The sequence below is a fragment of the Gymnogyps californianus genome, chromosome 5 (genome assembly GCF_018139145.2).
Source record: "Gymnogyps californianus isolate 813 chromosome 5, ASM1813914v2, whole genome shotgun sequence".
NCBI classification, from domain to species: Eukaryota; Metazoa; Chordata; class Aves; order Accipitriformes; family Cathartidae; genus Gymnogyps; species Gymnogyps californianus.
The window spans coordinates 70,406,095-70,477,810 of record NC_059475.1 but is presented as its reverse complement, the minus strand read 5'-3'; the positions used below and the strand labels follow the sequence as shown (position 1 = coordinate 70,477,810).

Sequence of the window (71,716 nt, the reverse complement as noted above, 5' to 3'; positions counted from 1 at the left end):
TCTGGGATCTTCTCTAAAAATATTGGAGAAGGTCTAAGTCTGTGAGGCAGCCTGGCCTGTTTGAACTGGATAAAGAAGTGCTGAAGGCTGTGAATCTTCCTTAGGAAGCCTTACACCGTGTTTTGCAACCGCTTCCTCAGCTCCTGGGGAGGTTTGTTGCATATGGCCATTAATATTCATCAGCCTGCTCGGGGCAGGGCAGCATCTTCGTTAAGGGCAAGTTCTCCATCGCATACACACATACACCTGGGCAGGCAAAATTCATTCCATTAGCCGCATGTTTGCTTGCTCTTTTATTGAGGAATATTTGTCAATAAGGGAGCTGCTGTCTGAGTTTGTGTTAATCATTTCCCTGGGAACAGACAGGCAACGTTAAGGCTGTAGATACTTCCAGGAGGTGTGCGGCTTTAGAGCTCTGACTCTTCATGGTCGCAGGCTCCAAATGCTCTCTCCGCTGACTCCTTTGTGCTTTAAAGCTGGTGAAGATGCAAAGTCTCTCACTTATTCTCTGGGAGCTGGATTGTGGTTTCCATTTAGTTGGTTCCACTGTGTTTCTTTAACTACAGCCTCTCGTGCGGGATCCCAGGGAGTGGCTGCTATTTTCATTTCTGGAAGTTGATTTGCAAAGGGCTTGGCTCTAATGAACTGTCTGTTCCAGGCAGGAGGCTGCAGGGCATAGAGCACCTCGCACTTCAGCCTTCCCTAGACTGTCAATCCCAAGACTCCTGTGTTGGTTTTATCACGGGTCTGTCGTACAGTACTGAACCTAACTTCACCTCTGGGAGCATTTTACAAGAGATAGTGACATTTGCTGATGTTGGCTTACCTGCTGCGGGCTGCGGGCAGTATGAAGTGGGCCCCGTTCAGCTGTATCCCAGCCCTCCCTGCCTTCTGTCATCGGGCATCCTTCTCCTCAGTGCTGCAGCAGAAATTCAATCTTGGGAAGCAGAGTGGGCTTGCTGACAGTGCCCGCCGTACCGGGGACAGGGGCTGGGGGGATTGCAGATCCACTGGTGGACCTGAGGTGGGCTTTGTCCGGGCGCTGGGCTGGTGCTGTGGGCACAGCAACATCAGCAGGGGGGGCCTCCGGGGGAATGCAAATGTCCATTTGGCAGTGTGTCCTCTGGAAGGGAAGTACCATGCTTGAAATTCTCTTGTTTATCTCATTTCCAGTTAAATTGGACTAACATCGGTGATTTATATTGGCAGTACAATCTAAGCTGCATGTTGTTGCTGCAGAGGTGTATTGTGCAACTGCAATTGCGAAAACACAGGTGACATTTAGGGATTTTCTCACACATAATCATTCTTAGTAGAAAACAGAGCATGAAGCAGAAATTGAAATAGGCTCTTAAAGGAGGAAGCTGGTACAAATGACTGACTCAGTTCCCATGAGTTTCACTGGCACATCCCTAGAAGTGTCAAAACAAAACAAAATGCACAAGCACTGCTCCAGTTGCTCCTTCTGGCTGGTCAGGTGGAAAATTTAAATTGCAGAAGCCAAAGGATTTTACCTGCCCGTCCTTCCCTCCATGGAAACCCGTGGAGTCTGTTCCTGTGCTCTGTAGAGGGATGGCTGGAGGAATGGCTCAGCTGGCACTAACCCACGAGGGCCAACGTTCAATGGGGAGGAGCAGGCGAGGAGGTGATGGAGAGCAGCACTGAGGAACCCGCTTGGAGACCGATCCAGCGTACGGTCAGGTGGAGTGTGCCATCTGCCCATCCTTGTTCCCGCGTTCCCATCAGCTGTACCGCAGTGTTTTTTCCCTAATCTTTAGACAATTACGCTTGTTGGACACAGAGGAAAAACATCTGCCATTTCTATTCAGATTAGCTGCTTATCATGCTGTGCTTTAAATACCTTCAAATGCTATTTTCTCTTTCCATCTTTCCACTCTAGCTAAATTATTGAAAAATCTGTCAAATAGTTTCGCACATGCGTTTGGCCTTAATTAAGGAAAGAGGAGTTTTTTAATTGATTTTAATATTATATTACAAGTACAAAGCATTTCCAACAGCCTGTCATGGGAAGTCTAGCACAAGAGTAGCTGAGGCTCTCTGCTTCATTTTCTGTTGTTTTCAGCCTGGATCTCTAAGGAAGTGGGATGTCTGTGAAAATGCTGTTTGTCCCCAGTTAATAAATGTTGAATCTTCTGGATATTTCAGCCAAAGTTGAGGAGGAGGAGAAGGATCCAATGTTGACTTATGGGAAAGTGTGTGTTGGGAGCTTACCTTTAGATATTAGCGTCCCTCTGCTCACAGCATGACTTGATCTTAATTCTTTTCTTTTTCCTTTCTGAGATCCTGTACTGCACAACCCACTGCCAAATTAATGTTTTATAGTTTAGTGCTGAAGGCAAAACCTAGCCTTTACTTAATAAAAAACCAAAATTCAATGCCAGCCTTTGTAAGGATCAATTTAATGCCCCCGGTTGTGCCCTTTCCCAGCAGCAGACCTAGCTGCATATTTGTGGATTTTCCCAAAAATATTTTTCAGTAGCCAACTGTTACTTGATAGTGTTTGGGAACTTCTTCCTCTTTTAACAACCCGATAGCATTGTCAATAAGAAAATACTGAGAGTAGATGCTTGATGTAATGTAATGTCTTCTAGCTGTTGTATATGAAACAATATTTTTTCATCTCTTTCTCTTTCTCCCTAGAACAGTGCAGTGATTTGTAATACATTCAGATTTTTTATTATCCCTTTTTTTTTTTTCCCCAGAATGGGTTTCAGCTCCAGATTAAACCTGTGAGAATAAAATATAATAGAATCATAGAATGGTTTGGGTTGGAAGGGACCTTTAAAGGTCATCTTGTCCAACCCCCCTGCAATAAGCAGGGACATCTTCAGCTAGATCAGGTTGCTCAGAGCCCTGTCCAGCCTGACCTTAATGTTTCCAGGGATGGGGAATAAGCCCAGTGTGAGGAAAACTGGAACAGCAGATCTAGAAAAGAACAGATTTTACTCAGTTGCTTGTGTTCACGATTTCAGCAGAGCCCAGATAAGTCTGTATCGTGGCCAACATAAGTCTAGAACAAAACACAGCTGCAGGTTTTGGCTTCCACTTAGAGCAGAGCTCAGTAAAAGAAGAAATAGGGGACTGAGAAATACTAAAGGCAGTAATGGGCCAAAACCAGTCTCAGTGAGATCCTCCTGCAGTGAGCAAAGTTATATCAGGGATGAATTTGACCTCGTTAGCTTATGTAGACACTTCTTGTCTAGAGCAAAGTTGTGAAGTGGTGCGAACCGAGAGTTCGCTGCTGGCTGGTGCTCCCCCACCGCGTGCAGATTGGATGCAAATACAAGCAGCAGGCGGTCGTCCAATTTCTTCTTGGCTGTCGAAGTATTATCTTTGCTTGAGTGAGAAGCACTTTCTTCTTGTCGCAGCGCAGCATATTTAGGGCATAGACAGTGGGTGTACAGTCAGAAAGGTTTCCTAACGTGTTGCTGTTAGCGAGTCATTAACATTACCAGCAGCGTCCCCTCAATCAATGCAGGATGGTGTTTCAAAGGAACCTAAAAATTAATGTGCCCAAGTCCTCCTGACATTGTACGGAAGCAGGTACTAATTCCCTGGCCTCCTCGAACAGCCCCAAGCTCAGCGAGTGCCTGTTCAGACTCATAACAGCTTTCCCACGTACGGAGTTTGCTTTCAGTCTCTGTTTATACCTTTGTGAAAAGTGGTGTAAATAAACTGTTAGACTAATAAATAATTGGTGTTCATTTTGTTAGAAGAAACCAAATAAATGGATACCCAGAATCAAGGCAAATCGATTTGCTACTGTAATTCTTACGGACCAAGAGATATTGTTTTGAAAATTTAAAATTCATTGAAATCCCTACAGTACTGGCAAATCATTTGTTTTCTTATTAATGAATATTGTTTACACTGTTAGTATCAGAGCTCTAAATGAACAAAACCACTTAGAAAGAACAGCGTGAAATGTGCATGATTTAAATGCTGATGTTATGAGGTAATGGAAACCTTGTCCCAAGCTCATAGAAAACAAAAGCATTGTCTCCCTTGGTTCCTGTAAGCTTTGGATCAGGACCCAGTTGCATAGCTTTTATTGTTGTGGAATTTCATTCCTGATTAACAGGTGTTCATTTATGGGCTCCTGCTGTTTCGTGGAATATATTGCAGTGTTGTATAGAAGCTGTAGTCATGTTATATTGTAATCAACAAATGTTAATCAGGCAATTCTTAGTTTTACAGGTCCGAAATGAATTCTATGTCTCATAGCATCTTTACAAAAATTGTTGCAATAACCTTTAAATCTTCACCGGCAACCCAAAGAAGGTCTGTGGCATTTAAAGCTTTTCTCCAGTGGCTGACCCGTCAACAAAAAAAATTCAGAATAAAGCAAAGCTCCCATCCCTCTCCTCACGTGATGATACCATTGCACGGTAGGTCATCTCACAGGGGTCTGAATGCCCTAGTCTTGTGAGACGGCCACGTACTGAACTGTACCTGAGGAGCAGCCTGAAGCACTTGGCGAAGAACTCACGGGCACTCCGTGCTGCACCACTGCAGCTTCAGTGCTTTGGTCATGAGAAAGCGACACTGGAGCAGAGCAGGGTGGCATAAAGGGGACACCAGGTATTGGGTTCCTTCATCAACGGTTTCTAGAGAATCTTGTGGTTCTCTTTATGGTATTTAGTGTAAGGTGGGTACACCCAGGAAAACTCCTCTTGGTGGTCCATCAAAGAATGACTTTTCTCCTACAAGGACCAGAGGTGAGGATTCTCATCTCCCAGTGTTATTCCTATAGCTGATAGTTCTTCATCATGCTTCTTTGCTGGTATAGGGCTCCTGCTGTTGTGATTGTTGTGTTGATTTGGTCCCTGGCAGTTAAGCAGGCTGTGTTTGCTCTGCAGAGTTTGGTAACAGTAATTTGTCCTGGGCATTTTGCTGCTGTAATCTGATGGCCTAAATACTGTTACTTTCAGTCCAAAACAAAACAGGGTTTTTTTCTTCCAATGCTGTATGTTCGTTATTCATAGCATCCCAGGCTGTATCCTGTGCAAAAACTGGAGCGTGGCAGTATAGCTCAGTTGTCATTCACACACTTGCTGTAATTGTGCTTTACTTTCACCTTCATCAGAAACCTTAGCGTAAAGGTGCAAGGGAGATAATCAGGCAGAGGGATCTAGGCAGATCTAGGCAACATTAACGTGTGAACTAATTTGTGCTAAGGTTTAGAGAGTGTCTTTCATCTCGTATGAAGAAGACGTGAGGTCCAAGACAAGGAGAAGAGGAAACACAATGTGGTAACTGGACTGCAGTGATTGGATTAGGTAACTGGTGCCATGGCCAGCCAGACTCCAGCTCATACAGATCACACACAAAGGAGCCAAACTGAGCCAAGACAAAAGATCAGTCTTCCACAGTTAATGAGTAAGGAGAGATAAAAAGTTTAGTTTCCTAAGTGCATCCATTTAAAAAGTTGAAATAAGAGCTGCACAGTTGGATGGAAGTGTAAAAGTATTGTAGAGCTTTTGTGTAGACTATGCAGATGGGTAGCACTGAGAGCTACAGCTCTTTGGAAAAAAGTTTGGAAGCGTATCCTATCAGAAAGTGCATTACCTGTAAATGGAGACAGGTTTTGAGAATTCTCTAAGACTGTGAAAAGATCCCCCTTCACTCCAAAAATGTCAAAATGTTTTGAGTTTAGAGATGACTTCTCATTCAGAGTGACAGAGTAAGAACGATATCACAGTTTCAGTATTGTCACAATGAAATGTTTTCCTCTATCCCAAGCACGTTAATTCGTTGGGTCCTGAAAACACAGGAACGGTCTAGGTTTCTGGCAGGTTGTAACGAATGGCAAATCTCCCCCAAGAAGCAGAATTTTTGTCCTCTGTAGTGCTGATTATCACGTTCACATCCACGCCACCAGCTCTGCTTATACCCATTCCTTTCCCACATCGAGTGTTTTGTCAACAGGGAGTTTAGACAAGGAGAGCAAGGGGCTTGCCCGGGATCACCCTGCTCGCCTTTCCAAGGCTTCCTTTGCAATCGTAACAGCTAGAGCCGAGTTTTTATTTGTCAGCTTGATATTCAAGGTTGGTTTTTGTTGTTCAAGGTTGCCTTGAGGTTCCATTAGCACAGTTTACGTAGCACCGTCAGCATCAAGTCACATCTGTCTGATGTCAGAGAGATACCATTAAACTAAACAGCCTAGCAGGAAAGGTTGCGTGTGTTTAGGAAAGCGAGCAGGTGTGTACAGGGAGCACTAGTTACTTAGTGCAGCTCATTTGCCGCCTGATTCAAGTCAAGGAACAAAAAGGTCACATAAATGAGAAAGTGCTCCATCTGTTTTTATTATTCTCCAAGTCCAGTGCTGTGCTTTGTCGTGTTAAATTATATGCAGCAAGCCCCTGACAAAGGAGATAAAACAATTCATTTGCCATTTGAGGTAGACTGGTTTTGTTGTAAACAGTTTGATGGGCTGACATTGACGGTTTTCCTGAATTTAAATCTTACAGGCGCCCTGAGGTTTTCTCAACATGACTCAATTCCTAAACCTGAATTTTAAGTAGAATCCCTTTATGTGACAGTTGCCATTGAGCGATGTCATGGGGAGGGGCGGAAGCTCCGAAATGTCAAGTTGTCCCTAGGAGAGGCTCTGAAAGACAGGTAAAGCGGGACTGCAGATGCTTCCCGAGTCAGCACCCGCCGGAGACCCGCCGCAGCCAGGAGCTGCCCGCAGAGGCAGATGTCCACTGTGCTGGCTCGTCGCTTCCTCCTCCCCAGATTTTCTCTTTTGGAAAATGTTTAAAGTTCACGTAAATTATTCTTTTGGCAGAGTCTGACTAACCCCCGTCTCAAAGGGATGTGATTGAATCGATGTGGTGATAATATTTTAAGAAAGAGAACAATCCAGATGCGACGGTGCTGTGCATCCTGCAGACACCTGGCTAAGGACTGACAGACGTGTAAGGGGAACGATGGCAACAAGTCCTGCAGACCATGGTGCCTGGCCACCTACTGACACTTTGCTCCCCAACGTCCCGTTGCTGCGGGGACCCCAGGCCCTCACCCACGTCCCTTAGCAGGCTCTGGGCAAGAGACAGCACAGGCCCCAGCTGGTTCACAGAGCCCCAGGTACTGATTAGCAGGCCTGTGTCGTGCTAATTGGCCTTTTGGCAGCTGCCAGGATAATGAGTGAGTTTTTCCTGCTTTTGCCTCCATCTGGGCACCACTTTTGAGCACTTTCTTCTTCAGTCACTGATTTTCACCAGAAATGTAGGGACTTTGTACCTTTGATCCTCCTGTTGCCCCTTTGTGTTTTGTACGAATGAGTCCAAAGCGGGGGGCTGACAGATGGCAGCGGGGCAGGCTATGCGAGCACATCAGCCTCATCCCCTCAAAACGTCTATAAACACAGGAGCAGAACAGAAACAGCAGGAGATAAAACCTGCTCAGGTGGTGCTGGGACTGTCCCCTGCGGGGCAGAGGGACCGCTCAAAGCAGGGGAGCAGAAAAGCACCTCCTGAGTGTATTTGCCCATGCAGGCACATCCCCGCAGAGGGGAAGCACCCAGGGGTGCTGTGTGTGCTCTGTTCTCCCCCGGCCTCAGCCCAGGCTCCCCCAGCTGTGCGCTGCCCTGCCAGATGTGGTGTGCGGCTGTGCCGTGCAGCCCCGCGCCTGCCGGGGCACTGAACAGGCTCTGCTGCCGGGCTGTCTTTTTTCTTCTTTTCTCTGATTTTCTCTTCCATTTTTCACTTGTCCAGTGAGCCAAGGGAGTAAAGCACAACATGAAAAAAAAGGGATAACATTCTTACCCAAACTTCTTCAGACTTTGCTACTTAAATAAATGACCAAATGTTAATAATTTTCTGTCCCGAAATCTCATTTTTTGGTATGAACAACTCTTATTGAAAAAATGAGAAACCAGAAAATGTGATCAGATCTGCTAGCTGACATCCCTCATTGACAATCTTCATATTTTTCTTTCTTCTTAGCATCCCTTCGCTTTCTGCCTCTCTCACTCACCTCCATCTACACCTGTCTCGTATTTTCACCAGATGACCAGTCTGCCCGTTGCTCCCTGCCGGCTCCTGCGCCGTGCCATGCACAGGGTCTGCGCTGGAGCACTGCTGTCAGTGGAGGTCACCTCTGGGCCCTGGGGTACCATGTCCTGGGTTACGAGCCTACGACTATGCCCTCTCTGCCTTGATGAGCAGGAAGCCCACTGGTTGAGCAGGGCCACAGTGTCCTAGTGTGTCCGTGAGAGCCGTGGGACAGACCAGCAGATGGATTTGTGAGCTCTTGGCCGTCTCCACCGATGCTTTGCAGGAGGTGACCCTGCAAGTGTTGCAGCTCCAGGAGGAGCTCCACCAGTGACAACATGGCCACGTCTGACTGCCCTTTCCACTCGGTGCACCCGGAGTTAACAGTTTACATCTGAACAGTTATGGTTCCCAGTTAATAATAATACTGTTCTTCTTCCAGAGACGCCTTTTTCATCTGGTTTCTCTCCTCGCTCTCCCCAGCCTTGCTGATGGTCTGTCATCCTCTTCTGTGATGGAAGTTGTTACCATGACTGTTTGCAATTTTCAACCCATAAGACTCTGTCCCACACTGTCCTAATACATACTTTATCTCTGTTATCCCTGGCTGTGACATATAAGCCTGCTCCCTCTGAGCTTAGAGTGGTGCATTTTAACCAACCTTTATAACCAGTCGTTCAGCCCTACTTATTTTTGAGATCCAGATGTGTTTCGGTTAAATCTGTCATGTCACAGGCATTCTTGGCTGAGCACTCAATCCTTTCTTCACCTCCATACCCGTTTTCTTAGGGATCCTTTTGGCCTTTAAAATGTGTTTTCCCACGTAGCTTGCTATGAAAGTTTTCCTCTCTGATTAAAGTTTCTGCTCTCTCCTACTGAGGGCTGTTTTATTTTATTGACTCCCATGGAAATCGTTTTGAGTGCCCAGTGGCCACCATAACCACTGCGTTACACATCCTGTTATGTACAGGGTGTATCTAAGGCAGGGGGGTCAGTCTAATGTGAAGCTGTAAACCTTATTTAGGCTGCAAGCATCGCTGATTAAGCACACCGAAGTTCTGCAGAGTTTTGTCTTGGTGAAAGCAGAGATTTGAGTCCCATACCTTCCTTGACTTGCCAGTCTTGCTGAGCTGTAGGAAGGACCCTTAGCTTTGCTTCACAAAAAGCACATTTCACTCCTCTCTGTGGATTTCCCACCATCAGCAGCCAATGCCCCTCTGCTCCCGCTTCTCCAAACCTTTACCTGCCCTTCTTTCCCAGCTTTTAGTTGCATGCAGTTCCTTCTCCTGTATCAATGCGGCCATTTCTTTCCTGAGTTTAGCAAAGTAATCTTGGCAATGATAGATTTTCATGTTGTATATTCTTATAGGTCTCCACGTAGCAGATTAGCACTTGTCAAGTCTCTCTGCGAGTAACTCTCATTTCAGATAATTGGCAAAGATTTATCTTTAAAGGTGTCTTGCTACTGATTTGGATGCTTTTTGAATTGAGTTCTCCGATAAGAAGTGATCATCCTACTGGATACTGCTTGGAGACGAGTCCCAGTATCTGCTTTACCAAGGTTAAAGCTTTATAAAGTCTGTAACCTTTTGTTTTTGACCCAGCTACTGTATTTACAGTATTGTAAGACTCTGTTTTTGTTTTGATCCAAAGAGATAGCAAATGTCCTCAAATAATATTTCAAAATAATAGAATCGATTACAAAAACCTTGAAGTTGGTATATGGTTTGTGAATATGCATGTACCTCTTTGTCATTGAGTATATTGTGAAGTTTAAATAAATGTTATAGCTTCTTATTAGACAGCTTTTGCTTCCTCAGATTAATACCATAGATAATGTAGGTATATATATATTTAAAATTGACAGGACATTTATTTCTCTTTCCAGTGGCAGAAATCCATTAGAAGTAAACAAATTCTTTACTCTTATCAGGGTGCTTTCTGTTGTCTGCATTTAGAGATAAAGCTCCATTATTTTATCACGGCATGCGCACGTGCATTGCTAGCAGTGTTGAAGGGAGATCGTGCTGCATAGTGAAGTTATAGCTGGCCACAGTGACTGGAAATTCATCTGAAGCACATGTTGCATGACAGGTTATGGTTTGTGTTTTTTCCTTCACACCTTTGTAAAATAGCCGCAGTTTTCTGAGAGTTTGAGCTTTTATGACTTTGTCACAAATAGAGCGGAGGTCAGAGGGGTTGTGCTCAGCAGTGAGTCACGCGGTGACTGTGCTCTTAATTAGTGAACACTATGCCGCTGAAGTCACTGCTGCCGCAGCTCCTTGAGTATTTGGGGATAAACCCATTAGACTTCCAACGCTCAGAGATTTCCCCCATAGTCCTGCAGTCAATTTGCTTTCCTTATTTCACCAAGTGAATGTGATCTTCTTTTCAAATCCACTGAGAGATGCTGCCCTCTGTTAAATTGCTTCCCTCGGTCTGTTGTTCAGATGCCTCCCCATGCGATACAGGGTACAATAAAATGGCTTTCAAGATAAAATATTTATGCACAGGCAGGGCACAGTGGTCATCGGAGAGCAGAAGAAAGAAATGGCATTTGTAGAGGGGAAGAGAACCAGCGCACAGCGAGGACTTTCTTTCTAGCATCCACAAGACCTGCAAATTTATCCAGAGGTCTCATAAATGGGAATGATTTGCACAGCAGTTGTACGTTTATTTCCGCTTAGCTTCTGGCATCATCTAGTGTCATCGTTCACCAGGGAGTTTATAAGCATCAGTCAATCTTGTCATTTTGTGTTAGGAAAAGGGCTGAACTCTAAAACAATTCCTCATGCAATGCTCAAAAAAACCAGAAAAGCCCAAACGAAAACTAACTGGCGAGCAAGCTCTGAGAATGCAGGAGTGATCCTGGTGTACGGGAGTGTCACAACACTAGAAGTTGTGGTGCGTACTCCAAGGTGGAGATGTCCAGTGGGTGGGAAATGGTGAAGCACGGAGTGGTCTGTCTTCTCTAGGGGAACAGGGCTGAGAGGTATCAGCTGGAATAAAAGAGAGGTTAGGAGGAAGGGTTTGAGACCTCAGAAACAGGAGGATATTCCAGCTCAGAGAAGGTGGTACCCAGCTAAGGCGGGAAAGGCAGTGTACAGGGTGTTTGCAACCAAAGAGCTCAGCAGCCATTCTGGGTCCATACAGGTTGTGGAGCAGTGAGACCGTGATGTCCTTTGAAATCTGTGGTCCTCACCAGTAACAATTGTCCTCCCCACTGACTGTCTTGGACTAGAGAAAGAGGTATATATTCTATTTTTTCTTTGCTGTTTTTGAATTTACAGATAACTTGTTGATTACGATTAAAATGGATGGGTTATTTTAAAGTCTTAACGAATTAGCTAATTTGGTAGTTATTAACAGTTAACAGATTTCATTCTGTAGCTGCAAAACCCTCAGAAGCCCTTCAGGAGATAAATTCCTCAAAGAGCATGAACTGCAGACTTACTGAAAGAAATAATTACGCACTAAGCTAATTATTGGCTTTGGCCTGTGTTTGAAAAATTAAGTCCAGGCTATTACATGAAGACAGTGGTGGCTTGCAAGGGCCCACAGTAGAAAATCTCCTAGGTGTAGTGTGGTCTCCTCTCGGGTCTGAAGCATGCTTTTGGTGCAGGCTGTAGCAGAATAATGCCATGAGCCAGCTATTCGGATGATGTACATTGACATTGGCTACTTTGACTTAGACAGTTGATTTCCATGTGTTTCCTTCTCAGAGTGGTTTATTGTCAGCTATCATGACTTCCCAGGTAACTAAACCCCAGAATTCCCAAACCACTTTGAGCCCAGTTATTTGGGATACAAATACAGAAGCAGCTAAAACACTGACAGTTTGAGAGCTGCATCTCCAGGGTAATGACAAAAATGAGACATTTATGTTAGGAGCATAGCACATCTTAGCTCTGTTAGGACAACTACATGGCACCCTCAAGGAGCTTCTGGCATGGTTTGTTCCCCATCAGTTGTCCTCCCATCTCTGTCTACTTCAGGAACTCCAGGGACTGTCGTGCTCCCTTCATGCAACCCCAAGGTCGGTGTGCATCTCACGTCTACCATCCCTTCCCTGCTTGCCTCTTTATTTCCCTTCTCACTTGCCTCTTGCAGCTCACTGACTCTTGGACCATCTCTCATGGTCCTTGTTTAATCTTCTTTACTTACTCATGAACTTACCCAGTTTCTTCTTCCCAGGTCTCTGATGCACTTTGTAGAATCGTTCCTCAGTTTCTCTCTTCTTTGAGAGTCCCTGGTTTTCTTAATTGTTATCAGTGACCTTTAGTCTGATAGTCCCTGCAGCTTTCCTTTTGATTTCTATCACCATTCTTTATTCCTTCTCTTTCATACATACATTTCCCCCAAACCTCTTCTTTCCATTAGGCTCCTGCCTGTGCATGAACCTCCAGCCCTTGGATCCGTGGAGTCAGGAGGAAGGTGGAGCTGTGTCTGCCTTGCAGCGCCTGGCACCATGGGGCACACGATTTTCCAGTGAATTGAGCTTTTCCCTTTTTCTGCTTTGCATTGAATTCTGTAACCTTGGGCCCCTGAAGACTTGGAAGATTACCTGAAGTTTCTGAATAAGTGACAGCAAAGCAGACAAATGGGAAATTACGGTGTTTAGTAGGAGACCTTGCTTCATTTGATCTGCAAGAGTTAGGAAAAGTTCACATATAAGAAACTGCCTCTGTGTTCAGAAAATAGCCTCAAAGGGGTTTACTCCAAATAACTAGGATCCATAAGTCAATTTTCAATCCCCTTATCATAGGTGATGTACGGAGTATGAAAGAAACAAGGCATCATGGTATTTGTCTTTTATTTTTAAGAGTATAATAAAAGATTTATGGCATTTGTGGTCAACAGGAGGAAACTTCAAGGTCATTTAATTTGTCAGAGCACTAAAGAATATCAGCAAAGTCACGGCATGGGCTCTGGCGTAGCAGCGTCCAAGTGCTTACCCCTGTAATGGAAAAGAACAAATGTTAATGTGTCGATATCTCAATTCCAAATTATAATTGTTGTATGTAATGTAGCCTGACTGGCAGGTGAGAAATAAATGCTTTAGAGCTATGTTACTTCATGCATGAAAATTTAAAAAACTGATCCGTGAGAGTTATTGTGAGTTGTCAGGAGCCGGAGCGTGTGGAAGACAAAGTGTGTGAGCGGGCTGAGGCAGAGAGCAGCTCTGTCTGAAGAGGCGCACCATAATGGAAAATCACAGAATTCCCTCTTAGATGGTTCAAACAAATGCAATCTTGTTTTACACTCCAGTGCCTTCAATTGCCTAAGAGAACAGCATTTTTTAACATCTAATTTGAATCATCTGACCTACTGTTGTGCAGCTTTATGTAGTTTTACTGAGCAAAAAATTAAGTAATCAGTAATGTTTCAAGTCGGTGGTGTGGTATTGCATACTTAAGTTTGATATGATAATGTTCCTTTTTCCCAATATGTGATTTTCAACTGAATACTTGATAAAGCCTGTTGAGATATTAAATTGATGGAAAACTTCAATATCTAAAAGCTCTCATCTCCAAGTAGTGCATGTACATTTCTTCAGTCTCCTGTAGTGTGCTATGGGACAAGTGCCCTTGTGTTATTCAGCTGCAAAGTCTGAAATATATGTACGTTTCTCCAACAAATACAGCAATCTGATGGTGGTTGCTTAAGCTTTAATGCACAGTTTGTGATAGACAACAGAATTCTCCTCCTTTAGCCTCAAAGCCTCACTCGCGCATGTCAAATTTTGCATCCCAGTGACATGAATGAATGGGGAACCGAATTCAGCTCCCTATGAAGAAACCCTGCAAGTCATGAATTGTCTGAATCCTTAATGAGTTATTTAATAACAAAGAGATAATTTGGTTGGCAGGGGATGTTTCTATCACTGATAAAGGGAAAACAACGCTCACAGCCCATGAAACAGAAAAAAAAATCACTTGAAAGTTCATGAGAAAAGTAGAATATTTTCCATTTTCCACTGCAACTTTTAAAAAGAAGTGGTGTTTTTTCATGGGTTTCTTTTCATTGAAAATGTTCTGTAAAAGTGTGAGCTGTTGTTAAAATGACATATCACAAGAATGAATTTCTTGTGAAGAAATGTGAGCCTAAAGAGGAGCATGGGTGGCGGCAATAGAAAAAGGAGAAAGAAATTGCCCTATTCGTTACTTTTCTTGACACCTTTTTCCACTTCCCATCCTAATTGTAGTCTGTGAAATGCAGTTATCCTGTGTCAACGGCTCTATGCAGAAGCTCTTTAAGGAAGTCTTCACCTCTCCAGGAGAATCGTTAGGCTCATAGGATGAGCGTTTACCTTTTGGGTCCATATTTAACTATGAATATTTGAAACACAGAGACCAACAGCTTCAGATAGGTCCTGGTGTTGCAGCAGAAATGCAGGAAATTGCTTTGCTAGTATCTCCATGTAGTAATTTTACTGAAATGGATAAAAAAGCTTTGCTGATTCTCCATCCTTTATAGGAGGTATGGCAAAAAGACATGAAATCTCCCACTGGAGTAATGATACAGAGACTCCAAAATAAGCATACTCCATTTCTAAGTCTAATCCTAGTATATAGGTTGGGAAAAAAAAAAAAACACCAGCTCAGTTGCACGTGAAGTTATTGGAAAGGTGAGCTCCTAAAAAGGCTTTGGGAACCTCAATACTTTCATGATTTTTGGCTTTGGTTTCTAATACATTTAGGTGAAAGCAGTCAGCTCACCTGGTCCCAGTGCTAAACCAGCAGGTTCAGAGTAAGAAGCTCAGGATGTGCCATATCTGATTTGTTCACAAAGAGCTTGTTCGTGCTTGTAAAGAAATTGCAGTTACGCTGACCTGGCAGTCCTCGGGGTTACCATCTTCAGCTGCTGAAGTCTGCCTCGTCGCTTCGTTGGGAAGTGCTGGTAACCCCTCTCCCAGGCTGGCCCATCACCTCGGCACGGGCTGGGGTCTGCACCCAACGTCTGTTCCCCAAAGCTGTCCGTGAGTTCTCTGGAGGCAACACAGGTGCCAGCCCTGGGCCACACATGGACCAGTTCTTGCACGTGTGTTTTGGTGGTGGTCAGTTTTTCTCGTGTAGACAATACCCACAGGGACTATAATAGTCAGGTTTGCAAATGTGTTAAAGCACATGGTATTTCAAATGTAAAAGTAGCAGCTGGCAGCGCTATGCTTCCACTGAGGCATGTGCCCAGCGTGTTCAGTGCAAGAAAATCTCTCTCACCAATGTACAGTGTGAGCCATTAAAAAAATCACCCCAAAACTGGGCAGTGACGTTACGTGTTTAATAAGTTTCTAATATTTTGTATAAGATTTTCTTCTGGTCCATGTCACCACTGATGAGAAAAATGTCCTGCAGTTCGTTGTTATATTCCTGCTGTCAGTCTGATTTTCCAGGGAGAAGGGCTACTTTTGCTGACCTTTTCACAGGGATTTCAGCAGAGAGCATGGTGATTCTGAATTGAAACGATATAACCTAGGTGTATAGCACACTATAGTGTTGCAGAATTTCTCCCCATAGGGTCGAACTGAGTGCCAACAATATATTTAAGCTTGGTCTTCAAATGAATTTTGGCCCGGGCGGTATCCCTGTGTTTCTGGGAAGGGGTGGGGGACATGAAAGACGCTAATTGCAGCCTGGCTGGTCGGATGAGAGTGTCCAAGAGAATGTGCATTCTTTGTTCATGGCTTTCTAGTTTATGAAGTAGGACAGGTAGGACAGCAGAGCTGGATTTGTCACATAATCGTGGTCTTATTTTGGTCCAGGTAGCGGGTGTCTGTGAATGGGGGCTGATTAATTCTGGCAAAGATTTGCAGCTGGTCCTTTTAACGAATCAAAAAATGCAAAGCAAAAGCCACTCTCAACTTCTGAGCTCTCCCTTTCTTCATTCTGACACGGTGTAAAGCAGCAGGTTTTTCTTGTGTCTTTTATGCAAAACTCTAGATCACACGTATTTAGGATGCTCTGCAGTCACAAGAGTAGTATCTGATTAGCCCACGTTGCCTTGAAAGGTTTATTTATATTAACAAAGCTCCTAGCAAATACAGTCTGACATTTACTTTGTAACCATGATAATTTCCAGTGATTTAACATTGTGATTTTGGCTTCCTATTGTTTTGTTCAATACCCCCTTCATCAAGAGCCTGTGAGTTCTGCCAGAGACCCCCCTGCAGTCACCAGGACCAGAATTATATGTCACGAGGAAAGTCTCTCTTTATGGCAGCTGGTGATCAGTGTTGCCCCGAAATGTGACTGATGACTGATGGTCATTATATATAAGTGGGCTGGAAATTACCTATCCCTTCCAAAGCCAAAACAAAAGAGCAGCTACACTGCGATGACCTGGAGTGGCAGCAATTTCATGTAGTGTGTGAAGCAACTTTTCCTGTTACGTATCCTGAATTTACTGACATTTCGTTTTACCAAAAGGTCCGCTGTTTTCTACCAAGGTACAGGATTAAAAGGAGACAAGTCTGTGTTCAGGAAAGGGGTAATGAGTTCACTAATTATCTTGATTGTGAGTCTCCCAGAAGAGGTCAGCTCCTTTCCTGTTCATCATTTCTCCTCGCCCTTGCTACAACATGTTCAGTAATGACACTGAGAGTGAGGGACTTACAAGATTCTACCCCATTAGTGTGCAGCTACCCTTGCTCCTGCTTGCCTGCGAATCCCATTCCCTTTAGGAGACATTTCTTCTTGGTGGGACGCATCAAAGTCCTCACCTGAGTACTTTCAATGGAGTACTTCGCTGCAATAATGGTTCTGCCTACGTTTACAACAAAGTAACTCAGTGAAACCACTGGCATTGCAAAAATCTGAGGATGAGGTTGGAAGATACTGATGAAGGGCCCTGTAGTCATCAGGCAGCTCATGGTGTGGAGCAGGGATGGATGGTCATGGTGGAGACCCCCAGCATGGCGGCTGCAGCTGGGCTGGCTGTGCAGGGGCTGCTCTGCCGAGCTTCGGCTGTGCTCCTGCAGCCGCCGCACCCGAGCTGGCCCACTCAGGTCCCTTTCCCCGGGAAGGAAGCAGGCACCTTCCGAGCACCATTCATCTGAGCTGGTGGAGACGCCTGCTTGAGGATGAAGTGAATCACACCCTGGGGCTCAGCATCATCAGCAGCTAGATTTCTCCTGACCATAAAGAGACTTTATCCCACAGGACCCCTAGGGTCCTTCCTAAGCACTGGAGAGGAATGGGCATTTTAGGGATGCAGTCCTCCTCCTGCAGTGAAAGTCTCGTATAGGTCACCTGAATTTTGCGCCTTTAAGGGGCCTCAGGTAACCAGCTGGATGTGGCTGTCTATGCACTGGTTTACACCAGGTGTGATGGATGCCACCATTATGTATACAGCGTTATGTATAGATACAGCAGTTATTTAGGAACGTGCAATGTCTGACATATAGCAGCATCCAACACCTGCAGGAACAGAAGCGACCTGGCTGGAGATGCTGCGTTCCTGTACGTCCCAGCAAGAGGGACATACAGCTCTGCTGATTATTCCTGCACCCTGCTGCCTCATGCCTTGGGGGCACAGCCTCTCTTTTAGGTGAGAAAGCGGCAAATCAGACCCGCACTGGGACGGCACAGGGACGTGTGAGAAGTCACCAGGACCAGGTACTTTGGTCTCACCTGAGACTTCTGAGCAGTTCTGTTAAAATAACTACAGCTAAGGTGAGGGAGCCAGAATATGGCTGGAACTGAGGAGCGTGTTATGTTTTATGGCAGGGCAGTTAGAGGAAAAACAGAATGGCTGCCAAGACAAAGGCAAGCCCTAGGGTAAAAGTGAGACAAAGTGGATACTTGGAAAAGTCAGTCTGATGATCTAAAAAAATTAGAATTGTCCTTTCTCAATTTAGACATCCAGTCATTTTAACTTGGGTAATCTTTTGCTTGAGCGTTTAATCATGCTAATGCTATGTGAGTTGTTATCCATTATTAAACCACCTAGAGCTTTTTAGCAGCAGGTAGAGAAAAGCTCAGCAAAGTCACAGATGGGTCCATGAGAAGCGTTACTGGACAAATACCAGGAAAACCAGCTGTGCCATGGTGAAAGCTGCATTGCACCCATGGAATAAATACCTTACAATATTTACAAATGAGAGAGAACCTCTAAAAAGCATATGTCTCTGCTAAATGTCTCCCTTTAGAAATGCAGGAATTCCCATTAGTCCTGAGAAAACCAATTCCATTTCAGTTGTGAAGTCAATATTGCAAACTACTGAGTTGTAATGGCGTTAATTGTATTGCTCAAGAACTTTTAAACCACATTAGTCTCATTTAATTCAACTTAAAGGAACACAAAGAGAATTGAGTTCTCTAAACGTGGTCGGGTCTATTTTCCAAAATGCCCTTTTGAGTACAATTGATGTTACACAGTAGATGACAACAGCAAGAGGAAATTTCCCTTAAGTAGATGTAGGAAGCAAGCAAATCCAGCCAACATTTCTGTTGATGTTCATCTAGACTGATGGGGTGACTCCTCTCTTGAGGAGTTTAACAGAATACAATTAAACTTCATTTGTAAGCTTCCTGGGCATTTACTGGAGGTTTAACTGTCTGAGATGCACTGGTTCCCCCAAGGGCAGGTGAACTTCTGCTGCCGTTTTCCCATACATTTTATACAGTCTGTTGTGGTTCTGCTGCAAAAGGACAATAAAACCACCAGTCAGATACCGGGGGAATACGTATAACCACGTATAACCCCTGCAGGGACCCCTTGGTAGAGAATCAGTCAAGAAGTAGTCAGGCCGTGGATGTACAGGATGCTCAGGACTGTATTCAGATGTTGTGTTTCTTTGAAAGATCTTTGCTGAGAGATGGGAGAATGATTTGGAAATGTATTACTTACAATCACCTGCTTTACCCATAAGTATCCTTTTTTGGACAGGTTTTTTGTGTAGGAAGAGCCGTAAGTAGTGTGAAGGGACTGGAGCATCTTGCTTACAGGGAAGAGGCTGCGGGAGCTGAGACGGCTCAGCACGGAGGAGACCCACGGAGGTCTTATCCACGTGGATAAATACCTGGTGGGAGGGAATGATGAAGATGGAGCCAGGCTTCTCTCAGTGGTGCCCACTGACAGGACAAGAGGCAATGGGCACATATTAAAGACCATGACATTCCATCTGAACACAAGAAAACACTTTTTTCCTGTGTAAAACACTGGCGCAGATTGCCCAGAGAGGTTGTGGAGTCTCCATCCTTGGAGATCCTCAAAACCCAACCAGACATGGCCCTGAGCAACCTGCTCTGGGTGACCCTGCTGGAGCTGGGAGGGTGGACTGGATCACCTCCAAAGGTCCCTGCCAACCTCAGCCATTCTGTGAAGGGCTGCATTGGCACGTCTTGGCAAGCACATCACTCTCTCCGGTTGAACTTGGTAGTGATATTAGCGGCTATTCTTGTGTCAAGACAATGAAGAATTAGTTTTCCGTCTTAAAAAAAATTGTATTTGCTTTTATTTAAAGCTAAAAAAGGTTTATAACTTGAAATCTAACAAGAAAATTTCCCAGATAAGCAAAACATATCAACAGCTAATTTTCTTTTTGTAACTTTTTAATTTTCTTTCCACCATATGGCTTAAATTGTGTGTGAATTAATATTATTCATAAATGCAGTACAAATAGGAATAAGACCAATTATAGCAAAATATTCACCATCTTTTTAATCTCTAAGGTTATGGGAAAGGCTGTTCTCTTGCAAATTTAATATCTTAACAGAAATCACATGGTATGCAATGTTTGACTTTTGCCCCGTGGTACCTGTCAAGTTTGCAATATTTTGCCAACAAATTAACAAGGGGTATATTTCAGTGAATTTTTATAAGCCAGAGGGAATCTGCCATTTGGCTTCAAAGTGTTTGCAACATGCTACACGAGCAATTTGGATCTGGTAGGATTCAGTTCAGAGTTTCTGGTATCTCAGCTGGCACAGTCCTTTCTGGCTTCTATTTCGGGAAGCTGATAATTGCTTTGGGCTGGCTGCAGTGCTGCGCTCTCGAGTCACAGGGGGGTTCTCCTCTAGAGTCAAATGTACAGTTTGGATATTGCTGTAGAGCAAATTACACCGGATTTTTAAGGCCTATTTAGAAATGAATAACTACAGAATGGTCGCTTGGCAATGATTCAATAGCGTCCCTGTTAAAACTTGGTGCGTGGCAGTCATCAGAGCCTGAGATCACTTGTATTTGCATCAGATCCAAACTCCATCTCTCCTGGTATCCTCATTCCCACAGTGACTTAGAGGAGAAGAGACAGACAAATTTGGAGTGGTATTTCCACTAATCTGGCTTGCTGCCAGGCATCTGCAGCTGAGGAGTTTCATAAGCAAAAACTCTTATCTGCATTTTTTTATTTAATTTTCCTTGATTGACCATCTTTCATAAACTCGTGTAGTCCGTAAGAGGATGATGACACTTGCAATAGTTGGTGTGCTTATTTGCATTACATACTTAAGCACAGAATAAGAGGAGCCTCTTCACCGGCAATGGAAGCCGTAGCCCTGCAAGTATTCCCAGAAGCTGGGTGTAGGCATCAAACCCAGTATCAGCAGAGCTTGTTACCATGATGAGCTAGGCTGGACTTGCTGTGGCAGTTAGGGTGAGACACTTTATGGTAGAGACAATGCTTTTGGTGCTGCTACGATAACGTGGGCTTTGCTAAACCTGTGTCTGTCCCAGGCTCCTGCTGGTTGGCACCGGCTTCTTGAGAACCTGAATCCAACTTTGGACTGAGTCCTTGACAAGCTGCAGTGAGGAAACCCTCAGTCAGTTCCTGCCCCACCTGGTGGAAAGGTCCCAAGAAGATACTGGAGGGAGACACTGGCCGATGAGAAATTGCACTGTACCCTTTTCTCACCTCAGTTAAAATGCAACCTCTTTTAAACTAAATTTATCTGAGATTAAATATGGCGAAAAAAGAGTTAATCGACAGCTTTTTGCTGCCAAAACTTCAGATAATTTTTCTTACAATTTTTCACTTAGATGACTAAACGTCTCTTCACTAATCTCTCTTGGTATTTACAGTGTAGTTCAATAAGACCATTCATTTCCTTTCTCGTTGTTGGTATCCTCGCTGTGTTACCCTGTTACATCTGCAGCCCGAAAATGTCTTATGAAGCTGAAACCTCAGTTGCAAAACTCTCCTGCGACAGCGCATCCCCGTGTTATCAGCGCAGTCCACTTCAGGGTGCCATCTCCTGGGCTCAGGTACTTGCTCACTGGTTCATCTCCGACACTCTTAGCCTATTTGCTCTTTTTATTTGAGTATCATGTGTTTGAAGTTTTCTGTTCGTGTTATTTGGAGACGTGCAGACCCTGATCTTCTCATAAATATGCCGGTATGAGCGTGACAGCCCCACTTAGGTGGTGGAGGCCTTCCCTGGCTCAGCATTGAACCTGTAAAACAAATAAGAGGATGCTGCCCAGGAAAAGGCAGTGGACAAATGCACTTTTTTCCCCCCTTTGGGACATGGAGAAGCTCCCTCTGCCAAGGAAGATAAGTTTTCTGTAGAACCTGAGACAGATTGGCAGCAACCATAGTCCTGCCTAACGCCGTTCAAGATCGCGTTGCAGATCCAGCCCCATGACTCTGTTTAATCGTTAAAACGAAGTCTCTGAATCTAAGAGTTCCTTGTGGTGGGCCGTTATGTCCAGAGACCGGATTTTAATACACAGAGCTGATTTAATGAAGTTAACTTGACTGAAGTTGTGAGGGACATCAACAAAGTCTTTGTAGAAAAGAAAACAGTTTTGCAATAAATTAATGCCATCTGGTGCTATCTATGTCAGACGGACTCCCTGCATCTGTTACAGCCACAGGAGAGGAGACATAAAAGAGAAGAATGAGATGAAAAACAAATAATACATCGCTTCTGAATTGTACTAAAGCCTAGTCTCTGAGTGGCCCTTTTTAATATTTTCCAGCATAGTGAGAAATACACAGCGATGCTTGAAAGTGTATCACCAATTTTCCACAAAGAAGACTTTCTTTATTTTGTTGTTCTTTTACTTTCCCCATCCCCCCTCTTATTCAGAACCTAGAGGTTCACGTACAAGCTTTGAGGTAGTTTGGTTTTAAATGGGCTGCTCTGAAAATATCCATGGCTGCTTCGATAAATTGTAGTGAATTCCTCGTGGAGAATATGGGGTTGAATAGAAGCTTTCATCTCTCCTCCCTCTCCAGCTCCAGTTCTTTGCAGCTGGAGTTTTCATTTGAAATCCTGTTCCCTCCCAGCCATTTGGATCTTTTTTTCTTTGAGTCTGGTTAAATGTACGGGGTTTAGTTAGGAAATGTTCAGCCACCTCAGTGCTGACCTGCAGCACAGCACAGAACTGTTGTAGGGGTGTGTAGGAAATACCCGCTAAAACCCTCCCTGAATCCCGTCCTCTTGTGACAGTTACTAATTGCGTTGGTCACTTCTACGAGAGCAAAATGAGACCGTAGACTAAAATTGATACTCAGACTTTAGGTTAGATTCTCACTGCTAATTATTTGATTTCCTTTATACTGTGTTGACATTTGGTACATAAATCCTCTAATTTATATCACTGTACTCAGAGTGTAAGTCTTCCAGCTGACAATAACAAGGAGTCATTAATCTCACATTTACCTCCTTCCTCGTGATGCTTTGGATGCTTTGTGTGTAAATCCTGTGCCTGGTTCAGGTGTTTGCTGGCAGGTATGTTCATGGGCTGTCTGCAGGCTAGGAGCGAGGTGAGCTGAGGGTGGTGGCTGGGCTTCGTCCTTCAGGGTCAGACGATGGAAGCTGAAACAGAAGCATCTATGTTTTTCAGAGGTGGTATCTGAAAGGTTTTTCTGTGTTTCTCAGAATCGGCACTTTCCACTTGCTAGTCTCGATTCCAGCGATTTAGTCGCAGCTCTGGGTCTCTGTTACCTTGTGTCTCCCACGCTCAGCGGTGCGGTTTCACCGCGTCCGTGTTGGCTGATCTCCGCAGCCTGCCCCGGGCTTGTTGTCTGTGCGGGGAAGGGAGGAAATGCATCAAGAGAAAATGCAACGTGGCTTCTCTTTTATTTCCATCCCTCACATTTCGTTTTGGCTGACAGGCGCCTGTCCTCTGTCATGCAGATCGAGCAGCTTGCTGATGAGACCCCGCTCCCGCTGCTGATGGATTGGAAACTGCGCTGGTTGTCTCCGGGTCCTTCAAACATAAGTGGGTCATCCCCATTTTGCCAGACAGAGAAAAGGGAACTATGCTTTTGACAAAGATACCAATTTCTGAGTGCGTTAGTTCTTCAGAACCCCCCTTCTGCCGTGTCTCAAGTCTGCTGTCCAGTTGACAAGGCGTGATGCTGAATCGTGCCCAGCCCTGGCCCACGCGCTCTCCTCGTGTGGTGGCCTTTGTGCCACCTCGCTCCTGCTGCGAGCCGGCTGCAGCGTTCCACGGGAGGGGACGGGACAGCTGGTTATCAGCTTGTCTGTGTATCTTTTAAAGGCTTTATTTTAGCTTTAATGATATTTAATCCTAGACAAGTCTGCCGCCGTGCAGCATTTCTGGTGTACGTTTAATTGCACCGAAGTAATTAGTGTTATTGAAACAAATTATTATAATAGTTACATTCCCCTTCTCTCTTTCATATATGAACAACGTGTGCTAATTATTTTCATAAATAATTTAAGCTGTGTAGCTTATTTTATTTCTACTTTGCACCTAAAGTGACTTTCCAGAACATTAGCAGAAGATCTGTGTCTTTCTCTAACCCCAAATCTTTACAGCTAACGCACTCTCGGGCATAGCAATGCAGTGGCAGTCACAGACTAAGAAATTCTCATCTCCTTTGTCCATTTTTATTTTCTCTTACGCACTGACATTTGCACTTAATTATAAATACTGTGTAGAGCACATCATCTGTCATTATTCAGGAGACGCAAGAGGCTTTTTCTTGTTTGGGGAATTGGAAATACATCCACTTTGGAAATTGTGAACCAAATGTGGTTTTTAATGATTTTCCCCAAAGTCTTCAGAGTTTCAGAAAAAGTTTACGATAGGGACTATCTAGCAAGTACTTCCAGGACTATCCAGAGGATCATTTACCATAGCTGTCTCCATAGCACATTTAATACTGTGAAAGTTCAGTATACTCCTTACTTAAAATTACATAAGGAGTGGAGCATGTGGATTTCAAGCATTCATTAGGGAGCAGAGCAGCATTAATGGTTTGATGGATAGCTTCACTATCAGCTCTTGAAATAATTATATTTTGTAAATGGAATGCATAAAGAACTCATCAGCGATGCCAGGCTATGGTAATGCGCGAAGCTGAGCGCACGCCGTCGAGCTGCTGAATGGCAAAGTTATTTTTTCCACTGCGAATTGTAATGGCGCAGCTTGTGCTCTGAAGCGAAGCTGCTAATGCCAAGGCTAGACATGGGGTGGGCTTTTTGGATCTACTCTCCCAGGACCTCTGAGTTTGCATTTCAGAGCCACACTTTTCCAGTGAAAGCAGAAATTTGTAGTACAGGGGGATTTCTGTTGAGCCCAGCAATTTCACATCAAAGGCAGCTTTCTACAAGTGGGCTTGCAGCAGAGGCGGACTCTCAAGGCTGCTCCTGAGGAACCGGGGGGTGTGCAAAACATACCGCTGCTTCCACAAAAAATCTTACAACATTGCGAAACCTTGTATGCCTAAACTCCTGCCATTGAGCGGGGAGAGTTTGAGAATAGTTTTCCCACTTCTTTTCCTCTCACTTGGAAAATATAAATAAATAACATAAATTCAGCTCAGCCACATCACCCGAAAGAAGGGAAATCAAGAGTTTTGCTATTAAAATTCTGATTGCAGGCCAGGAAGAGGCTAAATTTGCACAGCACGGTTGTGGAAGCACGTTATCCATCTTCTCGCTGAATCACTGGGATGTTAGCACAAGCCCGTTCCTTAATTAGTGTTTAAGCATTGCTTTGTCTATTTATTTGTTTTTATCTTGCTATTCCAGCAGATAACTGTTTCCTGGAAGAAGAGGCCGTTACTCCTGACACTGCATTTAGAGAAGTCCCGAATCTCTGTTCGTTGGAGGAGCCCAGCGGCAGCCGGAGGGGATGGTGCCGGTCGGTGCCTTGCCCTGGTCACGGAGGTCCCAGACCTCTGGCGCTGTGGGACACGGGTGGCACTGGCATAGCTCCTTTGCAATGGAGTGCCTGCAGGCAGCAGACACAGATTTGGAAAGAGGGCTGCCAGGGGTTGGACATATCCATCCACTTCTAGAAAACTTTAGTAAATGGCCTGAATTGGGTTTTGTTTCCCAGAGCATGGGGGACGAGTTGCTCCTGGCTGCCAGGCTGGAGGTCTTGCTGGGGATTCCCCGGGAAGCCTGCAGCCTCCACCCGTGCCTCCCCACCTCCTGCCACCCTCAGGCTTTCTTCAGGGGTGGGAGGTGTGATGCTGGGGAGGGCACTGGCTGTGGGTCATGGCACCATCACTAGTGTTTTCTGAAGGACACTACCCAAAGCAGTGTTTTGTGGGAGCCTTGGTCTCGGTGTGGGTCTAGGCGTCCCAAGTTTCATGCAAGGAGCAGTGTTATTTCATGGCTCAGCCTTTCCAGGGTGCGGTGACTGGGGCACGGTGAGAATGAAGTCGTGCTGCAAGTGCCTCTGTGATCCCAAAACGCTTTGGGATGCCGGTGTGAATAACTGAAATGGGGAAGGCTGATCTCCTTCATCTTCGACTCATCTGCATGCAACCAGGACTTTCTCCCACCCCGTCTCAGTATTTCACCTCCTCTAGGGCGTGCGCCTCTTGGCGAGGCTGCGGTTCAGCCAGCAGCAGTGGCACTAGCTCTCTTCTTGCTTCATTTAGTCAGCGGCGTGTTACAATCAAGGAGGATATTAGGAATTTTCCGTGAAGTGCTGTTTTGATGACACTACCTATCTGAAGAGGCAACTTCTGGATTCATATATACATTATCAGCGTGGATGTGTTCATTATAGCATTAGCGCTGAGGAGCTAATGCATTCTGCTTATAAAACATTACAATTCTGAGCCAGTGTGTAACAGATACACATCAGAGTCAAGGTATTGTTATTCGTCTGTGCTCTGCAGCCCTGCCTGAATGTACGCACTTTTCCTTTGCAGAGGGAACAGTTATCATGCTCTGTTTCTCCTCTCATTCAGGTTTTAACCCGCTGTGATTTTATTAAGTGGCGCCACTCAGTATTTGCAGTATTGCAAGCAGGAAGTATTGCAAGCAGGAAAAGAATCATTATTTTTTACAAAAAATTACGTCGTTTGAAATGGCCAGGAGAAAAACAATAAAGGAAGAATAACTGTGGTTTTGGCAACAGTTGATTCTGGGTTTTAGTGATCTCTTTCAAAATACGAAATCTATCACAGCCAATGAGGATAACCAAACATTTTTTTATGAAAAAGGAAAGCCGAAAATCTCTTTGGTCATGGGAGACAGTGGCTGAGAAGTGAACAGAGATTTGACTGAAATGGATCCTTGCAACATGTCCAGTCCCCAGACTGGAGGCCTGGCCATTTATTTTGTGGTGGCTTCTCTGTGAAAGGGGACATTGTGGTTCCCCAGAGCACCGAGGTTTGCTGTGTGTAGGAGGCAGCCGGTGCCCGTGCCGGCAGCCGGCACTGCGGCAGTGACCTCGCAGGCAACCCCGTTCCTCCAGCTCTGGGAAAAGGAGACTTCAGACCCATCTCCGAGCTGTGCCAAGTGCAGGGAAAGCAAACAGCGGTCGCTGAGGAGCTCTAATGTGTACAAAAGATCTGCAAAAATGAAGGCACTTCTTGAATATTCCTACGTTTCTGCATGGAGATGCATCAGGCACAAAGCCACCTCTGCAGCAAGCTTCGCACAGGGTCTCGAGGGCTTCAGGGTGGGCGTGCTCTGGTCCTGCCTCCAGACAAGTGTAAGAGGGACCCCTTGGCTCCCAGAGCCATGTACAAGCTTGGTGTCACCCCCGAGCTGCGCAGGAGCCAAACTGCGCCGAGGAGCTGCACCCCAGGGAGGCTCCGGGTCAGCAGGTGATCACAGAATCATAGAATCACAGAATGGTTTGGGTTGGAAAGGACCTTTAAAGGTCCTCTAGTCCAACCCCCCTGCCATGAGCAGGGACATCTTCAACTCGATCAGGTTGCTCAGAGCTCTGTCCAACCTGACCTTGGATGTTTCCAGGGGTGGGGCACCTACAGCCTCTCTGGGCAACCTAATGATGCTCCACCATGGCCACAGTGCTTGGGGACGTCAGCTGTGCTGGGCTCGGTTGTGGTGCAGGTCATCTGCTGTTGCCACAGATCACGGTTTGGTTGGGGCTCTTTGATGGTCAGGTTGGTTTTTGAGCAGTTAGTGGGGACAGTGTGTGGGTGTGCACTGCCCCTGTCCGCATAAGAAGGCTGCTTTCCAGGCCGTGAACCCACTGAGACCTTTAAAAGTTGGGATAACCGTTTCAAAGCAGCCTCTGAAGTCTGCTCAAGCGGCAGTGATCTGACGCTGATCTTGTGCTGGAGTCTCCATCTCTGCAAACCCCATCCTTCTGCAGCACCGCTCTCTTGGGTCCATTACGCTGTGCGCCTTTCTGCTATTTATTTCCCTTCTCTTTTAAATGTGTGTCCTTTTTGCTCTCCCTTTTCTCATCTGGGCTGGATTAGAAATGCTCTGTTTGCTGTTCAATTAAAGTGGCCTCTCAGACACTGAAAAGTTCAAATAGTTTTAGTTTTTGCCTTAAATATATCTTTCTGGATTTAAGGGGCTTTGCGGGCTGTAGTTTCAAAGTGGTTATTAATGGGATTTGTACAAGGAACTCTTGCTTTGTGCTTTTAAAAATAATATAAGAAATCCTTCCATTGGCATTTAATTTCATCGATTCAGGCATGTCAAGAGGTATCCGTCGGGCGTCACATTAAGACTTGGCCTGTATATGATGGGTCTGCAAAGTGAGGGCTGCAGTACGTCTGGCAAATTCAACAGCAGCCTGCTAATTAACTAAAATTATTGGCTTTTGCTTTCTTTAACGCTATTACTATTATTATTATTATTCCCTGGAGAAAGTCTCCATGACAAAGCTCCACTAAGATATAAAAGGTGATCGCAAAATTGGCAGCTAGGTTAGATTCGTACTCCCTGTGTGACAGCGATGCCCTGGTGGTAATACTCTTTCCAATCTGCCGTGGCCGTACTGTTCATTTCATAGATGTCTCGAGGACTGGAAGATTCACATTCCATCAATTCGCTCCAAATCTCTGGGATGGGATTACAAATCCTGTTTGAGATGAGGCGATAGAGGGGCCCTGCCAGCCTCAGCCCCTGCCTGCGGGCCAGAGCCCCTGCCAGCACTGCACTGCAGCATCCTCCGGTGAAAAGTAAATGTGGTTTAAAGCCTGCTGGTCAGCTACCCATCCCGATAACACCGCAGCTTGTGATTGTGCAACAAGTGCTTGTGCTAAAGGGTGTTAAGGTATATAAAATCCACTCACGTCTGTTGTGCTTGTTGGTGTTTAAAGGCAAGGAGAACAAGGCACGTGCTGGGCTGTGGAGACGCAAAGCGTCTTTCTCAGTCTTGTCTGCAGCCGTTGTGCTGCTTTGCCCTGCGGTTCGGAGCTGAAGCTGATGAGCGAGCCTCTGCTGCTCACAATGAGAAAAGGCAACAGGTAGGAACCTCCGAAAAAGGTTGAGCTGAGTTGGAGGCAGAGGTTGAGGGTGGTTTTTATTTTCTCTGAACCGGCCTTTGCCTTGGAGGGTGCCAAGAGGAGGACAGAAACAGCGGGCACATTTATGTTGGTGGTTGGTGTGTTATGGTGGTGATGTGTGAAACAAACTTTTCACTCCTGTTTGGGGTATTTTTTCACGCTCTCTTTCCACCTTCCCTTTCTGCCCACCCATGGCTGTGAGCCCCCGAGCCCCCAAGCCCACCTCCACTGGTGGTTTCCTTCTGGGACCAGTCTGGCCCTCTGGGGCGGATGGGACCCGGATGGGTTTTAACCCAAGCGCTGTGGGACAATTCCCGGGTCACCGTGACCGCCCGGCAGGCTGCTGGGCCAAAAGCGGCACAAGGCGACTGGTGGTGAGCAGCACCGATCCTGCGCTTGTGCCTCCCATTGCACGTGTTGCTGTGCTCTGCACCGCTCATCCTCAGCGCTCAGCGCTTCGCAGCAAGTGCCGTAAGAGTGCCATTATCTTTAATTAACCAGATAGGAAAATATTGCAACTGTAATCTCAAGCAGCTACACGTTTCCATTCCTTGCGGGAGGCAATGCTTTCTTTCTCTCTGAGCACTCCCTAAAAGCCAACGACTTGGGTGAGTTTTGGGTGGTGCTGGCTCCCACCACTGTGTCTTCAGCCCATGGCTGTGCTTAAAAGCAGAACCAGTGAAGGACAGTGGTCCCTCACCAGCATCTGTGAGTCACAGCAATGCCTGCTGCCCCATGGGGACCTGCAGCACGGAGAGCCATAGGCGATGGGTGTGAGACCCACATCAGCATGTGATGGGAAACCTTAAGAAGCCTTTTCTAAAGGAGACCCCAGCTTTGGGGGTCTGCACACATCCCAGAGCGCTGCTGTTTTGCTGCTGTCTCAAACAAAGGGTCCTTGGTGGAATTTCCTTTGGAGAAGAAGAGCAGCCCCAGGGTTTCTCAGGACCCGCTTAAAAACAGGCAGACAACTTTGTGTTTGGGGATACTCTATTTTGAGGTGAGACATGGCCAAGTTACTATCCAGGGGCATGTCCCCACCAGCAATGTTGTGTGCCGTGTCTGTAAGACACACTTGCGCTCTTTGCACTTGCCACAGATGGGAGGTGATGAGGTCTGGCACAAACCTTTCTCACTGTTGCCTAAGCCTTGTCAGATCATCTCCAAAATATATATCCTGCAGGCCAGGAGGAGGCAGGCGGGCAGTTCTACCAGCGCAGCAGGGCCGCGTGAGTGCCGTGTGTCAGTGTGCACGCCTGCAACGCAGACGGATGCTGTGCTAGTGGTGAGCCCAAATCAGGCATTGCTTTTGAAAACCTGGGCTCACATGTCTCTGAAACGGTCTCTGAAATCACGGGGAGAGAATGAAGGTAATCATGGAAAGCAGAGCGGTATCTCTGCCTTTCCTACATACGTGTCTAGTGAGCCCAATCTACTTGGTCTGTGTTAAAAAAATGGGGTGCGGTTAAAATGCAGATGTCCTTTTATTAATGAAGAAAAACCAGTGACACGCTCTTAAATGAGGGGAAAGCAATTATCATTTACTCAGATGAATCGGCTGGCGTTCCTCCCTGCCACTGCCTCTCTCTGTAGCTGATGAAAATGTAATGCATGTTGAAGTCATCAGCAACAAATTTTTGAATTGCACATTGTACTGAGCGCAGCTTTAATAGCATCTTCCTGTGAAATGACAGGCAGAAATAAATGTCCTTCAGAATGATTTATACCCTGGATTAGGTGCAGGTTGTAAAAATACACCAAGTTTAAATCACTGTCAACCTTGAAACAACAGCAGAGAAGGTGGTGACCTCAGTTAAAAAGTAAACAAAACAACTGTGTTTCTCAATAGATTGAACTGCAAGCTGTCTTTAAAAATAAAATCTGTGACTTTAATGTTGTCTGCTTTTAAATTAAATGGGAAATGGGGGTGGTATGTGCATTTCACAATTACAATTCAAAACAGCTGGATGGGAAACAATAAGCCATAGCAAAGACTTGGAGCCAAGTTGCATTAGTAACCTACGTTAAAATGCTCTTAACTGGGAAATACAGATAAGCCAGGAAACTAAAATAGTGCGAGGGAGGTTTTTTTGGAAGGAAGAGTGAAAAAAAAAAGGTTTTTACCCACTTGCAATCTAAAGATTTTTTTTGTCTTTGCTAAAAGCCACTCACAAATCTGAATATCTCCTTATTCCTCTGAAAGCAGCGGAAAACCCTTCGCTGTTAGTCCTTGCAGCCCTGCCTGCGTTCGTGTCTGCCGTGCCGGGGGCTGGAGGAGCACCGACCTCCCTGAGCTTTGCCTGGGCCAGGCAGCCTGCGGCGCCGTGCAACCCCACCTCCAGTGGCACCCAACAGAGAGTTACTCCCAGAAATGGGTCTGGTTGTCTCTAGGGGAACGCTGAAGGACTGAGTCATGCATAATTATTGGATCCTGGAAATTTGTCTGTTTTCCCAAGCTAATATTGCAAAAACAGATCAGAGCTGCAAACAAACCTGTGTCTCAGCACTGTAATGCTGCACTTTGTGTCCGAGTAGCTGAAGGTATTTCAGTGACATGTATTAATATCTTTTTATCTGTACCTGTGAATTGCCATCAGGACCTTGCTTTGCTGCCTGGAAAGCCCCTTCTCCTGGTGTCACACAGCTCTAATCCGCAGCTCGGTGTGGAGCTTCCCGGGGCTGGTCCAGGTGGAGCGCGGAGTCCAGTTGCCATGGCAATGCAGCGGCCCTCCATCATCAGGGCAATGCTTAATTAAACTGTTCCTTCTTTAGATGCCTGGGCCCACCGAGAGGGTCATTCCTAGCTTTCCTTCAGTTTAATATTATTTTGCAAATGTCATTAATTTGTGTTCAGCTGAAAGAGAATGGCTTGAACATGCAGCTCTGCGACCTGAAATTTTCCCGTTGTTTTGTCTTCTTTGGGGAAAAAACATCAAAAACCCAAACCCCACAATTCATGCACTAATTAGCGCACTGCAGATGATGGCAGTGCTGGCTGGAGCACGGCAGCCCACTTGGCATAGGGGTATGTGTGTGGCTGCAGTGGTGTGAAAGGGTTAGAGCTTCCCACTGGGATTTTGGAGGTGGGAAGCGGGTGTCCTCCGAGAGTCCCGTGTGGCTTCAGAGCGGGGTCTGCCTCCTGCCCTGCACTGCTGTGCATCCACACACCGTGCCTGTCGAAGCCTGTGTTCACCCTTGCCATGCACAAAGCCATGGGTATCCCACAGTCTTCTTGTTTGATTGTCTTTATGAGTACAGGTCCACATGAATGTATGGTAAAAGGAGGTGGGAGCCGTAAAAAATATATACATTTTTATGCATGAACCTGCCCAGTGCTTTTCCCAAAACTAGCTCAACATACCTGAAGAAGAGAGAATCAAGCACTTTTGTTGTTGTGTGAACAGGTCAGGAAGAATTGCTGAATCCTGCAGTGCCAAGCTGAGCTACTGCAGCAGGGCCCTGGCAGTGCTGCTGCCACCGACAGCCCCCTCGGAGAGAAAACCTAGCTGGTTGTTCTCCTGGGGGCTCCGCATTCCCAGGCTGTGACCTCCCCGGGGAATGGCGGTCCCCTCATGGGGACAGTCTGGAGGTGATCCTGGCTGGAAGGATGCTCAGCGAACAGAAACGGCCGTGGCGCAGGTAGGTGCTGGGCAGGGAGGGCGGCTCCAGAGGACACACGTGGCACTGGAGGGGCTACCTGTTCCCCGGGCCGGCCGCCGTCGTGTCCCCGTGCTGAGGCAGGGCAGCGGCAGGGAGGTGCTGAGTGCCTCTGGAGCAGCTGCCAGGGGACGGGAATCCGGGCTGACTCGGAGCGTGCCCCGGAGCAGCCGCCCGTCAGCAGCAGTGTGCACTGTGCACGGGGGGAGATGGCTGGCATCCCACCAGTACGCACCAGTGACAGTCCCTGCACTGAAATACCTGCTGCTCCAGCAACTGGAAATCTTGACTGTTTAACCCCTTGTGGCAAGGTCAGAAGTGAAGTCTCAGCAACGTTTCTTTCTCTCAGAACATTTCTTTCCCTCCTGAGCAATAAAAGCAGGAGTAAGACATCCGGGAGGAGCTGCAGATGTGGAAGGAGTGGTATAAATGCCACGCACATTGTTCTCGGGGCCAGGATGTATTTCTGACCGACTCATCCTTCTTCTTTTGTTTTTCCCCCAGCTGCTCCGCGGGGACAGTTCAATTCCACCAGGAAGACCGAGGGACACACAGTGTCACCGCAGCAACATGAGTCACACCAGCCCAACCGTATTTTGGCTCGCTGCCTGTCCTCACCTGGTGCTTGAGAAATCTTCCCTTCACATATCTCGCCGGCATATCTTTCTCCTGTTAAATGCCATCAGTCCCTGCTCTGAACAGGCAGAGCATCCGAGGAGGATGGCTGGGACACGCGAGCCAGCCCTGTGACACCCACGGGCAGCAGGGTCCGGAGGTGCGCAGGCATGGAAGCATCCTCCCGCGTTTCAGCATGGATGGGCAGGACCCTGTGCAGGCCTGGCTGAGGGCAGGCCAGCGGGGAGAGGTACAGGCAGGGTGGGCAGCGTTAGGGTAGGGTCCAGGCTTTGCTTGTATGGCCCTTGCGAAGGGCTGCTGCGGTGTGGGGTTAGAAGCCAAGGGAGGAGAAAAGGCAAAGGAAGGGAAATGAATAGGGTCTCAGCGGGCAGAGCTGGAGGGGAGGAACGGGCCTTTTTCGAGGGACGATCCGTTCCCTTCCACTGAACCTGGCCCAGGAGACCCCTCCGGGGAAGTCCGTTACGTGGCCGTTTCGAACATAGGCGTGCAGCGCCCGCTTGCATCACAGCTGCTGTGCATGGTCATGTGGCCATTTAATGATTTGCCTTTTCCCATGGCACTTCCAGGAATTGTTTTAAATTAATTTTAAAAATTACTGTTCCTGGTTGCCTTTTAGCAGTTTTTGTGCAGCATTAAGTTGATTTACCCTGATGGGTTAATGCCTTTGTGAATGCTAATATGTAACTGATCTCACAAATGCAAAGTTAAATATGGTCTCCGTTATTATTATGATCATAGTTTGATTAAACAAGTTGTCACTGTGCAGTCCAGAGAAATGGGTGACTCTGCATTGTGTTTGCTCACGCGTGGTGTTGATCTCTGCGAGTGGAACTGGGATTGATTATGAGGCTATTTTTTCATAAAAGTGCATTATTTTTGCAGTCCCTTCAGACACAGGGAACACATTTTGCACGTGGAGCTCTTGGCAACGTCGCAAACACTCCATATATCGGGATGCAATAGGAACCCACTGGAAGCAGCGGACCAAAAGAAGCACCATTTTGACACAAAGATGAGGCTGTGGAGTGGAAAAGGAGCATCCCAAGGATGGCAGGACATAGCACAGCCCCGCTCCTCACGTGGATCAGAGTATTTTGCTTTTTCTTTTCCATCTTATGAGGCAGAACGGGTACCACTGTATATGCAATCAAAGCTCTTTCCAACATCCCGTTTCTGCTCACAGAGAAGAACTTTGGGCTGTTATCAAAACTTTTTTATCACAATTTATATGCGGGAAGGCTGCCAAAGTGTAAATGAGTCAATACTACAGTGTAGAGTCACAAATGAAGTTACTATAGAGGATGATTAGCTAATTGCAGTTAATTACTTTGAAAACATGGCACCCAGACCAAACAGAAAGTATCATAAAGAAATTATTTCTTGTCACTTCATGTCTAACAGGGTAATAAGGCCCCAGCTATTTTCCTACAACTAATTCTTTGTTTGCTTTACAGGCTGATACCTGCTGATAAGATGCTTTGCTTTCAAGTGATAAATTATCTTAATTAACTTTAATTGTTTGCAGACAATTTTATGCAAATTGAGACATTTAAGGAACAGAAGCAGAGATTTAGTGTGGCTTGGGAGATGGCTAAGGAGCGCTAAACTTTTCTCATAGCAGTGGGCCTCTTACTCTTAAAAATAAGAATGCGCCTCCTGGGGTGCGATGCTGCAGTGAGGTGGGACGGCAGCCGCGTACCTGCGCGTGGCACGTGAGAGCAAATGCAGTCACAGATTTTCTCAGCCTTTCCCCAGAGAGATCAGAGCTTCTCACCACTGGCCAGGATACACACCTGAGTCTTATTCCAACCCCTCCTGACAAACCCAAGGCACTATGAGTGTGGATTATCTTCCTTGTGGCTTTATTTCCCCAACTGCTAAATTGCTATAGCCCGTTTATTGGCGATTTTCGCTTTGAGTATAAATCAGGCCATGCCTCTTGCTGGGAATTCTGGTGACCGACAAGGATTTTCACCCTAAAAAGGGAAATGTGTACCAAGAGTACGTGTAGAACAAAAACACCCTTAAAGTGAGCGTATTCAAGACCAATAAAATATTTTGAGATATTTACGAGCAAACTGGATGTGCTAGACATCCCATGTGAGGTCCACGAGTGCCAGGAGGGTGCTGAGCCCCCTCTGGCACCCAGCAGAACACCCACTGGGAGCCCAGCAGTCCCCAAGGGTGCTCAGCTGAGGCTGCTCAGCAGCAGCAGGGTCTGGAGCAGTGTCCCATGATTGCACTGAAACTCTGCTTGAAAGTTAAACCCAGATGTTTCCAGTTTTCATCAAGGAAGCCATATAATCAGGGTGTGGGGCTGGGTTGGGGCTGTGAAGCCGAGGAGTGGGGTGGGAGAGCTGTGGGTGCCCTGAGGACAGCCCCATCCTGCAGCTCTTGCCTGTTGGAGCTGGTAAGTGCTGTGTTGTGCTTTGTGCACTTATTTTCTTTTAGTTTTATAATTTTTTTCTCTTCTGATTGAGGTTTCTACTGCTTTTTCTCTGGCATTTCAGCTTTCCCCATGTGTTTATGTGCTAGGGAAGAATGAATGGTTGGATTTAATGAGGGGAGGCTGAGCTCCCCCAGAACTCGCTTCTTGCTGTTGTGGGTATTATGTGTTGATGTTTTTAGTGCCAGATTAAATGCCATTTGGGTATTACAGCTCTCTTTCTCTGGAATTAAAGAGAGGCACCTAGGAACATTATACTTAGTGCTTTCTTTTTTTAATGTAGGATCTCAAAATGTTAATCAGATGAGCCTGTAGCGTACAGCAGCCCTGGGACTGGCTGCTCACTTCATGAGATAAGTCTCCTTCTAATAATAACTTCAGCAGAGTGAAAATGTGTTTTCATTTAATAAGTCAGGAGGAAAATACAATGTTAAGATGGGGGGGAGGCTTCTTTTTCCAGGCCACTAGAAGAAGTGCCAGTGAGTGTTTCAAAGGAACGGCACTGTTACCTTGCTGTGGTTAACTGGCTCGAGCTGGCAGTTGTGGGGTTTGCTCTTTGCTGGGGCTGTGGGGAAGGCAATGAGCTGGCCAACTGCTTGTGCACTGGAGCTTGGAGTGAAATGGTAATTTTGGTACTTACAATATAACTTAAGAGAGTCTGTTTTTACTGCAAATCAAGTTGCGGCAGGTGAGGTGCATTTTGACTTAAATGAAGGCAGCAGTTGTTTGCTTTTCCTTTGGGGAGTAATTTGCCATAGCAGATCCACAAAACCCCCCTTTGTGGTGCCAGCAGCACACCAGAGAGCAGTTCTGTAACCTAATAAGTTAGGAACTCCTATGTAAAATGCTGCTTTTGCAGGTAGGAGTTCAGATGCCTGGTTCTTGGTGGCCTTGCAGGCAATGTGATGAGTGCTGAAAGCACAAGCCCCCAACTTGTGTCTAAATAGACACGGCTGGGCTGCGTTGGGTGCCGGGGTGGGGGTTTGCCAGCCGTTATGCAGAGCAGACCCACCTGCTTGCTGGCCCCGTTCATCATGGCCATGTTCTTGTGTCTCCTGCTTACCTGGGGGTTGGGTATTGCTCTGACCTGATCCCATCCACCTGAGAGCGAGGAGGTGGCAGTCACCTGGCGAGCTCTGAGCTGGATTCTCAGCAGCCACCTATGTGGTGCAAGCCCAGGGAAGAAAGAAAATCGAACACATCCATTGCCTGTCCTCCCTACCCTTCAGGTGCCTGGCCACCTCTAAAAATCGGAAGGAGCCTGGAGAACTGGCTCACAGTTAGATGCCAAACTCTGTATCGCCGTAGCTGGCTGTGGTTGTGTTTGACTGCAGTGTTGTTAATGCCTTCCTCAAGTCGTGCTCAGCCCTCTGCCTTTTGTAAAACCATTTGTGGTCAACACCAAAAAAACCTTTAAACCAATTACAATCAACTGTAAACTTTGTCAGTAAGCTTTAAGTTGTGCTTTTATGGTTTCAAAAGGTTAGTATTTTTCAAAAAAATACAAAGGCAAGCATGCTTTCCTTGGTTCTCCCATGTGGCTGTCTGGCTGTACTTAGGTGACATCTGAATGGTGATTACTGTCTTTGATGTTGGGGAAAACGAGCAAGGACAAACTGACCAAACTCCTTGTTCTAAATGGCGAACATGACTTCTTCTCTGGCTCCAGAATCACAGTGGGTTTGACAGTTAAAGAATTGTAGAGTAGCCCAGATTGGAAGGGACCTCGAAAGATCATCTGGCCCAACTGTTCATGGGGAAGGGAGCTGCTATGAGATTATCTAGGTATATCTTTATCTTGCTACTACTTGGAAACGTAACCCAGTAGCAAAACAAGCTTTGCAGAAATGAATGTAGTCTACTCTTGATAGGATTTTTTTTAATAATATCAGCCACTATTAATTTCCTTTATTCTCCAACCTAGGAAAATATTAATTGTCGTGAAACTACATCTCATGAAAAGTTTAAGTGAAAATGAAAACAGTTGACATTAAAATCAATGTCTTAGTACTCAGAACCTGAATGTTCATTTTTCTTGAAAGTTTTCATTTGCTGTAACCTGGGGCTTTGGCTTGTCATCTACTGACAAGCGAGGGTTCTCTTAAGTACTTTCTAGTTAGTCAAAAGCTGTTTAATGATCAGGCTTCACTGATGAACATCAGGTATTTTTAAGTTTGAAATCCTCACATTGCAATCATGTTTTATTTTCCTGTACACTGGCTTTACCTTGTGTGCGTGGCTGCCACCAGGTATGTACAATAGCATCCAAAGACACTGAAGAAAACGAGACTAAGCTCTGTCTGTGCATCTCTGACAATATTGCTTTTTGCAGCACAGGAAACCTTGCTAGTCCCCCCCAAACAGCATCGGTTCCTACAGAATTGAAAGAGACCCGTAAAGGTTGGAAGGTGGTTTTCACAACTAGACAACTATATATACACTATAACGTGTATATATAATATTTTGTGTGAATTTGAGATGAAATTAAATGTATGCTCTTTAATTCCTGCTATTGCCAACTTTTTTCCTTATTTCAAGCAAAAAAAAATATTTGTTTTGACCTGTGATCTTTTCTTGCAGCAATTACCTTTGTGACCTTTTCTTGTGGTTTAAAGATTGAAAACAATAATAGTTTCTCAGTCTTTGTAGCTTGTAATCTTTACTTATGATTCAGAAAGCAGCAACGATGAACTATGATTTATTTGCCGAGCAGTTACAGCGTGCCAGTGATGCTTATTTAGACTATTCTCTCCCCTTTTCTTGACCCAATGTCTAACAATGTCTCATTGGCATGTTATGCAGCTCTCTGGACTGAGAGGAGGCATGTACGATCCCAGTTTAAGTAAAATGGGATGTGTTTTTAAAAAAGTTAGAGGTGTGAGCGAAGACTGGAATTGAGGTAATTTTATTCTCTTCAAGTCTTTGGTTGGATAGAGTAAAAAGCATTATTTGCAGAGGGAGATGTCCAGTTGGGACAGCTGGGTAGGGGAGTTGCAGTCCGGGTCTCTGTATATCATTGGGACTTTGCATGCTTTAAAAATTATTTGCAGCAAGTTAAGAAGCATCCTCTGTTCTGCAGAGGAAGCTGCTGAAATCATGTTTCTTTCCTTTTTCCTCAATAGTAATTGTTACAGAAAGTACTGTTTGAAATCAGTTATTCTATTTTTTTTCTTACTTAAAATTCTTGCATTGCCTGAGGTTTTTGTCTTGGTTTCTTAGATTTGATTAAACTTCATTTAAGTGCGAATGTGGGGTCAGTGAGAGAAAAGGGGTTTAATGGAGTAAAACCAAAGGAATGTTGTATGTGGCTGTGTGCGGAGCGGAGCCGGCATGAAGCCAGTGCGCATCCTGCATTGCTCTGACGCAGGCTGCTTCAGGAGAGCCCTCAGCCCCTCTTTTTTTTTTTTTCATCAGTCAGTATTGTTGGTCAGATGAGTTTGCTACTAGAGATACATGCTCTGTAGGTCTAGAAGCCACCATCCTTCACTGCTGCGGTCCGTGCGTCTCCATCGCCTGGTTGGGGCTGGTTAGCTGTTAATTTGGTGGAAATTCCTGACGTGCTGCTTTAGCTGTCACCCAGGTGACTTTGCTGTAGGTGTATCAGCATCTTATAAAAGTTAGAAATGAATGAAGTGTAGCAGAATGAAGAGGAGTCAATAAAGAATGAGATTTTAAAACTGCTCTGTTTAAAGAGATGTGCAATTTTCCATCAGCCAGTACCGTTTAGGAAAATCAATGGGAGACGGAGATCGATGTGTTCTTGGGTGCCGGCTGGGGAGAGCGAGCTCTGTGCATGTGTTCGGTCGCTGCTGGGGAATAGTAATGACTGCTTTGTGATAGCTGGAAGGGGCTGATATGCAAATGGTCAGATATTACTGGTGGAAGCCTACTCGTATTTGGTGAAATGCCCGTCTGGAACGGGGCACAAAAAGGCAGTGCCTGGTAGGAACCCAGCATGCAGTGTTACCTGCCTAAAGCATTGAACGGCAATTTACTTCCTTCCCTCCAGTTCACTGGGCAACACGCAGGAGTTCAGCAAAGTCTTGGATAGCTGCTGTGCCAGGCACTGCCTGCGTGCTCACGGGCACATTGTCCTGTCACTGTCGCTCAGCCTGCACTTCTGCTTCCCGTGCAACAAATGGAAGAGAACTGACACAGTAACTGCTATTCCAGTTCTGGTGTTTTGTTTTGTGGGTTTTTTTTCTTCCAAGGATGCTGATGGGAAGTAGATGTAAATTGAAGGCGAAGCCATGCGTGTTTCCAAAGGGTCAGAGGGAAAGCGCTGCTGAAGGGGGAGGAGTGCGGTGGGCAGGGATGCTGTGGTCCTGTCGCGTATAAAGTGATCAAAAGCCAAAGCACTTGTACTGCTTTTCATCCAGTCTGAAGTCACCTGCACATGGCAGCTGCAGAAGTGTTTTAGCATCAGCACCTAAATGCTTGGGATAACCATAAATTCAATATGGAGTTATAAAGAGGCCCCGGAATTTTTCCTTGGCAGGTTTTCCACTCCTGTGACCCAACTGTGTTGGGAGCTTTGACTCTCCCTGAGCCAAAGGAGGGGGGGGGGGAATTTTTGGGGTTGGACTGAGTCAGCCCATGCAGAGGTTTGTTCCTCCGCAGCCGTGGGGAGAGCAGGCTGAGCCTGAGCTCTTGGCGAAGGTGGTCCAGCGGGGTCCCCGAGTTTAGGAGAGATGGCAGTGCCTACTGGGACAGGGGGTGTTTTTCTGTGGAGGTCTGGAGCTTAGGCTCCTGTGACTGGCATCCCTGTCCGCACTTCTGAGACTGCCATGCTGAGGAGTTGGAGATAGACGGCTTGGCCTGGCTGGGGCAGAACGGACCACAGTGGGATCACACTGGAGGTGATCAGTGAAACCATAACATAGATTATAATAATTTTTAGCAAGTTTGCAGAGAAGTACTGTTATTAGTGTACTCCTGCTTTGAGGCCAGCAGATCACATGCTTGTCTGTGCTTGCTACTTGCTTTATCCAAAAAGAGGCATGATCCTGACACTTTATTCCCTATAAATGATGTAAAACAGCCTGGGAACCCTTTCTCTGGGCTGTGAATGTGTACCTGTTGCCTTCAGTTCACCTGTGGATTCTCTCATCCAAACTCTCTGAAAAGATGACAGATAGATATATTTTATTATGGCTTTTGATTGTTTAAAAGCAGCATGCTCAACACACATGTCTTCCCAAGGTGCTGGCCTCTTGTTCTCCCCTGCTCTAGCAGGCAATCTCATCGAGGTGGATGTTTTCCAGAGACTTCAAGGGAAGGGGGGAGACATCTCCATTGAAAACCTGTACAGGGATTTCTTGAAACACTCTAATTGCTATTATAAATTCTGTAAAGTGAATATGTGTTCCTCTTCTGCACATGCAGATAGTTTATATCTAAACAAAAACTTCTGGAATAATTTCCCTATGCCAGGATGTTTTTTGTACTAATTTGGAATCAAAGGACCTTAACATAATTGCTTATTCAAATAAGAACCCAGTTGCATATAAAATATTTCTATTAATTGGGGAATTAATTGCTTATCTAGCAATGCTAAAATAACTGTTTCATGAATCTCAAAGATGAGAATGACCTCTAAGGACTACTAAAATGAAGAGACCACATCGTCTTTAAGGCTTGCTTAAGTTTTTAATAAGTATTTAAGAAAAAACCAAAACTATTGGAGCACAAAAAGCCTTTTATGTGGGAAATAGGAGTGTTTGAATAGAAATTCAGCTGCTGTTAAAACCTCCTGGAACTTGAAGAAAACTTCAGAAGACTAAAGTGCATTAAGAATGTTTGAGTCCTAATTGCAGAGGTTCTCTGGGGACATCTTGCAACACAAAACAAGCAGGGTGACCACAAAGCTGCGGAATCATAACTTCTGCGTTCATGTTGTGAGTGTGCCAACAGCGTAATTTGCAGGCTGGTAATGTTACCAAGGCTATGAGTGGTGACAGCAGCTACCATCCTGCTCTTAAAAATAGGTGTCTTTGCTACCCTCAGGGAGAGGACGCAAGAAAACTATACGTATCTTTTTATGTCATTGGTTTGGTGCTGCATTTTCAATATACTTTTCTTGCGTGTTGGTGTCTGGCATATCCAGCCCGTGCAGCGTGAGGAGGGGGCACTTCCTGACCCGCACTGCTCCTGCAACCCGGTGACCCCCTGGTCCTCAGCGCTGCTGATCTTGGCGGCATTGCTGCCGAGGCATCGGACGTGGGCTCTTCTGACAAGGGTATAGAAATGCTGTTCGTGCTTTAGGTGCAAAGTGCCTGGCGCTGGCTCCGTACCAACCAACGCTCACGACTAAGCAGGGCAGTGCTGACTGGGATCGAGATGTGCCCAAGCTAAATTTTGATAAATGGAAAGACTTGCTTTGAATTTCAGAGGCGTAGTGTATTTGCTTATTTTCCACCCTTCAAGACCATTCGATATAATGAGGTGCTTTGTTTTATTTAAGGTGTTGCTGGGTAATGTCTAGCTTGTAAATGACTTCTTTAAAAGCAATGTTTACCAGAGGTACTTTAACTTTATTGGTTAAGATCACTTTTAGTCTACCTATCTAGATGCTGTGCAGTATGCTTATGGCAAACCAGGCAGGATTAATAAAACAAAGTTCTTGGCAGGCTTAGCAGTTGGTTATAAACTGAGAGAGGAATCGCTGGTCTTCTAGGGATAATGGGGTGAAAGTAAATATCAAGGAACTTAATGTGTTTGTTTCTGGAGAGTCTGGTCATCTCCTCTCCAAATTTCTGAAGGAACTTGCACATCAGTAATAAGCTCAATAGATTTTTTTTTTTGATTCTTTGGATATTTTCACAGGAATATAGGGATGGAGCTGTGAGGCTGGAGGGCTGTAAATATGGTATCTTTGTTTAAGAAGGGGCAAGAAAAGGCATCGTTACAACTACAGGCTTTTCAGCCGGCATTATTAAGCAAGACCTTATACTGGTCTTTCAGGAAAGTATAATTATAGATAGAAAAAGACACAATTTTTCCTGGACTTATCAAAACCAGCCTGTGTCAGACTTCCATCCCAAACTGGCTGCCCAGCCGCAGGTGCTCACTGATGCTCCTTCTTGGACTTGTGATCGTCCGGCAACAGCTCCTGCCTGTTTGCTGAGCCGCGCACACATTGAAATGCGTGCTTCTACCCCAGCTAACGTGCTGAAATCCACCATTTGCCTCTTCCCCTCCAGTACCAAGGGAAGAAATGCTACCTGCAGAGCTTGCAATGTGTGTGCTGTCTTGGATGCTTTTTTTGCATAATGTACGTGTTTCCATCAGTGGTACGTTTCTCTTTCAGTGCTCTGACAGCTGATTTAATTAAGAAAGTACATCAATCACTCTTGTATAACTACTTTTCCTGTTTGCTGGCAATAAAAATCTGCTTCAAAGTGAGGACCATTAATGTCGTCGTCTGCCCTTATGGGGAATATCTTGCTCATGAATTTAAACAAAAATAAGAATACGAAAGTAATAATGAAACTGGGGTGAGGTTTAAGAGCAAGAACAAAGAAAAGGGAAAACCTGGCTATTGTGGCAATCGTAAAAGTATATGTCACATTATGACAAAAGTATATCCTTGGACTGCAGGAGGAAAATGGATAGATTTATAGAGAAATAAATTAAGAGGTTATTTTTTGCTCAATGGCAGTAATGGAAATGACTTGTGGGTGGCACCTTGGCTTTTCAAATCGGAGCCTTGTCATTTTGGGTAGTCTTAATGTTTTGTCTGTGACAGTTTTCTGGAACAAAGAATATGGCTGCAAGGCTTCCTTTAGTCAGGGAGGGCTTGACTTAGCGCTGGGCTGGGAAGCAATATATTGTGTTTGTGTCTGAATCAGAAAAGCAAGGAAATGTCCTTGGGAGCCAGGATGGGCAATGGCAAGTTGGTGATGTCCAAATTGGACTGTTGGATGCTGTTCCCTGGTGAACCATGACTATGGGATGGCAGGAGCCCAGGTGGGGCTGGGAACTTCCCTGCTGGCAGCTTATCTGTTTCCCTGCATACTGCTCCTCTCTAGAAACGCATGGTTCATTTCATGGCAAAATTCATTAAATAAGAGAATATGTGACTATTGAGCACAATTAAGCCTTTAGCGTGGCCATGGGTGGTATTTGCAGTGATGAGGACCTGTGCAGGGGCGATGATAGGGAGGACCTGCTACCCTGGGTGTTACGTTGATGGACGTGTTGAACTTTGGGGTAGGTGATCACAGGAGGAGAGAGAAGGGAAAGGGGCTGATTTTGGGGACCTGTGAGGAAGGCATTTGAAGGGGCTCGCGTATCCATCAGCCTTTTCTCTTTGGTGGTTGTTTTTGTGGTCTTGGCACACAGGCTCAGATGCAAACCCATCTGCCTGCTCGTGGTGGCTCCATCACTCACGACGCGCTCCGGCTAGGAAAGCCTCACGGTGCCTCTAACTCACTGGGAACTGATGAGTCTGTCACGGAAAGAGCAATCTGCGTTTGTCATCTCCTACCTGCTGGGCCTGCATTTAGCCATGTCTGACAGATCTCCGTGCACTGAAGGGTCAAGGACCAGGCAGGGGTGGCTCCTCCGGCAGCATGTGGCTCACACTGGACTCCTCAAGCCGATCGCATTTATTTTGGTGCCAGAAGTAGAAGTTTTGTTAATTTTTTTCTCCTTTCAGTGCTTGCTATAGAAGTATGGGGTCAAGGGTAACGTTAAATCTTTATAATAAGACTCTACAGTGTTGTCTGGTGGGCGTCAGCTCAGTGCGGTTGGCAGGATTAATACAATCCATCTTGTACATCCGATTGCTGGTGCTCGTTGTGGAGGCTCAGGCACTCATTTCTCTCTCATGGTAGCAGACTGTGGTGCTGGATAAAGCTGGGAACAGCTAAAGCAGATCCAGAGCAAAGTGAACTCGGAGTGTAGGGATCTGGCATCATCAAAATGCACCTGACTTGGCAGCATACTTCAGCAACAAGAAGTACCTCAGCAATTTACCCCTTTTCAACAGCATGCTTAAACATGTACCTAAATCCACAAAACTTCTGCTTTGCAAAGAAGAGCTGATTTCTCAAATGTGGTCTGTTGTCTCCTGGAAGCTTCAGCCGGGAGGGAGGTGCCCTGTCTGAGTCGCAGCAGGGATTTGAACAGGCTGGGTTTGATGCTGTCTGAAGGGGGAGGATAAGAGAAAAGTCTTCTCCAGAAAGTGGCAGTAAATGAAAATGTTTTTTTTTTATAGTTTTGTTTGGCGCCAGTACTGATATTTTTTTCCTTTCAGCAGCGCTTTTTCCCTGAAATAACAAAAATCTGATATGAACTTAGAAACTTAGGCTAAATAGGTATTAAAAAAAAAAGTTCAGAGGGGTTGATGAATATTTGGGGTAAAAAAAAGATAGTGGAAGGTGCTGGAAGGGGCAGCAGTGCTGCATGACTCCACGGGCAGGACCTTGCAGGTCAGGAGCTCCAGCTGGAGTCTGCAGTGAGCTCTTGGGGCAGGTAAGGTTCCCCCATGTCTCCCCAAACTGGGCTGCCCCAGCCTGAGTGTGGGTCTTGGAAAGCATCCTTCCCCTCGAGGCAAGGTTTGAGGCCGTGGCTGGAGCACCATGTCTGGTTCTGGGCCCTGGTACAAAAGAGACAAGGATGTGCTGGGTCGTCTTATAAAGTATCTTCTTGCTGGCAGCAAGAACCTGATGGGGATGTGTTGGTGAGAGATCTGGGCTTGTCTCGGGGTGGTGCAGGGACGAGGGAGAGGCAACAGCACAAGTCACAGTGGGGGAAAATCTGATTAAATGTTAGGAAAAACTCTTTCCTCCTAAAGGCAACAGAAGACTGACATGGACACCCGAGGAGGCTGTGGTAGCTCGGCGACTGGGGGCATTCAAAACTCACTGGGGCAAAGCCACTGGTGGTGTAGCATTTGCTGTCTTCTGATAAAACGCTTCAGACCAAATGGGTGTTAAGTGCAACAGTTCAGGATGGTCAAATAGCTATAACCACGTGGGTAAACTCAGCAGCAGCAGTGTTACTAGTCTGCCTGTAACAAAGCAATTTCTTTCTTTTTTTTCCTCCTTTTGCATTGGGAAACCAGAGGAGAGAAGAGGGAATTACAACAAAGATTTGTTTCCTTGTCATTGCGTTATGCTTTTCTGTATCTGAGTCAAACCTGACAGCTTGAAAAATGCCATTCTGCTGGAGTTTGTTCTGTAAACACAGAGATGAAATGGAGGCATTTGTTTAATACTTGACTAACTGGGCAACACTTGAAAACTTCATAAAGGTGCATTACCAACTTTAAAATGTTCCTTTGAGAACATACCTTCTGCTGTTTCCAAATACTGAAGCCGAGCATATAAATGAGATCTATTTAGAGGCGTTTCAGTGAGAAATGTCTTGCTTGGAGTACTTAGTGGCACTGATTTGACTGATGAAGTTTATTAGATGACAGAGGACCCGGTGTAGGAGACGCTCTCCTCCAGTGTGGCATCTTCCTGGCTGCTTGCGCTTCTGCCACAGCAGGACGCATCTCCTTTGGGTTCTCCCCTAGGCATAGATCCCATCGCTTTGGGTGGCCGAGGAGTCCCTTATTTAGCACTCTGGATAGGAACAGACGGGCACTTCTCTGGAGTATTGACAAGGATGCTCCAAGCCATGGAGAGGTCTCTGTGTGGAAAGACCATGGTAAAAAAAGCATGATAAAAGACATGAGAGGGGTATGAGAGATCTATAGGGCAAGGATCTACAGCAAGGGACTGGGTAGCAATTGTCGATTGTCTCTCTGATATAAGACTGTCAAAATTGTTTATTTGGGGGGTGGAATGAGCATAATCTACAACAACTGAAGGGAAATTATAGCTTTTCCCATCTTTAACAGCAAACAATTCTTGAACAACTGATGCAAGCTTATTTTATTATCAAGGAAAAGAGCACCAAAGCACTTGGTTATGGCTGGAAGCCTGTGTAATTCTGAGAAATGTGAAAAACTTTGTAAACAAGCAGGAAACCAAACTCAAAATTAATTCCAGCCAAAAGCTGCCATAAAAAGGAATAATCAGGAAATCACTGGTGCATTTTAATAACTGCTAAAAGGAAGAGAATAAATGCAGTATTAATTTTATGACTTATTTTTTCACACTCCAGTGAACATAAATTTTTGTATCTGTATTTACTGGGCTTGGCTGTGTTGAAAGATAAGTGATAATTACATTCTTGCCTGATGGGAAGGAGCCTGCAAAATTGTACCTTTTTAAATTTGTTAACAATACTGTAATATTGGGGGATACATTCTGATATTAATTAATGACAAGAGAAAACATTATCAATGAGTACGTTCTACAAACTTGGTCTGCGTTCTGAGCACTGAAAGTATTTTTGTATTTCCACTGTAGTTACAGTTGTGTTGGTCAGACCTGACGCCCCCCAGCCCACTGTAGCTGCATTGGCTGGGTTGCTGTTGTTTGCGTGACCGTAGGCTGCACAGTTGGGACTGAGGATTTTACTGCCCTTTCCTGTTTTGATGGGGTTTCCCAGCTGTTTTGTTGACTTTTCTCGATGTTGCATCTCAGGAATTTCTAAGCATCAGTAAGAGATGTGGGTAAGTTATCTCTCAGCACTGGTTGGATTGGAAAATTGCATGGAAAGTCTAGTTTTTATGCCTTTGTAGTGAAGAGACTCAAAGTAGGACTATGCTTTTTGTGTCCACAAAGTATGTGAAATACCTCCACGTAACCCAAGCCTGGAGCCTGTGGCTTGTGGTACCTACAAGCATCAGGACAGAAGTGGAGGTGAGGGGCTGCCTGCGTGGGGGGAGTACATGTGTTGGGCCTCTGGCCTTGCTGAGAAAAGACAAAATATTATCCGTCACTGAAACCCTAAACCTGGGTGTGAGGTACTTTGATGATTTGCAAAGCAGGAGGTTACAGTAAAGGGCTGCTCAAGCTGTGCAAAGAAATGATAATCACAAAGTTTCTGTAGAGCTTTAAATGGTTAATGGTTGTTGGTGTAATGGAGAAGTAATGCTCAACTGGTTGCTAAAAGCCTAGTAATAGGAAAGTCCAAACTTTCTGTAGCGCTTGATGTAATGCAGTATAATCTTAACACAAAAAAAGAAGAGTTACGGGTGTGACGAAGGTGACGGGGGTGCTCACAGCCATTGCCGGGTCCTCGTGTGTCACCTCGGCCGTAGATGGCACCCCTGTGCCTCCATAGTTGGGAATTACGGTCCCCTGCGGAGCACAGGGGCTGGGCAGTGCCGAGGGGGCTCACTTGGTTGCCCTGTCCTCATCGCCCACCGTGGGGTGGGAGCGTGTTGGGACTGAGCATCCAGAGGAGAGTCCTGGTTTTCCTGTAGCTTATCGCAGCGTTACCCCCGGGTGGGATGTGCCTGCCATGGTCTGGTGCCGAAACACTTTATTTTTTCTCATTTCTTTTGCCTTTGTTTACCACTTTGCACCCACTATAAAGTTAATGTGTTGTTTACACCTTCACTCAAGTGTTGTTTACTGATCTTACAGGAAATCCACAGTATCAAACGCTTGGTTTGAACCACTGTAATTCCTGCTGAATTTAATAATCTGCATTCAAAATCAGCTCTGATGTCCCTGGTGTGCTTGCATGTATGTAGGTCTGTAAACACACACAGAGCTCCAAATTATCTGTTGATCTCTTGCGGGACTTTACATGATACTTAAATTTACCCCCCCTTATTTTAGCAAGTATTGGAACCAGCTCCACTGGCTTTTAATTTCTCTCCTTTCCTCTTTCTTGAAGACTGCATTATTAAGTGTTCTGAACTGATAAACACATAGGCTGCTTATAAGTGGTTAGAAACAGCAGTCTATTAGGAATATCTTTACTTGCTAATGCCTCAATTGCCAGGAGGAGTGATTAATTCAAATATATTGGTTACCCAAATCTATTTACCTGCTCCATGAAAACAGACCAAGTAACAAGCGATAGGATGAGAGGAAACAGCCTCAAGTTGTACCAGGGGAGGTTTAGATTGGATATTAGGAAAAATGTCTTCACTGAAAGGGTTATCAAGCACTGGAACAGGCTGCCCGGGGAAGTGGTGGAGTCACCATCCCTGGAGGTATTTAAAAGATGTGTAGATGTGGTGCTTAGGGATGTGGTTTAGTGGTGGACTTGGCAGTGCTAGGTTAATGGATGGACTTGATGATCTTAAAGGTCTTTTCCAACCTAAATGATTCTAAAAGGTGTCCAGCCCCCCTAAAAAAACCTTTGGTTCTGGGCTGAGACAATCCAGGCCCAGGAAGGAAAGTAACTTAAAGTAGCTGCAAGATCAGATGGGGGGGTACTTCTGAGAAGATGAGAGCAGGAAGAGGTATGAAGGGAAATGGCTTTACCGTCCCTTTTTGTGCGGGAGAAATTTTGTTTTATATTACTCTGCAGGGTTTGAGGGCGAGTGTTTGAGTCTCAGTTGATGTACCAGGTATCAAGAGAAGGGGTTGAAAGAGTTGGAGTGGCTCTGGGTCTTCCCCACCTGGTGACAGACTGCTCTTCTCCCTTTCCGCAAGACACTGCGTGACCATGCCAGGTAAACTGCAATGGTTACTGGAAAAGATCACTACCTGTTTCAGCCTTCCTAATTTTGCTTGATGTCCCTAATAATTTGACTGAACGATAGAAAGGAATACTGATAGAAATTGTGTTGGAATAATTGCAGTGTTCTGGTGTACGCGGGGGAATGGAGGGTAATGAAGGAGAGCCGAAGGGTAGCAAGGGATAATGGTCTCCGGGAAGATGCTGAGGTGCTCCAGCGGGAAATCACCTAAAGGATTGCATCTGGTCTCTTGACCTGAGTAGTTGTTTTTGGATTGGAGCTCAATCTTCCTGTCCTGACTCTGCTGCCTCGTTCCTCCTTGACTTTGGGTGGATCTCTTACCAAGTGTAATCACCGATCTGTGTGGAGGGGATTATACCTCCGCTTGCTCTCAGGTAAAGCAGTGCTCCTAAATGTAGGCTGTTTAGCTGGGGTAGGCTGGTGAGGCCCACAGCAGCAGTAGTGCTCATTGCCTGCGGGTCCGTACTGGGGTTGAGTTGCAAGGGCTGGTGAGAGCTGTGGCTGTTCAGGACCCTGTGGGTGTGAGAAGCTGTGATGATGCCTGTCACCTGGATGTCATAAAGTGTCACACCGCTGGGAAGCAATTCTGGACTCTGCCATCAACAGGTAAAGCTGAAATGATCTTGCAAGGGCTGGTCCTGTTCACTGGAACCACCAGGCAGTCATGAGCACCTTGCAGAGTGGCGAGGCAGAAAGCTCACAAGATACAACCATTTGGAAAGTAAGACCTATAATGAAATGCACTTGGGAAAGGACAGTTTCTTCAAACTGAGAAGAGTTCTTGAGGAGTGCAATAATCACCTTGACTTCTTGGCAGGATTCAGGAGAGAGTTGGTTGTTTAACTCCCTTTTAAGCAGAGCAGAAGTTACTTGACTAATTCTATATAAAACTCTCTGCAAATCCACCTCTTAAAGTTTAAACATCTTGAAAGAGAGGCTGTTTCCAGTTTGTATCCTCTGGAGGAGGCAGGTAGCATGACAGTGTGGCTGTTTGGAAAGCTTAAATGGGTGAGGACTGGGGAAACATCTTTCTGTGGCTCCCACTGAAACTATTAAAATGTTCAGAATATAAAGCCTGGTTTGTTTTTTTTCTGACTTGCTGTGTTATTCCTCCTCTGCTGCTGCATGGGAAAGGAGAAGCCAGGGGATTTGACTGCATGCAGAACAATCCTGTTCTTCTTTCTAAAACTACCTTTTCCAGGTTGGGACAAATCCAAAGTTTGCAATGGGAACCTGTAGCAGAGCGCTGTTGGGAAGTCGTTTTGGGAGGGGGAGGAGAAAATAAAAAAACGTTAGCTGTAATTTGGTGAAATAAAAAAGGCAGAGGACCATTGAATGCGAGAAAATCAGTATTGACATTAGCTAAGAACCTTCCATTTTATGTCAGGAAGCCAATAATAAAGTATAAAGAGCAGGAAGCTTCAGCAAACTCCTGCCTCCTTTTGCTCTTTAGAAAAGGTAGTGAACTTTATTCAACTTCTTCAAAAAGTGCCGAGGTAGCCTTCTTCCCTAGCCTGGCTGAGCAGAAGGTTGTGGTGGCTGTCCAAAAATCAACAATCTCTCCAGGCTTGACCTTTAAAATCCAAGCTTTATTCTCCCTTATCTTCAAATTCATTTATATGTGAAAGAGCACTTGGAGTTAATCTTTTGTTTCCTCTCCTCAGGTTTATATCTAGCTATATAGGTTGCATAGGTAATTAATAATCAATCGGGCTCACAAGAGCTGCGTTGCTAAAAGAAAAGCAGATCCACAAAGAAGAAAAATAAAGTACTCAATACAATACTATCAGATCAACTAGATGCTGTTTGATCGTTACCAGTGCAAAACAGGAGGGCTGTTGTGTAAGCTATATGGGTGCTCTGTCTTTAGAAGTGGCTTAAGTTTGCTCTGAAAGTTATGTTGCATTAAAGAGTTTGTGTGGGGTTTTTTTTAGCTAAAATGAAAAGAAATGATGAAAAAATGTAGCTATCACCTTTCCAGAATCCATATGCTGCACGTTCTCAGGAGAATATAGGACCATCATCTATGCTAATTAAACTTGCATCAGTCATTTTGTAAATTTGACTTAACAATAACTGTGTAGCAACACATCCCAGCAATGTGTTATTTGACCATGTGCCATAATCAAGTTCTGCAGCCCTGTGGCAATTTATTAGAGTAGCAGTGACTCTGGAGCAGGAAGGAGTCCTATGTCCAGAGGTAAGCAGAGCAAGGGGGTCATAACTGCCCCCCCAACACCTCCTGGCGCTGGAGGTCACTTGGTTCCAGCTCTTCATCCACCAGCTGTGTGCGGTATGGCCGACACAGGCCTGCGGTACCAAGGTCATGGTTGGTCTCTTCATCGTGCTCTTACGCAGAGCAGGGAGCTGCTGCTGGTACTTGTCCTGGTAATCGAGAGCCTGGCACCTGTTTGGGTGGTTTTTTCCTCATTGGGTCTTTCATTGAATCAGTCAGCTACAAGCACCAACTGGCTAACCAACAATTACAAGACCTCATGTGGGGAAACTGAGGCAGGGTGTGGGTTCCCACCCTCTTTTCCTTCTGTGTCCTTTCAAAGTAATGGTGGTTCAACTCTGTTAATTAAGCTTGTGACGTGCAGGTTTTGTGCCAAGCTGGGGTGTGTAACTCTTCCAAGAAGAGAGATGACTATTGAGCAGGCAGCCCACAGACTCAGCAGAGCGCTTCAGGGAAATTGAAGTATATACTTCCGTCAATAAGATTTTAAGTATATGTAGAGCTGCTTCACTGAATCATGACAATCACTGGTAATGTAACAAAATCAAGGCTCTAAATAGGGTAGTTATTTACCAGCTTTTTGTTTTTTAAACTAGAGAACCGTTCCAGGCTGACTCATGGCAGGGTCCCTCAGTGCAATGTCTAGTGGGCAGGTCTTTATTTCACAAAGCTGGTTGCTGACAGTGGCATTAATTGTGCTCTCTGGGATACTGGGCATCACCTTGACCTCCCTTCCAAGGGGTCCCTCCCAGTCAGATGGGTGTGCTACAGAATAAGGTCCCACAGTCAGTTTTTCAGATCATGCACTTGAATTGTGGCATGGATAAATACTTGTGTCCTCTGAAAACCATCACTTGTTATACTCGCATCTCTTCAAGGCAACTCACTGAAGTCTTAGAGATGTTGATTTGATCTGCTAAAAGGCTATTATTGCTGCTCTGCTATATAACTGATCCTCAGATACCAGCCTCTCTCACTTGCTAAAATACCGGAGTACTTGATTTCTGTTGCTTGAAACCCTAGGATCTGGGGTACTTGGACCATGTCAAACATCACATTTTCTGGGCACCATGGTCCCATGAACTTCATCCAGCTTCTTCATGAAGAGCTCTTGGCTGGATGCTGTTCTGTAGAGCACAGTTCAGAGGCAACTGGTGAGGCTGGGCTGCTCCCTTTGCTCATTCAGGGGGCTTTTGCAGCAAATGACATCTGCATGTCTCTCTTACCCCTACTCATTTCTGTAGTGTAACTTTCATGGGAGTGAGACTGTTCTGAGCTATTTCTAGGCTTTTGTATAATTTCCAAGCTCTGTGTTTGGTTCCTGCAGTCCATCTTCTTTCCCAGCACTGTGCCCTTGCACCGTGAGTCTCTGGATTCTTCCAAGATGTCTAAGCTAGGTGGCCTGAGCACTTCCCATCTCCTACCTTGCATTTCACCTCCATGTCACAGCATGTCCCCTCTGTACTCTCTGGCTTTGACAGAAAGAAACTCAGTGCAACAGCCTATTGTGGCCTACAGAGCTCCAGATGATCCAAGGTGATTGACATGCAAGGGCATCTCATAGGGCTTATCTGCAGATCAGTTTAGATGCACTCTCAGTTGTCCTAGATTTGCTTTTTGTGGGTCTTGGTCTCTTTTTGTATAGGAATAGTCGTCTTGATTTCTGCTTGCACCAGGGACTAACTGCAGTTCAGGAAAAGAGATTCCTGGGATAGTGGAGGAAGGACAGTGTCCTGCTGATGGACTCTCCTTGGAGAAGAGATGAGCTCTATTAACAACAGGCTATGATTTAAAAACAATACCTTGCAGGTACCAGTTTCTGATTGAGGGGGGATCCTGGGTCTGGTCACCACAAAGAAGCACCTCTAGCAAGGTCTCCAACAGGGTGGCAGCAACCAGCACAGTTCCTGCCAGCAGAAAACTCTTCCCAAGGAGGTCCAGAAGATGCTCTGGCTGCAGCTGTAACCCTTACAGCCTCCATCTCTTAAAGCTGCTTCATCCCCCTACCATGGGTTGGGGTTAGTGAACTCCAGCCTCTGTCAGGCTTGTCTGGCTCTGGGAAGAAATGGTTACTGGTTGGTCACAGTCCTCGAGCTGACACGCAGGCAATGTGGAGATGGTGCTGCAGCAGCAAGGATGGGGTGCTCCAGGCAGGAACTCCGAAACCAAACCAAAATGCTTCCTGATGGGGTCTGCGGACCTGGGTACTCGTGACCTGCTGATCCGCAAAAATGAAATTACCGGTCAGCCTCCCTGAGTTTGCTCTGCGTCCTCTTGTCCGCTTCAGCAGTTCTGAGGCTTTTTGGGTTTTTTTTGTTGACTTCCTGATGAAACACTGTGCTGGGAGCGAAGGTGTCGTGCCCATCTCACTCAGCTCAACTGCTGCTCCTCAAACCTGTTAGGATGCAGGTTTTGTTTTGTACCAGATGTGTTGTAGGTAAATACTTTCTGGGAGGGAATAAACATTTTGAGAGTAACTGGCCAATTTTATTCTTCTTTTAAAATTATCTTTAAAATATTAAGGCTTAGCTGGAAGTGCTAGAGTGAAGACTTGCAGGAATATTAAACTTTTAAAGAGATTGAAATGGTAGAATGATTTTTGTCTATACATTTGCAGCAAGTTAAGTAATAAAATAGACCAGTAAGAGAGATTACTTATGAGTAGATACAGGTAGAATCCAGCAGGCTGTCAAACAGTATTTAGCTGGAAGACAGCAAACTTTAAGATCATATATCTTCTTATACAATTTTATTCTATATTTATTACTATTTTTATGGCCTATTGTAGTAAATCATATTCTCACATATCAGTATGAATTCAAAATAAAATTAAAGGTTCTATAAAGAAAGAAAATAAAACAACTCTGAGATTTTATTCCAGTTCTGTGTGGCTCCTCCTTTCTCTTATCAAAAATACTTGCGAACTTTCCCCTGTAAAATGAATTCTAAATCCCTTTAATTTCACTGTGAATTACAGTCTGTAATTACATTTTTTCATCTTGAAAGGTTTTTTTGGGCAATGATTTCCGTCACAGTGTGAAAGGAAAGTAACAAAACAGACTACTGTACCCTTTAAAAATATTTCTCTTTTAATCTCCAAAAGCTCAATTACTGATGAACCTGACAGTTCAGTATAAATAGTAAACATCGATTTGTTCATTCACATTTGGAGATGGATTTTGTTTGCTTAGAACTTGATACATAGTTAAAAAGATAGCCTCCAGAATTATTTTTTGTTACTGCTGCTTGTATTATTATGTAATTTAAGGGAGAATTAAAATTTTAAAGGCATTTTACATTATTAAGCTTTGATATTTAAGGTTCTTAGTGTAGAAAGCTCTCTAACAGATTAGGAAATGCAGTGGCGTGGCTGGTTGTGCAGCATTTTATAGTTCAAACTAAAGATCTGAATTAGAGGTTGAAAATGATAAAGAACTGTAGCGCTGCGTTGCTCGCTTCAGTGTTGTGTAGCGCTGGTATGAATTCTTGCTAGTGGGACTGGTTTTAGCGCAAGTAGAAGTGGTTATGCATTACTGTGAATGTTTTGTTGTTGTTTTTTTTTTTTTAAATACACTTCTTGTGAAGGAACTGATGCTTTTTGGAGCAGTATGTAAGTAGTGGAGTTTTCTCAGGGCAATGCCATTAGCGGAGAGATTTGTTGGTGTTCAAGCCCTGCCTTTCTTCTGCAGCCTCACTGTTTGGACTTTTTAAGATGAGGTTTACAAGCTTGGGTGTACAGTCCCTCTAATTTATTGATCAAAATGTACATGTGGACTTTGAAGACTTCTGAAAGCAAACTAAGCTTTTGCTATCCTTGGTTAGCTTTCATGGACATCTGAAATGTAGTCCATGAATGAAGGATACAGAATTTTGCTGGAATTCGAAGTAATTTTGCCACATATCTTTGAAGGTTATGTTGTCTTGTACTCTCTTTTTAATCCTGGTTGCATGTATCGCAGGTTTCTTTCAACTAATGGACCAAATCTATCCGATATGTGCTAAGATACAAAAGAAGGAAAGAGCTAAAAGCAGATGGAAGGACGCAGCTTGCAGCTCCCATGCCCAGTTCTCAAGCTGTCACTGAGATTTTCTTACGGAGGACACGCGAGTCAGTGAGGCCATTTCTGACTTTCAAAAATTCATTTCTGAACCTCCAAATCCTCAGTTACTCCAAAAGTACAATAGCACTGAAATATTTTTCATTTTGTAACTCTTTATTAGGCAGTAGAAAGCAAAGCATGGACCCTGGGTGCCCTGATCGTTAGGCCATCAGCCCTCCAAGGCTCTGATAGTCTCGTCCCTCACTGTGTTTCTTAGTCTTTTAAAATGGGCTAAATGGGATGTACAAATTGTTGCAGGAAAACCTTGGGGTTTATGTTGCTTAGACCACTTACTGGAACAATGCCACGTATTTCTAAGGCCCTTCTCAATGGCCCTTATAAACTTGTTATGCTCAATCTCAAGGAAATGCATCATATAAAGCAAAAATTTTGTTGTTAGTATAACTGAAATCTTAACAGCTTAATGCAAGAATTGGTAGTAGTCCAGATATATATTTATTACAGAAAGAGAAATATCTGTGCAGAAAAAGTTTCCATAATAATGCAGTCAAAATTGTTAAGCACACTGAGTTTCTACCCCTTTGTGGTGTTTTACTCCCAGCTCCTCGGGGTGCTTTGGTCAGGGTTTCACCTTGGGGCTGGCCCTGGGGTGTCACGGCGAGCGTCAGCAGCAGGGGTCCTTTGCTGGGAGGAACACGATGTCCACGCTGGTGGCGGCTTCTTCCTCACACCAGGACCCACCTGGTCATTTTTATGTCTGCTAGCATGCCTTTGTACCTCTTTCTTTCTTCATGGGTCTTCAGCTCTGTGTCACATCCCGATTTACTGTATGTGGTGGCTCTTAAAGTTAATGAGAGGAAGGAAACAGTTTCTTTTACCTCGAAACCCAGCTTTGTCCAGCTCTAGCTGTGCCTTTCTTTAACTGACTGTGGGTGGACGGTTTGCAGCCGTGGGGTCTCATGTGCCAGCCTGTGCCCGTCTCTTTGTTTCCCCACGCCTGTACCACCCCCGTGCTGCATCCCAGGTCCCCGCTTCCCGCTGCTTCTCTGCTGTTGTACCACAGCTGTGTGCCTCTATACTGCATCTTTGGTTTAGTTGTAAATATTTTGTTGTAAATAGAATAACTGCTTGTTACTGCTATCTATATAAAGTTATGGCTGTACTATACAGCGTAAAAGCAGATGACCCATGGATACCTGATCAACGAGTTTAGCTGTAACAGCAGGTTTTGCTAAGTAAAACAAATCTGCAGGCAGGTCAAGACAAGGTCAGGCAGAGCAGCCTAGCAGTGCATCCTTAGGCCTTTGCAGACTTGGTACTAAGCTTGTAGTGATGCTGCATCAAAGGGCTGCGTGGTTACAAACCTCGTGCCCTGAAGTGATGTGATGTGGCACGGCTGTCCTGTAGCTCTTCCAGGTCCTTGGGACCATTTCAGAGCAGCTCTGATCTGTTTGCAGAAAAGTAATTTCTCAGAGCTCTTTCATTCCCAGCACTTTGCTAAACCAAAACAATATATTCATAGGGTAAATATTGAATAACCAGGTCAATATACAGTATAAATAAATTATATCAAGATATTCCCACTTGTACAGAAGTGGGTCAGGCACAACAGAATTAGATTTGGCAGCCAGTCAGGCCGGTAAGGATACGGATGCACTAAGACAGGCCAAGGATGCGATGGAGTCTTTGCACATCTGTCACTAATACAGCTTCACATTTCCTTGGAGGTTAAAACAGTCAGACTGAGATGGGGGTGGATTCCGGCAGCGCAGCCTGTATGCCAGGGATTAGCCGAAGCCTCCCCTCTTGGTTTCTCTTTTAGAATGAGGCTCTGACCGTGTTGTCTCTATTTCACCATTTGAATATTTATCCTTATCTTTTGAGGTTTTGGGCAATTGTGAGTGAACTCCTCCTGTCCTGTGCCGGTCTGCATGCCTAGAGCTTCATCCCTTGCGCAGCACGGTTGCTGGGAGACTGTGCTTAGCTGTAGGAAGGTTAGGGACTCCCAGACATAACGAGAAAATGAAAGCAGGTTTCACTTTCCTTATAAAACAAGTTGTTGAATAAATAACTGTGCATGAAGTGGAACTCTCTTTGGAGACGGCTGGCCACAGCCTTGGGAGGGAATGCAATATGAAGAAAAGATGAGGCTGCTTTACAGTAGAAGGAGATGCTTGGGGGCAGGGAATCTTCCATTTAATGCAAATAATAATTGATAGCTTTGGTATGTGAATCACAGCAGCTGAAGGGATACTAGTGTGTCATGTAAAATCAAATTTTGCTAATTGGCTTGAGCACACTTTTCTGTGGACAGTCCTAATTCCCTGTGCAGGGCCTTCTGTAGTTCTGGCAAGGACAATGAGAGATTGCATTTGCCAGCCTGCGCTAATGGTCATCCAGTATACTGTGCGTTTTGTGCTCAGGTTATTTAGGTCAATGACCACGGCTAGATTTTAGATCAAAGACAAAGCAGAGACTAGTGTGAGGCAGAGGAATGGGTAATAACAGCAGTGAGGGAGAGACCCAAAGATGGTCACTGGAGTATGAATATGCCTGGAATCTGGAAGGTTCTGGAGGGATGTTTTTGCTGTATGTTGTCATGATTGTTTCGTGCCTAACTTCTCTTTTATATAGCTGTTTCCACACTGTCACCTCGCTGGTCTCTGGCTTAAGCTTGTCTAATGGCTGGTGTAAGACTCCCTCTGTGGTGAATGGGGAGGTGCCATTAATGTGAGATCATGGGGTGATCCTTCTAGCCCTTCCAAAACACCTCCCTTGTGGCAGAGTCACCCTTTGGAAGGGCTGATGGTGAGCCCTTAGGATGTGGGCACCGCCCTTAGGAGGATCTAACCCATGGGTTATGAAGGGAGCTCAAGTCAAAAAAAAAAAAACAAACAAAAAAAAACCCCTTGAGTTAGGTGCACAACACTCACCTAGCCTCAGCTGTAAAAAAAAAAAAAAAAAAAAAAAGTCTTGTTGACTTGCTTCTCAAAAATTCTTGCAGTGGTGCTCTGCATGTGCAACTCCTGCCTGGAAATGCAGGAATCCTACAATTTAATGTGCAAGCAATTGTTACTGTGTTCACCTGGGCTGGATGGAGTAATACCAGAAACTTGGTGATATTCTGCAAAAGGATTAGAAAACAACACTAGGGAAGAGGTTGGGAGCAGGATCCTTCCTGGTTTGGGTTTTATGGCCTCAAGATTTATAATAAACAGCTTGTTTTTATGCATTATTTTATTTTTATTTTATTTCTGAAGTTGGTTATGGCCAAGGGAAGGATTTCAGAATAGTAGCTAATGATGTCTCTTGGGCCAAGCTGATGCGTAGTGTAACTTCACTGCCTTTGATGGGATTACAGCGAACAATGCAGTTGCCTTCTCTGCTGCGGGAATGCAGTATTGCATAAATATGGGAGCAGGCTGAACAAAGGGAGCTTAGAAGATGTGTTAATGAACAGGAATTATAGCATTAGACAAAACTAAGGTTAGAGCTGCTGTAACTGAGAGTGCCGACACGTCTCGTGTCCATGCTAGACATGCAGATTGATCTGAGGCATAAAGCAACTGTTCACACTAAACAGTGTTGTTCATCACCCACTGATTTCACCCCAGCCAGCAGTCAACCTTTTTGCACAGTGATGCTGGGGAAGAGAGGGAAGCTGTGTTTTGCAAAGTTGTTTTGGTTTTTGTTTTCTCTTTCAACTAATTGCATACGGTGCTGCTACAGTTGGTTTATGGAAAATACTTTAGAAGAAAATTGCAGTAATGATAGAAAACCATTAGGAAATGGCTCTTGTAATAGCTTTCCATGGGAATTTACAGGTATATTTAAAGGCTGCTGAGTTCTGGGTAGTTAAAAAGCTTTCTGAGTGGGGAGCCTTGCAGTCATTAATTTAGTGGCTAGACTCTAGGCTGAGCCTGGAGTGATCCCATTTGTAATCCAAAAGTTTTAGTAGTGTTGGATACCTGTGTGAGAAACGTCCTTCAGTAGATGGTCAAGAAGGCAAGAGAGACAGGGTCTGCAGAAAATCAGTACTTTGGTGACAAAGCAGGAAAGAAAGGAGAAGATTGTGGGCGTGTTTGTTCTTGTCAAACACAGTAAAAGTTGACTTGGGGCTGGGAATATTTGATTCTGGGGCCATGGTTCAAAGGTGTGATAAACCTGGCTTTGTACTGCTTGATGTAGAGGACTTCAGCTGTGTTGGGGTTAAGCAGTGGCCCCATACAAATTCACTGCCACTTTGAATATTTTCAAACCTTTGACTTCGTGCCAACAAGCCACGTGCACAATCAGGGATTGCATCGCCTCTGTGCAGCCATTTTTGGAGCCAGCATGAAAGCATAAGCCTCACAAAAAAACCTACAGTTTTGTGCTCTGGCTAATTCTGCAGAATTGTGACCATATGTTCACACCTCAGACAAGTTGAGTTTGTCAATAGATGATCTAGGAAAAAAGCATGGTAGTCTCAATGGTCATGCGACCTCAGCCTGAGAATAACATAGTTCTGTTGACATATGGACAAGATAAGGGAGGAAAATAGTAAAAGAGGGTGTGCTATCACTTTTTTTTCCTCGCATCCCACCTTTTGCAAGCTACTTGTACTCCTACGAAGGCTAATATCATAGAATGATCACAGAATGGTTTGGGTTGGAAGGGACCTTAAAGATCACCTAGTTCCAACCCCCCTGCCATGGGCAGGGACACCTTCTACTAGACCAGGTTGCTCAGAGCCCCATCCAACCTGGCTTTGAACGCTTCCAGGGAGGGAGCATCCACAGCCTCTCTGGGCAACCTGTGCCAGTGCCTCACCACCCTCATCATAAAGAATTTTTTCCTCATACCTACTTGAAGTCTACCCTCTTTCAGTTTAAAACCATTACGTCTCATCCTATCACTACACTCCCTGATAGTCCCTCCCCATCTTTCCTGTAGATCCCCTTTAGGTACTGGAAGGCTGCTAGAAGGTCTCCTTGGAGCCGTCTTTTCTCCAGGCTGAACAGCCCCTATTCCCTCAGCCTTTCCTCATAGGAGAGGTGCTCCAGCCCCCTGAGCATCTTCGTGGCCCTCCTCTGGACTTGCTCCAACAGGTCCATGTCCTTCTTCTGTTGGGGGCCCCAGAGCTGAACGCAGGACTCCAGGTGGGGTCTCAGGAGAGCAGAGCAGAGGGGGAGAATCCCCTCCCTCGACCTGCTGGTCACGCTTCTTTTGATGCAGCCCAGGATATGGTTGGCTTTCTGGGCTGCGAGGGCACGTTGCTGACTCATGTCTAGTTTTTCATCCACTGGTACCCCTGAGTCCTTCTCAGGGCTGCTCTCAATCCACTCATCACCCAGCCTGCATCCATGTTTGGGATTGCCCTGGCCCAGGTGCGGGACCTTGCACTTGGCTGCTTTGAGCCTCATGATGTTTGCACAGGGCCCCCTCTCCAGCCTGTCGAGTTCCCTCTGGATGGTATCCCTCCCCTCTAGAGCATCAACCACACCACTCAGCTTAGTGTCATCCACAAACTTGCTAAGGGTGCGTTCAATCCCGCTGCCCATGTCCCTGACAAAGATGTTAAATAATACTGGTCCCAATACGGACCCCTGAGGGACACCACTTGTCAATGGTCTCCACCTGGACATCGAGCCATTGACTGCAACTCTGTATTCTCTCTATTCTGCCATTGCTATGCATCCCCTTCCAGTTCTGTTGGATTAACTTCACGTTATACCTGGAGGAATTGATCCCAACCTCTATGCTGCATGGCTGTTACATGTGGCTGAGTATTTGTATATCTGAAAGCTTGTCTACCTTCTCCAGCTATGCTAGTTGATCAAATTAAAGTTTTTTGTCTCTTGTAAGCACATGCAAAATTAATCAGTCACCTAGCTGGAAAACAAATTAGTGACCTGACAAAGTGACTGTGTCTGAAACTCTGTTTACATTTTGCAACTGATCTGGTTGGTCTAAAAAATGTATTATTTTTATTTATAAATTTGGGCTTTTCTATGTCTATAGGCTTTCATAGTTACAAGCATACAAACACATTTTACTATTACCGTAGAGAGGTCCCTCATCCTGTGCTGGTTCATTTTTCTGCTTGCCATGGTCAGGGTGGGTACGGACCTCACTACCATACTTCTGCCGGAGGACGGAGCAGCCTCATACGTTCCCTGCCATCCTCCTGTCCTCTTGCAATAAACCCAAGGAAGCCAAAGCTTTCACAGAGGTTCTATTGCTGAATTGAGAGCCTATAATGTACACCTATTTTAAGAAATTTTTTTAATTTTTTTTTATTTCTGTCATAACTTTCATCCAGGTACTGCAGAAACTATTACTTGCCAACTGAGCATGTTATAAGTTATATATACCAAGGTGAAAGTCATCTAGCATAATGCAAGTTAAGGTTAATTTCCTTGCTGTAGCTACTACAGCAAAGGAGATGATAGTAATTAGAACAGTCTTAAAAAAGCAATTTTAACTTGTAAGTGTTCTTTAATCAGCAGTAATGAGGTTAGGGAGGAAAAATACCCAACCCTCGCTATGTGTTCTGGCTAGTTCAGAGGGGGAAAAAATTGCTCCTTAACATGTTTGTCATTGCTGTAACACAGTGTTTGTGTCGGTGCAAAGGCAGAGAGTGAGACTGAGTCCTTGCTGCTCATTTGAACCGAGAAAGCATCTTGGTTCTGGAGGCTGTACTTCTGTCTGAGACACACAAACGGTGCAGGCTCTATATGCTGGGAAACAAGCTCCTGCCCTGGGAAACGCTGCTCAGGCACTATTGCAGAGAATAAGAGTGAAGGAAGCCCACGCGTGGCTCGCTTTCTGCGGAAGGGAAAGGGGAGACACCAGGAATGAGCAAGAACTTTGCAGCTCTTGGAGAGAAGGTCCCTTGAGAGAAAGCAGTTAGCTATGGTGGGCCTTGCAAGTGACTGCGAGACCTTCAGAAGGAAGCCTGGGAAGTGTGGAAGAAGGCTGGATCGAGACAGAACAGCAGCATTAATGGTGTTTATATTACATAGTCGTCTGTATTGGCTGATGGCATGCACTGCATACATACATAAGCTAGATTTCAGTAAGTCAAGGCTCTTAGAAGGGAGCTCGAGCTCAGCTAAGTCTGTGTTTTGGCGCAGATACCCAGGTGTCTGTGAGCAGCAAAGAACAACATTGGAGCTTCTGGAAGATGGCAAGGAGAGGAGCTTTGGCTCAGCTCACCCCGAGTTATGTGGAAAATCGTAATGTCCCAGAACTGTGAAGTCAGGGATGATCAGCTCTGCTGGGTTGGTCAGAGCTGCGGTACGGTAACTTCTGTGTCACGGGTGCTGTTGCAAACCAGGGATGAAGAACATCCCATGTTTGGGGTGTCATTAAAATACAAGTTGGTGCTTGAATGATGTCCAACTCTGAGTTAATTTCAAATGCTTGTGAAAATTAAGCCACTAAGAATGCTGAAAATGGAGGAAAAATGTTGCAGTGTTTTGGGGGACCAATTTTTTTTTTTAAGTGAGTGTAGTTTTTTGCTTAAACTTCCAAAATACATGTCCAGACTTTCAAAAGTTAGTGGCTTGGATGCTCCTGAATATCTAGTTCTAACTTCTCCTTGGATGACATAGGATGTCAGGTTTGTGTGTATTTTTTAACCTCCTTATGGGTAATTAAAGTGTTTTTACAAGCTTCAGTTATTTTGAATTCTTTGGGTACTGGAACACTCTTAAGTTTCAGCATGTTTCTCCCTGGGTTTGCTGGTCTGTTCCTTTGAATCACGTTCAAACTTCTCCTGCGTTCATGGGACTCGGTTTGACCTAAAAACTTTGTTCTTATGAAGTGGTACTGTTTTCTTTTTTTTTTTCTTTTTTCCAGCTATGTTTTGGGGTTGGATCTTTGGGTTTGTTGGTTTTTTCCCCAGTTTTATGTCTTTACACAAAAGAAAAAGTTTGCTATTTGGGATATGCATGTATTTAGCTCAGTTTTACTACTGTCCTCAATAGGATATTGAAATACAACATACAGTACTAAAATACTTGAAATCATTGTCATAATTTCATTTTTCTAACCTGACATAAGCACTAAAGTAAGGCTCCTTCTGTGATGAACTCAGCATCTTCATAAAATAACACGTGAAGACAAAGTACTGAGGGTTGGGTGAAATTTTGAGCTCAAATGTTCAGTCTGATATACTGAGGAGGATAAGGAACCACAAGACAGATGGTCTTATTCTTTTCTTGCCAAGTTCACCCAGCCATCAGGAGACACAGGATTAGGTGTCTTTTGCCAAAATAGCAGAGATTCTTTTTTAATATAAGCTTATGAAAAACTAAGGGTTTGGCACACTATCGTGTGGTGATTATGTATCTATTAATGAGGAAGAAAATGAAAAACAAGAGTGCTCCTGAGATCCTGTGAAACGCTTCGTGATGAAATATAAGCCAAAGCCAGCCCAGTCGTGGTAATAAAAACAATAAAAGATACGTGGAAATGAGGACAGTAAGAAGTTTGAATGAATTTAATTTTGCAAATCATTGTACTGTTAAGAAAAAAAAATGTAAATAAGAAATGAATGGCTGTATAGTAAGAGAACATAAGGGAAAATGAGAAAGGGAACTCAGAGGTTGGATGATAAACTCCTCCATATTAATGATGGCAACAAATGCCTAACTGTCTTTCAAAGCCTATGATGTGCCATTACAGCAATCAAGCGTGAACAATATTTAGCATCCAGCAACTGTTGTCAATTTTTCATATTCCTGGGTATTTCTGACAATCACTTTGCCAGAGGCAGGAAATTGTTCATTGGCAAACATCAATCAGAAAAGTGTAGTCGAAGCTGAACTATCGTGTTGGGGTTTGGAGGGCAGGGCGTGTTGACTGTGCTGCTAATGAGCCGTTTGTGATTACGGGGGACATGGGCTGAAGGCTGTTCCAGTCCTTGGACCCTGGTGACATTTGATGCAAGTTGACTCAACTAGGCTTTTGAAGGACGCAGCTCCTGTACCGTGCCACGCTTCCAGCGAAACATCCCACTTGGAATGGCGTTGCTGCTGTTACCAGTGGGCTCGGGGGTTGCTGTGGGAGCATGGGCAGATAGCATCCCAGGAGCTCAGAGCTAGAGCTGCGGCTGTGGTCTCAGGAGAAGGTCTTGGCTCATGCAGAAGTTACCTTTTCCTCAAATGGCTTGAGAGGAGTCGTATGTTCTTGGACATATGGATCAAAATGTTTGGACCCCAAGCAAGATTTAGGGGCAGGACCTTAAACTTGCTTTTGTATTTTTAACAGGAATGACTACTGGTGTTCTGTAGTTTGTGAAGCAAGACAACATGACAGTACACAACTCTTGAACCCCGTTTCGTCTGTTCTTCCTGAAGCGCCAGCTGCCATGACGCCTGGCACTACCTCCTGCCACTAATGGCTTCCTGAAGGGTTCATCCTTGACCATGTTAGTTTTACCTAGATGGCAAAACCCAGTCACACTTGGTATCATTCCTGGTGTCCTCCTCGCTTGGTCTAAGCTCTGCGGTCCTGCTGTCTGGTCTCATTGGAGCAAAGTAGTTAGTTAATGCCTTCCAAATGTAGAAACTGTCACTCTAACAGTATTTTACAAGCATTATATTTTCTTGTAAATGAAATGTGATTGGTTTGTTTTGAACTGGCCGCCTGGAAAATGCAGAGTGCTGCTTCTCCCCCAGTTGCTGCGCCTTGCCCCAGCTGGGACTGGGCAGTGTGTGCTGCTGTATGCAGCGTTGGAGACCGCACGCACCAGCTCATCTTGCCTGCAACGCTGCTTGTGTAGTCCCTGTGGTCAGCTGTGCTTTTCATGCCATAGCTGTTGCTTGCTGGAGCAACATAGAGTTGAACATCCCCAGAGAAACCTCCCCAGACTGTGGGAAGCAGGGCCAGTCTTAGCTGGGTTGGGATTCAGAAACAATTGTTATCTAGTTGTGATTTTCTAGACTTTATATCATCATCTTCCCTGGCTGCAGAGCCCTAATCTTGCTAGGCTCTCCCCAGCCATGGGCTGTTGGATGCCTCTCGCCATCCGTGCTGTCCATGTCTGGGTCTCTCTCGTACAACCTCCCTGGGCCGTGGAGGAGAGCTGTGATGCAGCGCTCGGATCCCGAGCGCACCGTGGGTTTCTTCAGTGGATGAAATTACTTCCTGTCCTTTCCCAGCTTCCTGCAGAGGGGTTGGGGTGTGCAGCAGCATGAGCTGGAGCAGGGGTCCCCGGTCCAAGCCCTATGCCAGCACAGGGCAAAGCATGGAGCCTCGCTGCCTGCTCGCAGCCCAGCTTCTCTGTGGGTCCAGCCCTTAACTGGCCTGCCTGCCTCAGTTTCCAGTTATAAACTAGGTAAACATCTCCTATATTTGCGTCTTGTTCCTGAATTTCCCCCTTTATGTATAAATCATATATCAACAGAGAAAGTTACTTAAAGATGGGTTAATGAGATGTGGCCCAGAATGTTCCAAAATGCAGCCTCCAAACCTATTGCTAATTAGGTACTGGAGCCGCTAACCTAATTTTAGCCAGTGACTGAATTTATTCCTGGCGGAATAAAATGTACTTTAAATCTCATTTAAAAGCCACTGAGATACTCTTGACAAATTAAAATATGAAATTAAAAATATATTTAGTTTGTTTCTGCATCATTAAAATAATCCTCAGTGCAGATGAATTAAGCCCCATGCCTTTGCATTTTTGTTTTGAAGGCTGTGTTTACTGCGGAAATTACGAGCTAAGCCCTGCCGCCCTCTCCACGTCGTGTAAAATCGACTGCTGTGCATTCACAGATGCTGCAGCTGCTTGGATGTGGTACATGGGAAGGCAAGACCAGAAAGAGTGGAGCCATCAGACAGACATAGGGGGGATAATATATTTTGATGAGAGAGGAGGATTTAAATGAATAGACAATAAAACAGGGCAGAAACAAGCAATGCAAAATGGCAATCTTAATGCTAACTAAGCTTGTAATAGAAGAAAGCTGTAAGTAAAAGGAAAATAAATATTCCTATCAACTATATGCTTGATTGGTTCTTCTTAGTAATAATTTACTTCTTGGCTAAAGTAACCTCCTTTGCATACATTAATATCCAGCATGGCACGGACAAAATAAATGATGTGATTTTTATCCGGAAAGCAGAGCTGTTTAAAATGGTTCTGTAAGGCAGAGCGGGTTGGCATCGTGTGCTGAAGTGCCGTAGCAACTGCAGCTAGATGGCACAGTCATCTCGCCGTGCGGAGATCGGCCGCGGACCCTGGTGCAGCGTGAGCCCAACTGGGCGTCTGGGGGGGCCGTGCCCCCGCCTGGCAGTCTGCCGGTAACCGAAGGTATCATTCCGCTTCTGCTAAAGCCGGTAGAAGTCGGAAGAGCTGTCAGCCTTCCTCGGGCTGGATGTTGGTGCTGCGTCCTTCTGGTCTTAACCATTATCAGGCTCTTGGCTTAAAATTACGTTTTGATAATTACGGCAATTTTGGAAATTGCAGGTTTAAAAATTATGGTAAGCAGAGCGTTTGTCTTGCATGATTGCAGGACTTGTACCTGCAAGAAAACAGGGGAAACTGTTGATAAATTGCTTTTGTTGTGGAAGGAAAGCCAAGACTGGCTGCCTGAACACTGGTGTTTTGCTTGGCAAGTTGCACTTACCGCAGGCGATGGGGCCTGGGCTGCGCCCTCCGGCTTCTGACCCTCGCCACGGCGGTGAGTGTGTCCCACCCTGATGCAGAGCTTGGCTCCTCCACCCCTCCTTGGAGACCAAGATCCCACCAGAGCTGGGCGATGGGAACTAGGCAGATGCTGGCATCGTTATTATTATAATGTCTATAGGGGAGAAATTGCATCTTTTTGTTAGAAGTGCTCAGGGGACGTGTGAAGCCTGAGGAGCCCCTTTTGCACGAGGTTGGTGGGGGGGGCCCGCAGGCAGAGCTGCACCCAATGCTGAGCAGAAAATAGCCTCTCCCAACACACTGTGTCTAGAAACCACTGAGAGGACACGTTTCTGCTCAACGAATTCTTATGGGAATTGAAGCAGACACTAGAGAGAGGTTTTTTCTTTTTTTTTTCTTTTTTTTTCTTCCCCCAACTGGATTTTGAAAAAGAAAAGAACCCAACCTCTGAATTCCTACAAAAAGCTAAGCTCTGAAAGCCTACCAAACGACTGCATATGCTTTTAACTTCCTGACATTTCGGCACTAGCGATGATAAGCCACAGTGCGCTCAGAGCGGATCTGTTTAATGCACCCTTATCATGAAAGGAAGAGCTGGCTGGGGAGGAGGAGGAGGCATCCGAAAGGTCAGATGGCATTGGGAGAGAGCAGGAGGCCAGGGTGGGGGGGAGAGAGGCCATTCTAGTAAAATATATTGGGGGGGGGGTTAAGAAAAAAAAATAGAGGTATCTGAGGTCAAAAGGTACTGCTGGATGGATCCTGTCTGCTTTTCTCTTGTTACCCACAGAAGAAAGGCATAGGTGGCAGATAAGTCTCAGCGATACAGCAATGGCAGTCTTTCACTGGAAGAAATTGATAAGAAGTTCTGCCAAGAACTATTTCTAAAATATTTTGCTTTCCCCCAGTACTGGATGAACAGCAAATTGGCTGTCCTGGTAAATAAGTGTTAAATAGAAACATAAAATATTGTTTCACATCTGCTTAAAGGAATTATATATAATCAGACAAGCTGACTGTAAGGTATGTTTCCTGTGAGTTGGGTTTCTTGGGAGGGGGATTATTTCTTAATTTAAAACTGACTTGGGGGGGAAAATCATAGTAGCAACACTTTTGTTCAAGGTCTCTACTAAAATTCAGCTTCATTTAATTTGTGGTAGAAAGATCTCCCATTAAAATCTCATAACTAATGTATATAAAAAATATCTTTGGAAGTTAGCACACCTGTGTAATAGAGCATGTTTCAATGCACACTTAGAAAAAAAAAACCCAACCACCAATTTATTTAGATATTTCTTTCCAGTGATATTAAGGCTTAGCTGAAATTGCATGCAGAGGAAACTGAAAAAGTTAGACTTTTGCATGTTTCACTATCTGGATTTTCCTGTAGATGTGCAAGGTAAATAAAAAGGAAAACTTGCAGCAAACGGAAGTGAGTATAAAATGTCAAAAGACTTCTCAGTGAAGTTTTGGAAGCACTTACTATTTTTTAGGCTTGTAAAGCTCTTTGAAAAGCTGCTGAGAGGTCTGTACATCAGAGCACAACAAAGACTGAATACGTCTACTCTGGCTCCATACAAATACAACTTGGCCTGCGGCCCGATGCCTTGGGAGAAAAGGGGACTCACTGGTGATGTGTGCTTATTTAAGGACAGGAATAAACCAGAGCTGCTCGAGGCAGAGGCTCCTCAGAGCAGGAAAAAACTGGCTGCTGAGGGACTCCTTTGCCTGAGTGTGACATTAGAGACCAGGGGCATTTTGCTGCTGATCTTAGAGGGTTTTTTCTTTTTTTTTTTCTCCTATCTGAGTGGACCAAATATCCAATGTGTCCAAGACAAGAGTTTATCTGACAGCCTGCTGTAGTGGCTGACGCGTCCCTGGGCAAAAGAAAGAGGAGGTGGAGGGGGAAGAGGATGGGTCTGAGGATATTTTGTGTTGGTGCTTAGGGCCTTGCTGGGTCTGGAATAGCCCAGATTTGTGTCTCAAAACCAAAATGTTAATACGTTTGCTTTCAAAGGTGGCTGGTGGGTCTTGGAGGTTATGAGCAGGGCTTGGCAAGGACTGGGGTTAGCGGTGGAGAAAGCCGGGTTGCTTGGGCTGGGGGTACCAAGCCTTGGTCTCAAGGAATGCCCCCGGCAAAGTGCCTGTGGGATTGTATATCTTCTCTTCCTTAATTACATTTCCAGTGCTCACATTTGAATATGCGATGCTTGGAAGAGGCGCAACTGCCTGGCTCTTCTCTCCAATCCTAACTCCTGGTTTACTTTGACTCTGGTGCAAAGCCTGTCGACGTTAATTAACATTTCCCAGTGTGGAAGGGATCAAGTCCCTTACGTCAGAGATGTGAAGAATGATGAACTGTAACTTCATCCTGGATATAGTTGTATGACTCTAAATGCTAATTATATATTTTTTTTTAACTTGCTGAGCTGTTTGCAGCAAATGGGGTATAAACCACGTTTCATTAAATCAAGAAACCTCAAAATTACTCGGGATACCAGCAACATCCCTGGCCTGTCGGCTGTACTCGGAGGAGTGTTTTACGTGATGTTGAAGTCATTTGCAGAACAGAGTACGAGTAGCTGGTTGCAAAATCTAACTGCTGCCCAATTCCCTCGCAGTGGAGTGAGTATGGGAGCAGGAAAAGCAGCTGCCTTGCCTCTCCACAGATACTAGTACAGAGTAAATGTGTAATTACCAAAGACCAGCCTATTAGTTTGGATAAATTACAGGGCAAAGTAAGCATTTATTGATGCTCAAAAGAATATGGAGGACCTGGGCTTTTTTAGTATTGATTTCTCCACAGCTACGGTGTAGCTGGCTCCAGGCATTTAAAAAATCCTGAGTCAAATCTAAAAATCCATGAATCTGTCTTAAATTGTGACATGCTAATAACTTCAGGTTCTGTTTTTGTTTGCTTTCTGGGTTGCAAGCCTCCTCGCTGTGCTTGGTTTGTGTTTTTAAGCTTTTTGCAGCAGTAGGTGCCGAGGCAGTGCTGAGCTCGTCTGCTCCGGCTCCGAGCTGGCCCGTCCTCCTGGGGTACCGCTAGCTCTGCTTTTATGTGACAACCTGCCAGCAGAAATGGAAAGGCCACGCTGCTGGCACGTGGCTTGTGTCCTCTGATTAGGGTGTCCTAATTAGAGTCCCTTGGAATGGGCTGAGGCTGTGGCTTCTCTTCTCCCAGCTTGGTTGCGCTGTGTAGGTACGTGCCTTTGGTGGCACCTTCTGTGCTAGGTCATATCTGGAAATATTTTATGACCTTTGTAATATGCTTCCAGTGGTAATACTGAAAAATGTCCTTGCTGATGACTTAAGGGAGTACTCTGGACATCATGAAGATCTGGGGTGTGTTTTAGACCTCAAAGTCATATGAGAGGATATCTGTGTGTCTTTCACCCGTATTCATTTTGATTTGAGATGTTGTTAGAATAATTTTATATTCTAACAGCTATGGGAGTGGAAGACTTGAAAATTATGTGTCTCAACAGTCTTAGGCCCTTCTCTGATGGAGATCTCAGCATGAACTATTTAATGGTTTTTATCAACCATCAACAGCTGCTCAGTGAGAGCTGTGGGGTAAGAAGATGAAGCCTGGAGAGGTAAGATGGAGCACAATGAGCTTGTAAATGGGATTTAATGGCATAGTGTCCTTTGGTAAGACAAGATTGGATTTAATTACCTAAATGACCCATGTACTCCTAGAAGAAACTAATTAAGGGATTTCTAGTGAAGTGTGATAGACATAAGGTAACAATTACAAATTTATTGATTTTGATAGCCCAAGTGTGGAGAAGACTTCATGTTCTGCAAAAGTGTAGACCAACGTTGTCTCAAAGCATCCTTGCGGGGGACCCTATGGGGTTCATTATCTTTGGAGTACGATAATGGAACAGTTCAATCCCAGCTCACGCAATGGCACACAGCTGAGTGCCCTTTCTCCAGGCTGCAGTGTCATTTAGAGACACCTGAACTGCCTCAAACCACTTAGGCTACCAGGAGCAGACTGGCTTCAGCTACACCAGGCTTGACAAAGTGGATGTCAAGGACATCCACCCACAGTTTGGGACACTACTGTCCAAAACAGACACTTTGTACTGCCCAAACAAGATTTTTAAAATTCGTTCCGGATGGCGGTTTGTGTTCACGTTCCTTTCTCAAATGCACACAACTTCTTCCCTGCTCTGTTAGTGTTCCAGGTACCTCATCTAAAGCCATCGCAAGTATCACTGGACTCTGTTGTCAACCTGATATCTAGATTTATTATAGATAGAAGCTCAGGAGAAGCACATGCATTGATTAATTTACCAGACATCTGCTAACAAAATCTCTGGCACAATCAGTGCGATGTCCCAGCTGCCACCTGAGCGGAGGAGCGCAGCTGTGCGGCATGCTGAGTCTGCCCTGCGAGCCCCTGGTTTTTCATTTTCGGTGGTGTTTACTGCTACCACCAGAATGCTGGAGCGAGCAGAGCAGTCCCTGTGCTCTCTGAGAGCAAGCACTTCTGCATTGCGATTGATTTGCAGCTAGTTGTGACTTCTGGTGAAAAACACTTTTGGTGAGAGTGTAAAAATTCCTAGAAAGGAAACGTGTTGTCTAGTTATACTTTGCATTGCAAATAATAACAGCTGTGCTATATCTGTTCTTCCCTATTCTGTTCCAATCATTTTTTTCAGGCTGGATGACACTAACAACATATTTAATTCTCAGCACGGTTTTCTACTCGCACGTCATGCAGATAGAGGTGGACCATCCTGTAGAAACGTGTACAAATCTCTTTACAAGGCTTTTCTTTCATTCTCGCTTGAGCTCTTCT

The 71,716-nt window shown here is 45.1% G+C and overlaps 1 long non-coding RNA gene across 1 annotated transcript; it reads left to right on the top strand.

Annotated features, from left to right (window-relative positions):
• Window positions 1-35,305: 35,305 nt before the first annotated feature.
• On the top strand, window positions 35,306-66,245 carry LOC127017403 (uncharacterized). Its single transcript, XR_007766579.1, has 4 exons — window positions 35,306-35,371; window positions 64,524-64,683; window positions 65,417-65,592; window positions 65,952-66,245. It is a non-coding gene; the product is annotated as an uncharacterized LOC127017403 (long non-coding RNA).
• Window positions 66,246-71,716: the final 5,471 nt, after the last annotated feature.